This window comes from Meles meles, chromosome 5 (genome assembly GCF_922984935.1).
Source record: "Meles meles chromosome 5, mMelMel3.1 paternal haplotype, whole genome shotgun sequence".
NCBI lineage: Eukaryota > Metazoa > Chordata > Mammalia > Carnivora > Mustelidae > Meles > Meles meles.
The window spans coordinates 85,745,450-85,811,241 of NC_060070.1; the positions used below are offsets into that span (position 1 = coordinate 85,745,450).

Sequence of the window (65,792 nt, forward strand, 5' to 3'; positions counted from 1 at the left end):
AGCCACTCAGGCACCTCCCCCTCAAGTTCATTCTTTTTTTTTTTTTTTTTTTTTAAGATTTTATTTATTTACTTGCAAGAGAGTGAGAGAGAGAGCATAAGAGGGGAGAAGGTTAGAGGGAGAAGCAGACTTCCCGTGGAGCAGGAAGCCCGATGTGGGACTCGATCCCAGGACTCCGATCATGACCTGAGCCAAAGGCAGTTGCTTAACCAACTGAGCCACCCAGGCTCCCTCAAGTTCATTCTTAATGCATGTGAATATCCAGCTGTCCAAGCACTTTTTGTTGAAGGTGATTCTTCCTCCATTCACTTGTCTTGTTGTCTTTGTCCACAATCAATTGACCTTAAATGTGAAAGTTTATTTCTGGACTCTCAATCCTGTCCCATTGATCTCTATGTCTATCTTACGCCAGTATCACACCATCTTGATTATCATTAACTTTGTAGGACATTTTGAAATTGTGAAGTGTGTGTCCTCCAATTTTGTTCTTCTTTTTCAACATTGTTTAGCTACTTTGGATTCCTTGAATTTCCATTTGAATTTTAGCGCCAGCTTGTCAAATTTCTGCGAAGAAGTCAGCTGAGATTTTGACAGGAAACTATGTATTCTGCCACCTAGCTCTGCCAGTCCATGAACAAGTGTTATCTTTCCATTTATTTAGGTCTTTACTTTTGTTTAACAATATTCTGTAGTTTTCAAGGTATAAACTGTGTGGGCTTTTTGTTATATTTGTTCATATTATATTATTGATGCTCTTATAAATGAAATTGTTTTATTAATTTTATTCTTTGTTCATCTGTGAATGTAAAGAAGTATGATTGATTTTTATCAATTTTATATTCTATGCCCTTGCTGAATTCATTTATTAGTTACAACAGTATTTTTAGTGGATTCTTTAGGATTTTTTAAAAAACATTTGAGAGAGAAAGAGCATGAGCAGGGAGGAGAGGCAGAGGAAGAGAGAGAAGCAGGCTCCCTGCTGAGCAGGGAGCCCCATATGGGGCTCGATCCCAGGACCCTGAGAGCATGACCTGAGCCAAAGGCAGAAGTTTAACTGAGCCACCCAGGTATCCCAGAATTTTCTATCTACAAGATCATGTCATCTGCAGAAATAGTTTCACTTCTTCCTTTCTAACCCTGATAACTTTTTATTTCATTTTCTTGCCTGACGGCCCTGGCTGAACCCTCCAGGACAATGCTGAGCAACGAACAGCAAGACCAGACATCTTTGTCTTGCTCTTGATCTTAGAGGAAAAAAATTAGGGTGTTCATCATTCAGTCCAATGTTAATTATGGGTCTTTTGGAGATGCCATTTATCCGGGTGAGGAAGTTACATTCTTAGGTTTTTGAATGTTGTTGTCATGAAGAGGTGTTGGATTTTGTCGAATACTTTTTCTGTGTCTACTAAGATGGTCATGTGCTTTTGCTTCTTCTTCTTCTAAGTAGAGAGAGTATTATGTTTTTCAGAGGATGGCCCAACTTAAAATCCTGAGCACAGGAGTCCTTCCCTTCCTGGGCCTGTTTTCTCAAGCTAGCCCTGGGTCATATGAGGGAGTCAGGTGAGGCTGCCTCTGAGCGGAGCAGGACTGTGTAAGGCCAAACCCATATTTTCTGGTTTTGGGGTGAGCTCTGCTTGCCTCCTGCAAAGCAAGAGCATCTGTGGCCAGTCCTCAGGACACCGTCACATGAAAAGAACCCACCTAAGACCAGAAGCAGGGACCTCTTTGGAAGCTCATTTTTGGGGAAACAAGACATGGTATCCCATGTCTTGTTGTCAGGCAAGGCTGTGACAAATGGGCAGAGAGGGGACGTGTCAGCACAAGCCCATGGTAGATAGGAGGGCACGTTCAGAGGGGAGGGTGGCTGGCACTCTGAGGCTTCAAGAACCACAGTGGGGGGGCGCCTGGGTGGCTCAGTGGGTTAAAGCCTCTGCCTTCGGCTCGGGTCATGGTCCCAGGGTCCTGGGATCGAGCCCCGCATCGGGTTCTCTGCTCAGCGGGGAGCCTGCTTCCTCCTCTCTCTCTCTGCCTGCCTCTCTGCCTACTCGAAATCTCTGTCAAAAAAAAAAAAAAAAAAAAAAAGAACCACAGTGGGAAGCACTCTGCCACACAGCTCTCAGGCATCTGGGGACTGGCAAAGCCACAAGGGCTACACTAGGACCCAGCAAAGGCCACTGCTACCAATGCAGGCTTCACCACAGGGGGCCCCAAAAGGCCTACCAGAGGACTCCCTAGCTTTGTCCATCAGAATTGGGTTTTCCAGGAGGAGTGGATGGAGACTAATTGCCCACGAGGACATTCCCACTCCCGTCACCCCTCCTTTTGCTGACGGCTCAGCTCCCTTCCTACCCCAGTCCAACTCCATCTCCTTTCTCAGCTAAAAACCCTGCCACTCTAGTTTCCTGGACTGACAGTGAAATACCAGGTGCTCCAATGGTAGGTGAGACCTCAGCCCTCAAACACAGAAGGGTCTGGCAAAGGGGGCATTTAACATGCACAATACCCACATCTGAATATTGACCTGGAAAACATTAAGGGTAAAACCTGTACTTTGCTCAACTAAAAACTGAGACAGAGTATCAAAGGGATTTTCTTGCCGTTTCTGGCTCTGGTTCTCGCCATTCTGATTCGCAAGTCCCCAGGGGCTACTTGGTGGCAGCACTGGTTCTCCTCAGGGTGACCTGCCACGCCCACCCATGGCCCACTCTTGACCAGAGGCGGCTTCTCCAAATGTCTGAGGGGATGGCTATCAGAGGGGCTCTTCTTCGCCAGCCCAGCTCACATTCCAGAGTGCCCTACATCCGGGGGGACCACAGGAAGGAATCAATAGAAAAAATAGGATTCGAGGGCAGAGCAACAGGAAGAAAAGTTGCCCCACCCCCCACCAGTGGTCAGTGCTGGGGAGAAACCACAGTGGGCTGGAGAAAGGTCACATGCTGGGAAGCAGACATGCCTCTGAAGGGCCTTCCTTCTCTAAAGAAATGGTGCCAGCCAGGCCCAGCCCGCTCACCTAGCTCACCTGTGCTCCCTACCCTTCCCTTGGCGGTTCAGCCATCCAAAGTGAGTATGGGACCTCAAAGGCCTCAACCAGTAGTCCCTCACAGGACCCCCACACAGGCATGCTCCTGCACCCCCGGGGACCAAGGATACACAAAGGAAACTGCCCTCAAGTCAATGGCTACTAGGGCCCCTGGGGAAAACTGGTTCAGCCAAAGCACCTGTGGGGGGGTTCCCTGGGGGTGACCCAGCCCGAAGTCACCAGACCCCCAGCTCTCCGAAACCACTCCCCTAGAGCAAGGACAGAGAAACACTCGGGGAACCCAGCTGGACCCCAACTGGTACTCAGACCCCATCAGATGGAAAACCTGAGGTGTCCAGAGGAGTTCCATCTGTAAGTTCTGCCGGTTTTACAAACCTGGGTGTTAGGCAGAAGTGAATTAAGAGAGCTGTGCCTTTTCCAGAGAAGGCAGAGCTCAGTCTTTGGCTGGGCTCACTCTCCCCCTTCTGCTGTAACCCTACGACCACTATGCCAGACAACTCTCGGCACAACCTGAGACTGTCATGGGCAAGCGGGGCTGAGCCAACAGGCATGTGGGGAGAATTTTCTGACACCAGGAGGGGTGTGGGTGGAAGTTTCTGATGTATGGGAGGGCATCGCAGGCACTGCCTTCCTGCTCGTAGGCCTATGCCCTCACTGTTGCTCTGTAACCTGGCACCTTGACCTTGTCTGATTCACGGGATCCTCCAATGGCCTCCCCCACGGCTGATCTATGCCAAGGCCCAGCACTTCTCATCCCCAGGTTGAGCCGCCTGTGACCCCTTCTCACACAAGCACAGGGGCTGAGGAGGACCCCGCGGACAGCTGCTACGGTCATAAAAATAACACGCTCCCCACCAAACTCCAAATCACCACCAATACATTTTATTTGAGGGAGGGAGACAAGGTCAAATCTTATCGGGAACTTTTAAACCAAATAGTATGAGAGACAGCAGCCTGCCTAACTTCTGGGCATTGACAAGTGCGCCGGGAAGCAGATCCTGCACCTAGTCCTCACCATGGAACAGACCAGAGGAGCGTTTGAGGAGGGAGACACATTCAGAGAAGTCACATGATTTCCATTCGGAAGGTGCCACCTTCGTGTCAGAGGAGTAGTGTTGAGAAACACGAAGGCAGTACCTAGCGGGAGCTTCCAAGCACAGGCCTGGACATGATGATGGCCTCGTGCAAGGGGCCCAGGCCCTATTTACAAAGCAGAAGAGCAGTGCTTGCAGCTGAGCTGCAGAATGATGGCTGGGGCTGTCATGGGTTATGAGTGGGGTGGGGGGTGGGATCTGACCCAGTGAGCATTTCCCATCCTAGCTGGGCCTCTGTGAGCCACTTTCTGGCCCCTTGCACAGGGCAGACTTGGCAAATCTGTGAAGGAAGGGGGGTTCTGCCTCAATTCTCCAGCCTCACCCGCACCTTCCCAGGTCTAACGGGTAACCCATCCCCTGGGGGCAGCCTCCCCACCAACCTCCCCTTCTGGACAGACACACAGCAAACGTGGAAACCAAAGCCCCACTAGCCGGAGCACAGTGAGGTGTTGCTGGGTCGGACTCATCTGACAGGTGCCCGAGATGAGCAGCCCCACCTGTGGTGGCCACGCTGAGACACTGTGTTTTTTTCAGGGGATTCAGGTTACTCCAGGGCAAAGCATGATCCTGAGGACACCCGGCGGAAAAGCAAGCTGGAGCCGCGGAAAAGCTGGCCCTGGATTGGAAGGAACGGGTGGGTCAGTGACCAGGGAGGCCACCCTTCTCGTCCCGCCCCAGGGCAAGGCCAGCAGGAGCCAAAGGAGGGAACCAGCAGCTCAGAGACCCCAGGACCAGGGGTGGGGGGCGTAGGATGGCAGTCCTAGAGGGCAAGGTCAGAATATGCCCTGTACTGAAGCATGAGGGGCAGTTCGGTTCCTGTTGCAATGTGTCCAGTGTCGCTGGGGCTAAGAGGAGACTCGTTGCCCTTCTCGCTTCAGAGACTTCTGGGACTCCCTAATGCCCATAGGTCATGAAGGAGGGAGGCCTGACTTAAGCTTCTGTGAAGAATGGGGCCTGCCTCTTGCCCCCACTGCTTCCCTCCCATCCATCCACTTTCAGCCCTGAAGCCTGTCGGGGTGCTGGTTTGACTTCGAGGCAAACCAAGGCTAGGTCAAGGCAAGGGTCTGCCCTGCGCCAGACGCCTGCATCTGTGACCTCTGGGACCAAGGGCTCCAGGCCAGCAGGAGGGTGCTTGCGCAGAGAACACTGAGACTGGCACCCACGCCACATGACCCAACTCAAGCCTCAGGTTCTCCCGGGCAGTGGGGATGTCTTGTGGAAGCGAGGGTTGGCCTCAGACACGGCAGCCATGTTACTCAAGGGCTAAAATACTGGGCTTCACCACCTACGCCGTGGGCTCCCTCAGAGTTCTCCTTCTCAGAATCCTTAAGAGTTGAAGAAAGGGAGACTGTCTTTTGCAAAATCTGTAAGGAAATTCAGATCTAGCGCCCTCCCATCCTTTCTAAAATAAAGTGAAAATTTAATGAAAATGCCTTAAACCAGGAGTCTGTATTCTTAATGCACCCTATGACAACATCGGGCCCTGAGACAATCCCTCATCTTTCTGCACAATGCAAAGCCCTCAAAACCATCTGACCTGATTGGTGTGGGGGAAGAATGGGGAGGGGGGAGACACGCCTGTTGGGAGCTTGCTTACCTGCACGCTCAGGTATTTCCAGCAGTGGATCCAAGACTTGAACACGGGGGAGTATGGAGGGAGCCCGGCCTGCAGCCTACCCAGGAAAGAGAGCACATCAGACCCACTGAACAGGGGAGATGGCTCAGCCAAGGAGAAGGAGAGCTCAAGGAACGGCTTGGATCTGCCACCACCCACATCCCCGAATCACGGACGCAGCCTGGGGCGGGGGCGCAGAGGATGCTGGGGGTACCTGGTGGGTGGTGGGGGTGGCCAGCCTATGCACAGACCAGGCAGGAGAAAGCGAGCGCCAGGGACAGGCTGAACTGGACGCCCTGCCCCCAACAGCCCCGGCAGGCTGCCTGGAGGAGGGGCGCACACCTACCCACAGTTGTTCACAGCCATGAGGTCACCAACCAGCAGGAAGGGGTAGGTCAGCATGCTCACTGCAATCTGAAACCCAGGGAGACCGGAGTGGCAGTGACCCCACGACAACCGTTCCCAACTCAGGGAGCAAGGGCATACTGTGCCAATACCCTACACCCAGGCCTGCCTCTAGCTGTCACCAGAGCCGGCCTCCCAAGCCCCACTCGGGCCCGCAGGGGAGGAGAAAGGGCAGCTGGCTGAGCCGCTGGCTTGACTTACCCCCATCACAAATTTGGTATAGCTCCGGATGGCCAGGGCCTGGCTGAACTGGAGACAGAAAGGAAGACCAGTTTGTCACAGGTACCATGGGCTGCCCTTCAGAGAAGCACTCTGGCCCCATGCTGCCTGATCTGGGGCCTCCCAACCTGACTCCATACACTGGCCTCACACCCCATCTGGGCTCAGGTCCCCTCACACCACAGCAGATATGGTGTTCCCTTCTAGGGCCTGCCGGTGGCTTTGGTGGCCTTGGAGCCGGAGCCAGAGCCAAGAGAAGCCCTGAAAGGCAGAAGCAGGGGGAGCAGAATAATAGGACTCCCCGAGACCAAGCCTGGGATGGTGAGGAGCAGAGGTGCAGACCCCGTTAAGTAGGATCATACCAGCTGCTGGCCTGTGCACCCCACCAAGCTGTGAGTTCCAAGGGTCTGGCCTGTGTCTGCCTTGATCAGTGTCCAGGGCTCGGCACACTTGGTACTCAGTAAGTGCTTACTGAGTGAGAAAACAGATACCCACCCAACTCCCCAGACGCAGAATCCTGGCCCTGCAGCAAAAGGGGAGGGGAAACTCTCAACTTATGGCCATCCCCTACCATACCAAGCTCTCACCTCCTTCGGACCCTGAACATATGAATTCTACTTTGCCTAGAAAACAGCCCCTTGCTAGGAAGGGGGACCTCCCTGTGCCTCAGCCTCGTGCCGCATGGTCATCCCAGCAGGCGGATACCCTGCAACCTTGGACACGGCTTTGCCCAGCCCTCTGTGGGAACGGCAGCCTCATCTGAGCCTTTAAGCCACACACAGAAGAGCACCTGAAAACCCCCTTCCGTAAAGCTGGAGAAAGCCAATCAGCTGTGGGACACCACACCCCCCAGGGCCCCAGCCTTGCTGTGTATATGATGGCAGCAGCTCCCCCAACCACAAGGCCCTGAGAAAGGGGCCGGCCTCGGGTATGTGGGAGCTGGTCTCCAAGGAACCAGATGAATTTGCTGACACTGAAAGGCCAACAGGACTTACCTACCCAAGTCAAATGACTAGACCCAACATCCCTCTGAGCAGAGGGCTCTCAGCTGGGGTGGGGACATTCCTCACCACTCAGACACATGCCCAGACACAGATGCATGCAGACCATGAGCCCCCACCCCACCCCACGATGTGACTCTGACAGACAGGTCCCTAGCTCGCTTAGCCTCCTGGGGCTTGCAATCGCGCTGTTAGAATGCCTGGCTCCCAGGAATCTCCCGCCCATCACTGCTCCCCACTCATCCTGGTTCAGGCCAAGCCACTCAATCCATCAGGTCTCTAGATACCTTTCTTAAACAAGCACCTTTTAGCATCTCAAAATTAACGCTTCCCTGTGCCTGACCCAGCCTGCTAAGGACTGTGCAGACCAGGCTGTATAGACCACTGCTACAAAAATCGTGGGGGTACATCTGCAGGGACACCTCTCAGGCGACCTAGAAAGCCTCAAGGCCGGGCAAGAGACCCCGGCCGGCACAGGGAAAGACCTAGTCCCAACCCTGTTGATTCCTAGCCAAGTGCTTCAGGAGAGCCTTTCAATCTCTGGGTCTCAACTTTTTACCAGTCAAATGGGACAATACACCTGCACTGTTCCCTTCACAACTGGGGTGCTGTTGGGATCAAATGTCACAATGTTCACATAAGCATAAAATATCAAGCAAAAGTTAAGGAGTTATGAGCTACTCTGTGTCCTGACTTCCGGACTCACTGCTGGATCATCGCCTTGGAAAAGCTGGAGTCTGTTTTATTTCTAAAGCTGCCCAAGAAGGGGCACTCCATGAACTCCTCCAGGTCTGGTTATGGATCTTGAATCTTCTCTCTCTTGAGCCCACTCTCCTCAGAGGCAAAGCTGACCCTAGTACAAGAGGTCCTTTTAGGGGGCGCCCGGGTGGCTCAGTCAGTTAAGTGTCCAATTTTTATTTCAGCTCCGGCCACGATCTCAAGTGTCCTGGGAATCGAGCCCCATGTCAGGCTCTGAGCTCAGTGGGGAATCTACTTGGGACTCCTTCTCCCTCTACCCCTCCCCCAACTTGTGCGCTCGCTCTCTCTCTAAAATAAATAAGTCTTTAAAAAAAATAAAGGGGTCCTCTTGGACCACTCCCCAGAGACCCTCTCTAGCCCTGAGCACCTGGTGCTAAGGATCGCAGGGTCCTAAATCTGCCCCAGACCCTGGGTATCAGCAGTACACGGAAAATTGACAAGTCCTTGTTCCAACCAACCTGGGAACCTGGATTCTGGTCGTTTCCCAGCCCCCCTGGGGTGTCACTCACGCTGTCATCCACCAGGTAGGCATTGATGAAGTGGGCCAGCAGGTTACAGCCCCACAAGAATACCACATCTCCCAGGAGGTGAGGGATTAAGCCGCTAAAAAACAAGGTGAGCAAAGATAAGCAGGGGGAGGGAGGGGACCATTCCTTGAGGGCTCCATGCCCAGGAAGGAGACAAGGATGTTCCAAGCTCAAAATATCAGCATATTCAAAGTACAGCCTCAGGAAAACAGCCTCCAGGGGCCATGTGGTTCAGCAGCTAGCCACACCAGGAGGGAGGGGTTCTTTTCTCCATGGGGGGGGGGGGGGTCGCAGGCCACATCTGAGGCCACAAATTAGTTTAAAGCTTCACAAGTGGTTTTCCAACCACAGAGATATGAATGTTGCTAAATCTGGGATTTTCAAATGCAGATTAAGAAGCAGGGTCTACACATTTATATTTTCTCCTGGACTCTTTGCGTAATCCACTCCCACAAAGCACTTGGCTTGAGGCATCTGTTGTCTTCACCCTTAGAATGTTCCACTGAAGACATTCCATACAAGCTTCTGCAAGGAGGGCTGACTATTAAAAGAGATGGCCTTCAGAAGAAACAGCCCTCCAAATTGCTGCAGAAGGCCCCCAAAACACAGACAAAAGGCCAGACGGAGATCAATGAGTCCCGCGTGCTGCTGCTATTTCTTTCAATGTGTTTATAGCTTGTTTAGATACAGAGCGACCTGGAAAACTCTCCAGGAGAAGAATGGCTATCTATCTCTTGGGAGGTGTGGCAGAGAGTTCTGAATATGCAAAACTCTTATTTCAAAATATATGTCAGTCAGAGAAAGACAATCATCATGTGATCTCTCTGATATGAGGAATCTGAGAGGCAGGGCGGGGGGTTTGGGGGGTAGGGAAGGAAAAAATGAAACAAGATGGGACCAGGCAGGGAGACAAACCCTGAGAGACTCTTAATCTCAGGAAACAAACTGAGGGTGGCCGGAGGTAGGGGATAGGGAGAGGGTAGTTGGGTTATGGACATTGGGGAGGGTATGTGCTATGGTCAGTGCTGTGAAGTGTAAACCTGGTGATTCACAGACCTGTACCCCTGGGGCTAATAATACATGTTAATAAAAATAATTAATAAAAAAAAGAATATGCGCCACACATCGAGGTGATAAGGGATATGAAGAAACTGAAACTCTGCGAATGAAATCGCCAATCTTGACGCCTCCACCTGTGCTCAGACTAACCACTCACACGCGTTCTGGGGCCTTCTCGGTGTGGTAACACGTACCGGTGTCACCCAGACCACACACACGTGAAGCACAACAGAACCCGACGAGCAGGCATGTGTCGAGCCAGAATCCCTACACACCCAGGAAGAGGGCTCTATACAGTGAGTGTGAAAATGACCAGAGGTGGTGACATGTCATTTTATATTCTGATGTACCCTTTATGCAAACACATACTTATTCACACAGGCTTATATGTATGCATTCATATGTGTACATATATGTGTATGAATATAAGAGTTTAAGTGTAGGGGCACCTCAGTGGCGCAGTGGGTTAAAGCCTCTGCTTTCGGTTCAGGTCATGACCCCAGGGTCCTGGGATCAAGCCCCACATCGAGCTCTCTGCTTAGCAGGGAGCCTGCTTCCTCCCCCTCTCTCTGCCTGCCTCTCTGCCCGCTTGTGACCTCTGTCTGTCAAATAAATAAATCAAATCTTAAAAAACTGAGTGTGAGAGAGAGTGTGTGTGTGTGTGTGTGTGTGTGTGTGTGTGTGTGTGTGTGTCTCAAGGCCTGGCGGTCCCAGCACTCCCGACACAGAGGACCGGATCCTGCCTCGCTGAGGAGGGAAAACCTCTGCACTGCAGGATGGCTAACAGCATCTGGGGCCTCTACCCACCAGCTGCCAATTGTGACAGCCAAAAGCCGTCTCCAGACATTTCAAGCATCTCCTGGGGGCAAAACCCCCTCCTGGTGAGAACCACATACACATGTGTGCACCTACATGGTCATTTCTTGGTTAAGTGAGACCCTACACAGAAACCCCTGACCAACTACAAACCACAGTAAATGAACAAGGAACCCCATTATCCAGTGTGTTACGTACATATCAGCGTGTCAGTCCCAGCCCAGACCTTAACAAGGCAAAAAACAAAAAAGACAGCTGTCCGGCGTGGCTCTGGGGTCTGCTTGTGATTTGTTCCATCTGGACACGGTCTTTTCAGTATAAGCTTTCTGTTTTATAGGTGACCTGAGGTGGGCGTGAGATACCCGGAAAGGCCTCGGGAGGCGACAGGTCCCCGCTGCTGGCTGGTTGGCACAAAGACAGGCCCAGCAGCGTCACGTGTCCTGCCTTTCCAGAAGCCAAGATCAGATTGTTCCGTGCAACACCCACCATGTTAAACACGGCAGCCCAGCTCAGCAGGATCGGCCCACTCCCATCCCCAGGGCCAAGGGACAGGGTCTGGCGGAGGACCAGTCAGTCTCTCTCCCCCCGCACCTGCCCACCCCAACCCCCTGTGCTGGACAAACAGTACCATGTCTGTGCGAGCCGTGATCTGCAAAGGGCCGAGCAGCTTTGGTCCCGGTAATCCGTGGCTCACACGTGCCACAGAGCTCTACGGAGCCGGAATGCAGCTGCGCGGGAGGGGCAGAGCCCCGTGGTTAGTCTGAGCCTGGCGGCTATGGCCTGAGAGGTCGAGAAGGTGTCTGTTAGTAGAGCCATGCCACGAGGCCAGCTATGGGGTACAGAAACTCACGTACACAAAGAATCCCAGCAGACCCTCCTCTTTGAAAATCTTCCCGATGGAGCTCAGCACACCACTGTGAAGAAGGGAAGACAGGTCACCTTGGAGCTCAGCCCCTGGTGAAGAGGGGAGCCCACCATCCTGCTCAGAACCAAGCCTGCTAGTCCTGGCTTGGATGGGGACGCGGGTGGGTTGGGGGGAAGGCTCTGTTACCAGGCAGAACCCAAGCAGCGAAGATGAGAGGGCACTTTTCTGGGGGTGAGGGGTATTTACAGTTCATGGAGAGGGGAAAGCCCTCACCCCAGGAGAAGCCTAGTGGTTCCCTGATGCTGCTTTCTGGGGATCTGGTGGAATTTGGCCATTAGGCTTCTAGTCTGGGCTACTGCAAAGGCAGAGAAGGCCTGCATGCCCGACACCGGGACAGCAGGAGGGGTGGCAAGTGGGGGACCCATGGGGCAGAGAAGGAACAGGGGGCCCTACAGGAGACCCTGGAACCAGACAGCCCAGAAGCAGCCTGGGAAAAGGTACCGCCCCCGCCCCCCGCCCCCAGCAGAAGCTCAGAGATCCAAGGACAGGCTGCTGCCTTAGGTATGAAATGCAAAGGAGGTTCAAGAGCCATCTCTGGGACCTGGGGCTAGTGATGCCGAGCAACCTGTCCTACGTGGACCTCTTCCAAAGCCTAGGTGGCAGGGGAAACCTAAAAGAAAGCTGGAGATGGTGGGAGCCAAAGCCCTAGTGCTAGGCTGCTCCCAGGCCCCTGCCCTGCCAAGCCCCACAGCCCTTCTTCCTGAATGTGGCTTGGCCCACCGGGGCTCTGAGCCGCATCCTCCCCTCCCGCTCCTGTCGACCACCGTTACATTTCAGTTTGGGACAACAGACCGATTTCACTAGTGAACCCAAAATGGGGCCGTGGCAGTGGAACCACAGGACGGCTACAAAAACAACAGAAGCCAGGAACTGAGAGTCTTAGGAAGGGTCCCAGAGACTGCCCTCCTGCCATGTACCTTTGGCCTCTGCCCACTGTCCTGCACTGAGCTTTAGGGGGGCAGGGAGGGTAGAACTGCCATGGGGGAGGGCTGTGGCCCCACGGCTACATCCCCACAGCTCCCAGCTCAGGGCCGGGCATGGCAGATGCTGGGTGAGTACTGGTGAACCACTGAGGGGACCTGCCCACACCCACAGGGGGAAAGCCTCTTAGCAGAAAACAAAATGAGCTAAATGGTTTAGGGCATAAGTGGGGGGCCAGGAGGGAACCCTAGCTCAGTCCCGAGGGGCACAATCTGAGCCAACTCCACTCCCACTCACCCTCTCTGCAGGGCTGCCAGACAGCCACGGCAGCCCTGGACACGCGATGGAGAGGAGCAAAGGCCCGGACATACATTGACCATGGCAGCCCCTGCCATGTTCTCCTGAAGCTAACACGAGACTGAGGGCAGAAGGGGGACAGCACCTGACCCCAGCACGGCCTGTCCCAGCAGACTCTGAGTGGCCGCTCCTGCCAGTTCTGAAGAATCACCCACCTGTACTTGGCCTCCCGTCCCACAAATTGGACCATGCAGCGCATTGAGATGACTGAGGAAAAAGAAACACACAAGGGTGACATGGTGGCCAAAGCCCAGGGAAACCCAGTGTGTGTGTGGGGGGGGGGGTGCCTGCTGCCGTGGCCACCACGCATGGCCTGTGTCAGCACAGGAGGGGAGGAGGGCTTCGGGGATTCCCATCACACCCCATGACCATGGCATCCCATTTCTTCTGCCCAGGAAGGGCCCTGGCTCCCTCTGGACAGGACTCCCCACCAATCTCTCCTCAGTGCGGTTCCAGGAGAGGACCCCCTACACAACTGTACTTCCTGGTGATCCACCACCGCCTGGCTACGGCCCACGAGGGGTTACCCCACAGCGGAGAAGCCGTCTCCCCTGGGGTGGCTCACCATGCAGGGGATGGGCCAGCATGCGGGACACACACTGCATCATCATCTCGTAGGAGGTCTGGAAGAAAGCAGAGGGTGGGGACTTGGTCTGCCCTCTCTCAGGACCTGGCACTCCTGGGGAACTACAAGCTCTTACAGGGGAAAAACTGGGATCCCACAGCTCCCAGTGGGGTCAGCCGACCTGAGATCACCCCACTTATCAGTCAACCCCCCCTTCCCTCCACCAAGGAGTGCTACTAAGTCTTGCACTAGACCCCATGATGGCCAAGAGGCTTTCTGGTATTCCTTAGGGTATGCAGACAGGGCTCCTTCCATGTCCTACCCTAGCCACATGTGTGTGTGTGCGTGCACGTGCGCACACACGCGCGCGCGCACACATACACGAGGAGCCAAATCTGTGTCTCTTCAATGACCCCGCCCACTCTGCAGTGAAAAATAACCAGACTGCCCTCCCAGGGCCACTCCCTCTCCTAGCTCTAGATACCCACCTCTTTCACTACTTTCTTCAGAGAAGTCTTCATGTCATCCTTGTTGGAAACCTGCTCGATCTCATCTGGAGGAAAAACCTGAGATACAAAAAACAAAGGAGTGGGGCACGTGGCTGGCTCCATCGGACAGCATGCAAATCTAAATCTCAGGGTTGTGAGTTCGAGCTCAAGCCCCACATGGGCGTCACACTTCCTTAATTAAAAACAAAACAAAATAAAACAAAGGAGGGCCAAAGCAAAGTACAGCTATATCTTTTAAATGTCATACTTAAGAGACAGGCATAGCAGGAACCAGCTCCTGAAATTTTCCCTGCAGCTGGGTCCACCTCCAGTAACTCTAGGGCTGGAGCTCCAGGGGTTGGCGGGGAGCCCCTGCCGGCACGGTGTCACAGTTGTGGACAAGCGGGAGGACTACGGGGCAGGACACTTCCCAATCAAGGAGACACAGTCCTGGGACGCCAGGTTGTAGAGCCCTGGCTTCGGCGCACACAGCCACCTCTGGTGCTGGCAGGGAGCTTGGGGGAACCTCAGGCAACTGCTCCTGGCTTCGCCCCAGGCTCACCTTCTTCATACTGCCCCGGGTCACCGTGGAGAGGGCGTTGGACATCAGTCGGGGGCTCAGGCCTCGGAAGAGCCCTATCTTCCCATCCACCTGCACGATGTACTTGGCTATAAGAAAGCAGAGATGGCCGGGTCACATCCGGGGTCAGACGAACTCACTCTGGGTCACATTCACTCCCAGACCAAACACATCCTATCCCTCGGTCATGGAAGGAGCAGCTTTCTATCCAAAACTCCAGAAGCAATTGGGCCCCAACTCCAAAGTATTCTCTAGCCCATTTCTCTGGGTAAAACCTTCGGAATGTATTTTCGACCAACAAAGTCACATATTTTAACTTTGAAGAAATATTTGGCAAGCCGGGATATGGTATTTTAACTCAGCAACTTCAGCGCTACAACCCAGAAACCACTTCTGTTGCTCATAAAAAATGTTTCTCTTGGGGCGCCCGGCTGGCTCGGTCAGGGGAGCACTCAGCGCTTGATCTCGGCATCGTGTGTTCAAGCCCCACACTGGAAAAATAAATTAATTAAAAAAAAAATGTTTTCCTTGGGGGCAAGAAAAAAAGGAAAAAGGCAGAGAGTGCCCGCAGGCAACCATGAAGTTTGCAACCTAAGGGAGGAAGAAAGGGAAAAAGGAAGAAAGAGCATCCCCTGAGCACACCATGGAGAAGGCTGTCCTCATCCTGTCACTGTCACTGTGCTGCACCCAGGCTCCTACCTGGTACACATTAGCATTTATGAATCACAGCAGGGGGCGGGGAGAGTAGGTGGGGGTGGGGGGATGGGACACAGCTAGTGGAGAAGTAACCAAAACAGGCACCAGTGAACTGTTCTACAGAAAAAAACATAAGCAGTCAGGGAAGTTGGACCCTACCTGAATGAGTCAGTGTTTTTTTTCTTTTTAAGATTTATTTATTTGACAGAGAAAGCGAGAACATGAGAGAAGCGTGGGGGGAATAGATGGGGGCGACAAGCAGAGGAAGGACAAGTATACTCTGTACTGAGCATAGAGCCCTACATCAGGTTGATCTCAGAACCGGAGATCATGACTTGAACCAAGACCATGACCTGAGCCAAAACCAAACTTAGCCAACTGAGCCACCCAGGTGCCTCTAAAGATTTTATTTTTTTTTTTTTAAAGATTTTATTTATTTATTTGACAGAGAGAGAGAGAGATCACAAGTAGGCAGAGAGGCAGGCAGAGAGAGAGGAGGAAGCAGGCTCCCTGCGGAGCAGAGAGCCCGATGTGGGGCTCTATCCCAGGACCCTGAGATCATGACCTGAGCCGAAGGCAGCGGCTTAAACCACTGAGCCACCCAGGTGCCCCTTATTTTATTTTTTTAAGTAACCTCTGCACCCAATGTGGGCCTCAAACTTCTAACCCCAAGATCGAGTCACATGCTTTGCCAACTGAGCCAATCACATGCTCTATCCAAAGTTCCATTATTTTAATATAAACTTTTAAGCTATGTTCAAAAAGGTAATGTATTCTATTTTTTTTTTAAGATTTTATTTATTTATTTGACAGAGATCACAAGTAGGCAGAGAGGCAGGCACAGAGGAAGGGAAGCAGGCTCCCCGCTGAGCAGAGAGCCCAATGCGGGGCTCGATCCCAGGATCCTGGGATCATGACCTGAGCCACCCAGGTGCCCCAAAGTGATGTATTCTTATAAACCTGCATACCTAGAATAGAAGCTAGCAGAACTTTCTCCCAGATACCCTGCTCCCCTCCCAGACCCAACTTCAGCTCCTTAGCACCACACAGTGGCAGGAACCAGCAAAAGTGCCTTTCTCTCCACGCAAACATGTCCGCCAACCCAGCAAATTCAATGTCACTTGAATGAAAGCCTGTCAACAGGCTTTCAGTGGGACCGGAGAGCACCTGTTCCCTGCATATGTGGCTTTCTGAGATGAGGGTGGGGCTGGAAAGAGAGGAATAGGAGTGGACTGGACACTGGGTGACAAGGCAGGGTGCCCTGCTTCACAGAGTGAACAGGCAGGAGGAAGGTTTGTTTTGGGGGAGGGGAGCTCCAGGCGGCAAGAAAGGCAGGCAGGATAAAGCCTCAGTGTGATCAAGAGTGAGTCACTCAGCCTCTTTCCATCCGATTTGCCCACCAGTAAAAAAGGAGAAAGGATGGGGTGCCTGGGTGACTGAATCAGTTAAGCATCTGCCTTTGGCTCAGGATATGATCCCAGGGTCCTGCGATCGAGCCCCGCATTGGGCTTCCTGCTCAGCGGAAAGTCTGCTTCTCCTGCTCCTTCTGCTGTTCCCCCCTCTTGTGCTCTCTGGCTCTGTTTCTCGCTGTCAAATAAATTAATAAAATCTTAAAAAAAAAAAAAAAAAAAAAGGGAGTAAGGACCACTTTCCCCCTCATCTCAGAGGTGATTTAGGAATAAGAGCAGAGAAAGGTATAAAATATCCCTACGGCCCAGCCAGGACTCAGTCATTCCATGGTCTCTCTGCAGTCCCTGGAAAAAACTCTCCACGCTGTTACACCAAAGAACATCATGACAGCTGTGGCACTTTCCATCTCGACCTGGAGAGGAGTAGATGTTGTCTAGATAGGAGACAGCTGAGCCCCTTGCTCAGGTGAGAGCAGACAGGGTTATCTTCTACTGCCCAACAGCTGTCTGTTTACAACATCTGGATGGAAACATTTCTCTCCTCAGGGTGAGTGGGGGCGCAGAACTCTGCTTATCTCTGCAAGATGCGGGTCAAGACCCCTTCATCCTGAGTGCTTTCGGGAAGCACTGTGTGACACGAGGAGAGGCAATCTGGGTTCTAACCCTTGGTCCCTCGTATGGCCAGAGCACACACAGAAGCAACCAGGAGGGGCTGGCAGCTCGCTGCCCCAGCTTCCCACAAACCCTGTGTTCACTCTGTACCCTATAGCTTCACCATGCGACGGTCAGGGCGCCTGCCCACTTCTGTGACCTCCCCCTCCCCTTCCTGGACTGTTTCTAAATAAAACCAAATGTGAACACACTTTCCCACAAAATGACATGTCTGGCCTGGCCATGGGCTCCTCAACACCATGGTGGCAAAAATGGAAGAGAGCCATGACATCAGATTCTGCCAACAGTGTGTGGAATTAAAAAGAAAAAGGCGGGGGGTGGGGAGGGGGCGCCTGGGTGGCTCAGTCAAACGTCTGCCTTTGGCTCAGGTCACACTCCCAGGGTCCCACGTAGGGTTTCCTAGTCAGCAGGGAGCCTGCTTCTCCTTCGCCCTGTGTATGTACTCACGCTCTCTCTCCAGCTCTCATTCTCCTTCAAACAAGTAAAAAATACAAAGTAAAAAAAATAAAAAAAATTTTTAAAAATTTAAAAAAAACAAAAACAAAAGGTGATAGGAGGCAAAGCCCCAGGTTATTCAGCAGATTTTCAGAGATCATTCTGGACTGACCAAACAGGTATGAAGAGCAGAAGTGGAGGAAGCCTGGGGTGGGGTGGGGTGGGGGGCATCAGCCCGACTATGAACATGGAGAACAAGGGCACATTTAGAGAAGTCCAGTGAGGGTGGGCACTGGGATGGCCTGAGCCAGCCGGCGCCTGGAGGCCTGAGCATGAGCAGTAAGAGGCAGCCAGGTGGGCTCAGGCAGCCCGGGCCGAGCTCCCCCAGGGTGGGCTTCTAGGGAGAGAACTCCTAGCCAGCAGAGCCACAGCAGGAACTGTGGGGTGCTTGCATGAAGGGCCTGGCTAAGTAAGCTGTCACGGCTTCACGGACCAGGAGCGCGGGGGGCCAGCAAAGCAGTCTGCCGAGCTCCAGCGGCCGCTCAGAGCAGGCTGGCGGTGAACCGCGACGCCCTGGGCACTGGCTGCTCCGTGCCTAGTGTGGGAAGATGCTCGAGGGGGCCCCACCGCCTCGGGAATGCAGGGGAAAGAGGAGGAAGGGAAAGAACCCAGGAAGCTGCTGGAAAAGGCCTCCTGCTGGCATAGCAGCAAAGCAGAAACACTGGTAACAGGGCCAGAATGCTAGGAAAGCAGACGGAAACCTCCCTGGACCCCCATTTTTAGGCACAACTTGGGTGGCAGGGATGACAGGAGCCAGTGTCCAGGAGCTGCAGGCGGCGGAGCTGGACCAAAGCTGTCTTGTTTACCTGCTCCCAAAGCTGTCTTGTTCACCTGCTCCCACCCTAGCGACCCACTGTCGCTGGACACACTTCAATCCCTTCTGCCCCCCCTCGCCAGTCGGACACAGGGTCACGCTCCCCTGCGTGTGCCCTGGGGCCAGCTGGGCCTGCCCCCAGCTGATGTTTCGTCTGTGTGGGCTTTCCAGCCTGGGAAGCAGACTCACCATAGGTGAAGAAGCTCGGCAGATAGAGGACCTTCCTCCCCAGCACATTGGTCCCAATGGTGGGGGGCATTGGCTCATGACCCACCTTCAGAATCAACAAACACAAAAAGGAAGGTCAGATTCCACTGTTGATCCGGCTCATGGATGCTCATGCCCCCAGGCCTTTGCCTCTTCGCCCACACATTCCAACTGTGCTCCTGTTGGGTGTTCTCCACGGCAAAACGTACCAGAAATGTCATTGGCAGTCTAGAACCATCAGCATCACACAGACTCCCAACCAATGGAAACATCTAGTCCCAGACCCCACCCCTACCACAATCCAAGTCACCCTGTCCCCCAACATTCTCACCTTCAAATTCCAGACACTTCCAGTGCAGAAAGCCCCCATCCCCTCTGATGTACTTTAAACCCTGCACTCATCTCAGAATAACTCTCAGGTAATTCCCATCTCTGGGCTAACATTTCAGTCAGATCTCAATCCCAAAGGCACCAACACCCAAACACATTACACCCCCATCTTAGTCCCGAACTTCAGATGGCCCACCTCCGAGTAAGCCACCCCAGGGTTCACCCCATACTCAAGTTCCTGACCACCCCTACTGGAAAGGCGGACAAGTCTGTCCCTCTGCCTTCCAGGCAGAACAAACTGTTACCTCCAATCCCGGATGCTCCTCAAACAATTCTTCATCTGTGTTCTAATCTTGATTACTTCATATCCCTGTGACACAATGACCCCTTCATTTCTGTAGGGCTATCGTAATTCTTGCTGTACAGACACTGGTTATAATTATAATGCTCATTAAACTCATGGGGGAGAGGAGAGGACACAGCCACCCACACCCCTTGGGGGCGGGGGTGTCTCTCCTGAGGGGTGAGGCCATTTATGATGCTGCCAACTGATGAGGAGAGAGACTCTACGGCCAGGCAGGAGGCAAGGTATCTAGACTAGCACCTAAGTGGGATGCGAGAAGTCCCCTTCCTGGGCAGGGGGCCAGGACACAAGCCCTGTCCCTCAAAGGAAGGCAGTCAAGCCCCTGGACCAGAGCAGCTCCTTTTGGATGTAGCAGGAAGCAGAAATGGCAGGGTTGGGAAGCTCTGCCTTAAAAATTGGACTAGGTATGCTTCTAGCGTTTTCCTGGTCCAGTTTCCTCTCTTCTTTACCTTAGTCAAGTGTTTTTGAAAGTTCTGGCTGTCACTTGGGGAAGTCATTCTGAGCTACATGACAGATCACTGAATGTACATGAAGAAACCCCTCCATAATGGTCACCTTCTTTTTGAAAAAATGAAATTCTAGCCCAGGGGAGTTGAAGGAAGGGATGAGCCAGCCGACCCAAGCTGTTAGCCCTCCCCCTCTAGACCTCTCCGCTTCTCGGACAAACGCTCGAAGGTGTGAGAAACCCCCTATTCCCTCCCCTCCTCACTGGAAAACCTTGAGTTTTGATTTTGTTCCCTTCCATAGGTGCTATTCTCTTTACACCCTCAACTCCAAGTCTGAGCTACTACTGTTCTGTTGCTGTCTCACTCAGTCTAGTCACCATCTGGGGGTCCTAGCAATTCCACCCGCACCTTTAAATCTGCTGTGTCCCTTCACCCCAGAGCCCCCAAATCTGCTGAGTCTACTTAACTTCCACCTGGGGTTATCAAAGGCACATAGCTCAGCCCCATTCCCCTCATCCTCAAGTTTCCCTTCTTTGTGCCCAAGTCACATGCAGCCTAGTTCATCCCCAGATCTTTAAATCCAGTCTCCCCCCAGCCAGAGCTGCGGCTCTGCACCCGACACTGGCAGAGCCAGTTCCTCACCCTCAAACCTTCAATTCCTGAAACTTGACTTGGACGAACCCCGATCCGAGACTCCATGTTCTTGTTCACTTGATCTAGCCAACCCCCAAATCGGCCACTCCAATGCTGCCACCTGCCCGCCCCCAAACTGGGAGCTGCCATTTTGCAAACTATGGCTAATTCCCAAGGTATACGTATTAAGATTTCACCCTGAAACATGTTACACTCAGCATCAGCTGGGTTCAGATCACAAAGACGACCTCTGTCACCCTGACTGGGGGCACCATCCTTACCCATCCAGTTGTTTTCACCCTCTAGTTTCCCTCATGCCCAATTCCCTCTTCAAATCACTCGTATTTCAATGCTCTTCTCACTGTACACTAAATCCACCATGAAGCTGCTTCTCGTCTCGTTCCTGTGAAACCCCCTCGCCACTCCCACCAATTCCTGATGTACTCCAGCATCCTCTATCCCAGAGACCTAGCTGCCATCCTAGCTGCCACCCTAAAAACCCAGCCCTCACCCAATCTTGCTCTGTCAGATGAAAAACTCAGCTCCTGGTACCCTTGCTTCCCAGGTAACATCAGTTCCAAAGTCCCCACTTTCTCTCCCAAGCTTGTAATCTCTACTGCTGAAAATGCAGCCCTAATTCCTTAAGTAAATCAGCTCCCAAATCATAACCAAATGCCAGTCTCAATCTCCCCCCACCAGCTATTTCCAAAATCTCAGTCACCATGAGATGCCAGTCAGGCATCTTTGTGTCCCTGACTGAATCTCCTCATTCCTTGTCATATTCCCAGTCACAACTAAAAACCTACTGCCCCATTCCTCAGACCCCAGATTTCAATTGCTCTCATGCCAACTGTATCTCCCACTCTCTCGGTCCTGTTACAAAGACAGTAAATCTGGTGCCCATTCGCTTCAACTCCAACCTCAAATCTTGGTTGGCCTCCATGTCAATTTTTACCCCCCCATTCCCTCCCTTCCTCACTAGAAAATTCTAGGCGAAATCTTCAGTTATCAGTCCGGGCTGGAACCACCCTATCGTAACAGTGCCCTCCTCAGTCTTGTCCACCTAATTCTGCCAAATGCACTCCTTCCACCTGGCTTCCTTCCAGCTCAATCTCTCCCTTTCTCAAGCAGCCCACTTCATCTGCAAGGCCTTGCCGGCCACCACCATATGCCAAGTGCCCCTACATGGCTCCATTCCAGAGTCATCCCTACTTTGGCCTCAGTTTCTGCCAGCCTCTACCTATCCTGCCACAGTCTGTCCCACCAGCCCCTTCTGCCCAATTCCAAAACTCCATAACCCATTCCCCCCCCATACAAGGACTCTAAGTCCCATCTCTCGACCCCAGCTGTGACTTTCATTTTCTCTTCCAAATGTGTCATCTCTTTCCCCCTAAAAGCCTCCTCCTCCTCGGTCTCCTCTCCAGACAAATCGCCATCACACCCCTCCCCCATTGCATCGCCCTATCTGTTCCCCTCCCTCAAAACGCGTCACACTGCCCCCTCCTCCCACCAAATCTGTCGTCGCCATCAAATCCAGAACCCCCTTCTGCAAACGCATAGCTCTCCCCAGCTAAATCCGTTGCCTTCGCCCTTTCCCACAAATCCCCTTACCATTACATCCACCGTCTCTTTCCCCATCGTCCCCTCTTCCCTGAGTCTGATGCCCTTTCTTCTCTCCTAAATTTTTGGCCTTGGCCTCCAGTCCTTTGTCCCCTCAAACAGCTTTAAATCCATCTCTATCAAATCCCAATCTCCTGCTACCCTCCCCCTTAGGTATGTGCTCTCCATCTAAATACTCAGTCTTGGCCCCCAATCCTCCTCCCCGCCCATTCGCCAAAACTTCCCGCCCCTCCCCCCATTTCTGTTGCTTCTTTACTCGCCCTAAAATGCTCCCCCTTCCCTCCTATTCTAAGTTCATGGCCTCCATTCCTTCATCCTCCAAATCCCTCTCCCCATTCCTTCGATCCCTCCCCTGCACCCACCAAAGCCCTTGTTTCTTCCATCCTCTCCCAAATCTGTCGCTTCTACCCCTTCGCCCCCTTTCCTGCACCCCCAAGTCCCTCAACGCTTCCTTTCTCCCTCACTCCTTCAGCCCACTAAACCCGCCGACCTCGCCCCATCCCCAAATCCGTCGCCACAGATTCCCTGCCCCCATCCTCTTCCAGCTCCCGGCCTGTCACCTTCACATCAGCCCCCCCCTCCCTGCGGCGCCCTGACCGCGCACCTGGATAAGCAGCTTCACGTAGAGCAGCGGGTGGCTGAGCGCCGTCACGCCCGCTCCCAGCGCCACGAAAAGAGCCTCGGTGGTCGGGGCGTTGTCCCCGGAGCCCAGGCCCCCGGACGCGCCGTCCATCCTGCGGGCGGAGGGCTGTGCCGCAGGCCGAGGGTGGCGGGGGTGTGCACGGTGTGCAGGCGGCGGATCGCGAGCCCGAGCCTCGACCCCCGCCGCCGCTCCACCGCGAGCTCCAGCTCCTGCTCCGGCTCCCGCCATCCCCGCGGCACCGCCGCGAGCCCAGGGCGCCACTTCCGGGTCCGAAGCCCCCATGGCGCGGGGCGGCGAGGTCACTCCCCGTCACGTGACGGAAGGGCGCCCCGCCCCTAGCAGGCGTCAGGGGGCGGGGCGGGGCCGCACCACTCGCGGTTGCGGGGGAGCGCGGGTGTGTGGCGCGGCGGGAGGTACGCGCCGGATGTGGCCTTCGGGCGCGATTGGGGACTGACCCCACGCTGGGTTGCAGGCCGGGGCTCAAGTGGTCGCGGGCGGCCCGGGCCGGGGGTTCCGGAAGTGTGAAGCCTGCCGCCTGCCGAGGCGCTCCCCCGGGAACCCCCCCGAAGGCGACGGGGGCGGGGCTCGACGGCTGTGCCAGCCAGACGCCCCCAATACGGTCTGAGGAGCTTCCAAGCCGGGTTCCCGGCTTGGTGAGTTTTCTCCGCAGTTCTAGGCCCGCCCCTTTGCGGGCTGGAGCCCAGGCACTGAGGCCTCTGAGGCCTCCTCCCCCAGTCTGAGGTCCTCCGCGCTCTCCAGGCTTGTCTTACCCTTTTATCCTCCCCAGTGTGCCACATTTAGGAGCCCTTTAGCTACTGTGGTCTCCCTCTTTTGTAGCTGAAGAACGTTCCTTATAGCCCACGATTAGGAAAGTATTTTGCCCTAAAGTATTTGAGTATCTCCCTCACTACGGGGTGAGGGTTTTAATCCATCTTTAAATGGGAGGTACACAGGCACTGAGCTAGGCAAGGAAAGTCTAATACTTAAATGGGTAATGGTAACTGGCCTTCAACTCACAATCGCTATATGCCAGGCATGTTAAAAGTGCTTTGCAACACGTTAACTCAAGAACGATCGTGGAGGGGGTCCTTGGGTGCCTCAGTCGATTAGGCCTCCAGCTCTTGACTCTTGATGTCCGCTGAGGTTTCGATCTCAGGGTCGTGAGTTCCAGCCCCAATGGGTTCCATGCTGGGTATGGAGACTACTTAAAAAAAAAAAAAAAAAAAAAAATCCTCGTGATAGCCCTGCGAGGAAGGTATTTATTACAGCAAGTACCCTGTCCCTGTTTGTAATCATGCCCACTCTCAGCCCCAACAACCCTGATGGTAGAGGAGGTTCTCAGTAAACGTTTATATGGAAAAAATTGAGTATCCCAGAGTCTGCAAGGACACAGCAGTGGGGCATCTGGTACTTTGTGTTCTTCGACGGAAGTTTCTTTAGAATAGAGGTATGCCTTCTGACCCCTTGGTCCAGGCTTCCTGCAGGCTGCTCTCTCTTCGTACCTTTCCCCCTAAAAAGCCATCTCCCCCCTTGCCACTCCTGACAATAATTACTCTATACATTGCCCACATCCAAATCCTGCCCATCTACATCCTTCTCTTCCTCTCTCCCCTCCTTGGGCTCTCTTACCCAGGCTCTTTCTGGTCTCAGCCACTACAAAGCTTTGTAGCCCTTTCAAGTTACACGTTTTCCTCTTCAAACACAACCTACCTTTAGCTCTCAGGAGCACTCTAAATGACTTCCCTTTGCCTGGATTCGGATTTAGCTTTCTTAACAGAAACCTTAAAATCAGGTTCATTCACAGCCTCGGGTAACATCACAGCAGCACACTGACTCTCCACCTGGAAGTCAGGCTCTGGATGGGGAGAAGTGGGGAAGTGGGCTGGGAGGGGAGCTCCCCTCACCCTACTGCTGAAACTCTGTCACACAAACCTCCTTTTCTGGACTTTTCCTCAACATCTTTCTTCACCTGCTTTCCCCTCTGAACTTGACTTGTGTTCACTGCTAGGCCTTTACTCTGTCTCACTTACATGGTCACCCAACTTTTTGTGTGTATTTGGTCCTTTGAGTCTGTGCCTTGGTGAAAGGCAGCTACATTGTGTTGCGTTGTCTACAATGTAGCTGCCTTGCATTGTTTTGTATCTTCCTCCCCACCAAATATAGGAATATGGGGACATATATACAGTAAATGTTCAGTAAGTTGGTTTTAAGTGTTTGAACAATTTCCCTAAGCAAAGACATTAAAGTAAAAAATAGATCAGCCAAAGCAATTATATCTCTAGGGATCTGAGCAGAAGCAAATGCAAACTGCGCCACAACTCTATTTCTACAACCCAGGGCTCACAGGGACACCAAGAGGAAGGAAAAAAAATCCTCACAGTAAAAAAAAAAAATTACAAACCACTCCAAAACACATTCCATCATGAAAGTGAATAGGCAAAAGGAGGATTAGTATTCCCAGGAACTAGACATGATAAGGCAATCTGGAAGAGACTATAAGGGGGGGAGGGGATGTATTTTCAAATGAAGGCAAAAATAAAGACTAGAAGTACTGGGAAAAAGGACAGTGTGAAAAAAGAACAGGGATATTTGAAAAGAAATCAAACAGATGATTTAGAAATGAGAAGTATACTTATTGAAATGATTGAATGGAAGAAAATCTTGCTCAGGGTTCCCTCTGCTAAGCAACCTAGAACTCTTACTTAGAGCTATACTTAAGTACCTATATTTAATAGTACTTAGAACTATAAAGCAGTGAGCTCTGGGCTGGATTAGTGGCCCCCTGTGGTCCCATGACCATCTGCAATTACTTACCAGGCAGCATTGTGGCTGCCTGCTTTCTTGTCTGTCTCCCTTGTTAGACTGTAAATTCCTTGAGAGCAGGACTGGCCTATTCATGCTGGCACAGATCCCAGCACATGGTAGAAACCTATCAAATGTTTTCTAGAAAATGAATCAATAAGCAAAATACTTTAAAAAATTGTACAGGGGCATCTGGGTGGCTCAGTTGTTAAGCATCTGCCTTTGGCTCACGTCATGACCCCAGGGTCCTGGGATGGAGCCCCTGCTGGGATGGGGAGGGTGAAGCCTGCCTTTCCCATTCCCACTCCCCCTGCTCTCCCCAGCTCTCGCTGTCTCTCTCTGTCTCTCTGTCAAACAAATAAATACTTTAAGGTAAATAAATAAATGATTGTACAAAGTTATTATGGTAGCACCAATTACAGAATGAAAATTTTAGGAAGACCCATATGCTCCAAATTAGGGATGGAGCCCCTGCTGGGATGGGGAGGGTGAAGCCTGCCTTTCCCACTCCCACTCCCCCTGCTCTCCCCAGCTCTCGCTGTCTCTCTCTGTCTCTCTGTCAAACAAATAAATACTTTAAGGTAAATAAATAAATGATTGTACAAAGTTATTATGGTAGCACCAATTACAGAATGAAAATTTTAGGAAGACCCATATGCTCCAAATTAGGGATGGAGCCCCTGCTGGGATGGGGAGGGTGAAGCCTGCCTTTCCCACTCCCACTCCCCCTGCTCTCCCCAGCTCTCGCTGTCTCTCTCTGTCTCTCTGTCAAACAAATAAATACTTTAAGGTAAATAAATAAATGATTGTACAAAGTTATTATGGTAGCACCAATTACAGAATGAAAATTTTAGGAAGACCCATATGCTCCAAATTAGGATCAAACAGCAGAAAATTAACAAGAAATAAGACTGCTGTAGACCTTGAGAATTGCCAAGTGTATAAAACCACCAATCCCTGGAGTCCTGTGGGGAACTATTGTTACAATGAAAAGAGAATACGAAATACTAAGTACCCACTATTGCAGCTAGGTTGACATCACGCTAACCTGGTTAGGAGTGAATTTGACAAGATGCTAAGGTCAGGCCTCACCCGGGGAGGGGCAAGGCACACGGGATGCTGGAGAATTTACCCTGCTTTAAAGAAAATGGGGTTGTACTAGATGTAGGCTCCCTGTTTACTAGTTCTGGGTGAGAACATTCTGGCTGCTGTCTCTGTTTACTCTGGGTGCGGGTGGGTGGGGAGCACGGGCCTTCCCTCTGTCATGGAGCCCTGGGGTTCTGTGCAAAGCAGGTTGGTTACCTTGCTGGTGTAGGGCTGCTTCCACCCAAGGAGTTAGGGGCTTCTAATTAGCTAGTAACCGCCCAGCAGTTCCTGTCAAAGGGGACTCTCTGAATTAGGGGAGCAAAGAAGCATGCTAAGAGAGAGCCACCCAATTCAAGAAACACCTCTTGTTCTAGGTATGCCAAAGGAAGTTCCATTATAACTGACCATCTCAGGAGTTCCAGCATATTATGCAGGTCACCAGGAATGTATGGGCTTGAGGAATCACTAAGCCTTCTGAAGGAAACGCCCCCCCCCCCCACAACTTTGGAACTAACAGGCCTTGTGGCCCCAAGGCCTTGGGATGAAATGCGCAAGAGCAAAGAGGGGAATTAGGGCCTCTGCACTGTGGGGAGATGGAGTATCTCACTGAGCTTGCGCTCACACTGGTGTCAGAGGATCAAATGCCTTCTTGCTTTGTGCTCTGCCCTTCAGTTCTCTCAGGGGAGAAAGGTGCATCTATCTGAATCTCGCAGCCAACGTAAAAATGTCTATTTAACCCTAAGAGGTGGGGAGAAGTTTCTTCTGCTGTAGTCCATAAAAATCAAACATGATTAGACCCTTGTTCAGAGTTTGGGTGAATCTGGGGATTAAGATGATATCATTCAGGGGTGCCAGGGTGGCTCAGTCAGTTAAGTGGCTGCCTTCAGCTCAGGTCATGATCCCAGGATCCTAGGATCGAGCCCCAGGTCCTGTTGGCTCCCTGCTTAGCAGAGAGTCTGCTTCTCCCTTTCCCTCTGTCCCTCCTCCTGCTTCATGCTCTATCTCTCTCTCTCTCAAATAAATAAAATCTTTTAAAAAGACAGAGAGAGAGAGAGAGAGGTGATATCATTCAATGGGAGACTATCCAGGCCTGCCAAGGAAAGAGCTGTTGATACCAGGCAAAGGCACAAATGAGCCTCAAAAACATTAATCTAAGTGAAATAATCCAGAAACGAAAGAGCACCTGCTGTGTGGGTCCATTTACATAACATTCTTAACCAGGCAAAATTAATCTGCGGTGATAAAAATCAGAACAGTGGTTACCTATGGCGGAGGAATAGCTGTAAAGAGGTATGAGGAACATTCTGGGGGGTAGAAACACATTCGTCTCCGTTGGGGTGGTGATTACACACATGGGTGCACTTGGGAAATCTCACCAGGCTGTACTCTTAAAACCCGGGCATTTTATGGTATGACCATGATTCCTTAATTGAGGAAAAGCTATTTCAGGACTAAGATTCTAGTTTCCTCTTAGTAGGTATCTAGGGGAATGCACTGTCTGAATGTCAACTGCAGACATTCGTGTCAATCCTTATGTAACTAGAAAGACAACACGACTGACTCCCTTCTCTACTGCTTCCCTACCAGCCCCTGGCAGAGTCTAAATTCTTATATGTAGTAGTGTGCTGGTCAATTCGAGAACTGATTCTCTAGGAAGAAAAAAAATTCCAATTTGTAGCACCCGCCAATTCATGAGGTGGAAATACTCTCACTGTGACTGATTTCAGGCTGTTAATGTAACATGTCGCTGGGCATGGAGTTGGGAAGAGATAGGCATGATTGACTGGCGCAAGCCAGCAGGAAGGGACTCCAGCACAGGGCAGCAACAAGCCTTTCTCGTGAAGCTACTGGGGAGCCCCAACAGACCTGAGCGAGCAGCTGTTCAGCATTGTGTGGTTCAGGAACCAGCAATTTCCTCCTACCCTGAATGTGAAGAATAATAGACGCTGCCCCAAAGCGATCATGTGAAATCCTGAGCCCACCGTAACGAAGGTCAGTTTTGGAAGACTCGGCAGGTCAACGACTTGATCACCGGGGTTAGCACTGTGTTGGCAGCATTGGGATTTTTTTCTAAGTGAAAGGATGGGTTATTTCATTTAAAATACCTGAATTTGGGGTGCCTGGTGGTTCAGTTGTTAAGCATCTGCCTTCGGCTCAGGTTATGATCCCAGGGTCCTGGGATGGAGCCCCGCATCAGGCTCCCTGCTCCGCAGGAAGCCTGCTTCTCCCTCTCCAACCCCACTGCTTGTGTTCCTTCTCTCACTGGGTCTCTCTCTGTCAAATAAATAAATAAAATCTTTTAAAAAAGAATAAATAAAATAAATGAATAAATTTCCCAAATTTAAATTCTCTTAGGGGAAAAACCAGAACAAAATGGGGCACCAGGATGCCTGCATTCCATCCTGACGAGCGTTCCTCTTGTAACAGAGGAAAAGCTGTCCTCAGGACCAGCCCAAGGTTACTTGAGTTTGTAAATCCTAGTTGAGACCGTGCCTCCTCTGGTTTGCTCTTCGGTAGCACGGTGTGTGTGTGTGTCTGTGTATGGTGGGCTGATGAAATATCCATGCATGATCACAGTTGCCCCAGTTGGAGGAAACATATGCCATTTGGCATCTTGGAGTACCTGTGCTCACTCTGGGTGCTCAACAAGACTTGGCACATCAAGGGATACCAGAACACAGGCAGGGCATTACCTGGACCCCTGGTAATGCCTGGTTGAACATTAGAATCACTAAAGGAGTTTTACCAACAAAAACCCAAACAAACAAACCATCGTACATACTCCTCAGCCCAGACAGTTGACTAAGAATCTCTGGGGATGCAGTCTGGAAATTAAAATGTTTTGGGGTGCCTGGGTGGTTCAGTCAGTTAAGCGTCTGACTCTTGATTTCAACTCAGGTCGTGATCTCAAGGGCATGGGATCAGGCGAGGGGCTCCATGCTAGGCATGCAGCCTGCTTGAAACACTCTTCTTTCCCTCTGCCCCTGCCCCTCCCGTTTTCACTGGCATGTGCGTGCGCTCTCTCAAAATAACAAATAAATAAAAAATAAAATAAAATATTTTGAGAAAGCCGTACAGGTGATTCCAGTGTGCACCTTTTCCTTTCTTCAGGAAGCACTATTTAGGGTAACTTTTTCTTGGACTAAAGGAAAAGTCACATGTAGTGACCAGCGTTCCCTCCTCCGGTTGTAACTCCCATTCCTGCCTGCAGTAAAGGGGTGGGACAGCAAAGGAGGCGTGGCTAACCCCACCCCTGCTGCTGGATGGAGGGGAAGATGTATCTGGTCCAGAAGGCTGGGGCTGGGGTTCCAGAAGAGGCCAGAGGCAGAATGAGCTTTGGTTCACAGTGCAGGCAGCTGAGCACCCTAGAGCTTTTGCCCTTTGTGAAATCAAGAGGGGAAGAAAGTAAAAATTCCCCTTGATTCTTTCAACCAATATTTATTGAGCACATACTATGTGGCTAGGCATTGTTGTAGATGCTGGGGATATAGCAGTAAGCAAAAGAGACAGAAATGCCTGCCTTTCTACCCTGACATTCTACTGAGGGAGACAGAAACTACACATAACCAAAAAATCAGCATATGAGAAAGTGAGAAGTGAGGAAAATAAAGCAGGGAAGGGGGACTAGGAATGTGTGGTGGGGTTGCAATTTGGGGAGGGTGTGGGAAAGAGGAAAGGCCTTGGTGAGAAGGTGATGTTAAAGCTGAGAGTTGAAGGAGGTGAGAGGGTAAGCTATGCAGGTATCTATTTGGCAGAAGAGAGGTCTAGGAAGGAAGAATGACAAGTGCAAAGGCCCTGAGGTGAGCATTTGGCAATTTGAAAGGCAAAAAGGAGGCCAAGTGCTTAAGCAGGGTGAGAAAGGGAAGAGTGGTGGAAATGAGGTCAGGGAGTTAGACCTTATAGACCTTATAGCTGTGGACTTGGCTATGACTCCCAGTGAGACATAAACTAGATATATCACTAATGTAGACCAGTGGAAGGGAGCCTTCGAAGATAGTGGGGAAACTAAGACAAGAGTAGTGGAGGCTCAGCCAGCTCTTTCAGATTTGTCCTGTGAAGTCCTGGGGAGGGTGGTGGCTCACTCCTGTTGGAGCACGCAGAAAAGCACGGGGTGGGGAGACAGAAAGCCAAACCCAGAGAAGGCAGAAGAGTGAGGAAAGAGAACCCTGTACTCTCACACGACCCCTTCCCACATCCTCAGAGTGTCCTGTGGCCAACTCAGGAGAGATTTGGGGAGGGCTGACCATGCAGCAGGTCTGTGCTCATTTCTGGGAACACAGAGACAAACAAGCCGATGTCCTGCCCTCTCAGGCTTTTGTAAGGACTAAGGCCTCAGGCAAGCTTTGGGCCTACCCTTTGTCTTCTTTTCCCAGGTTCCTAGGATGGGGCTCTCTGCTGAAAGGAGGAAGGGAGAAAGCTGGTGGGAGAAAGGAGGGGATCATGCTGCCGTGTGATGGGAGAACTGGATCGGAGTGGGCTCCTGCGTGGTGGGTTACGGAATAGCACTCCCGGAAATGTGTAAAAGGGAGCTCGTGACAGAGCAAGCGCAGTAGTGGGGGGCTCTCACAGGCAGAGCAGAAGTCCCGCTGTTGTGGGGGAAGACAGGAGGAGGTAGCTCACGTCTGGAAGCAGGTCGCAGAAGAAAGGTCGCCGTGGGCAGGGCAGCTGGCTATGCAGGAACAATTTGTTCTCTTTATTCCCACCCAGAAACTTGTCAGTCCTCTCCAAACTGTTTGAGTTTCTCTGGGTGCTGCGGCAGAGGCCCCAGTGGTCCTCGAGAAAGGCCCACAGCTGTGTGGAGATGAAAGGAGTGACCCGAGCTGTGAGGTCCCACATGCTGGCCTTGTGCTCACACTCCGGGCGTGTCCTCAGGCGTGGCCGGGCACCGTTCCTGGGCTCTGGCTGTGCCCAGCTGGCTCCCTTCTAGTGCCTCCTGCCCAGACCTGGGCCTTGGCTCTGTGGAGGGGGCCTCCCTCCTCCCCCAGAAACACAATCCCTCCCTCTGCTCCCTCTCAGCCTCCCAGGGGCCTCCCTCCTGCCTCCTGCACCATTCGGTTAGCCCTGCCCCACCTCTCCCTCTTCGTTCCCAGTTTCCCAGGCTGCTTCCCTCCCCGCCCCACCTGATGCCTGTCTCTGATGACCTTGAGTCCCTCCTGAATGGTGGGGTGTGTGCCAGGGCCTGGCACAAACGTTGCCCAATCCCCGAGAATACCAACTTTGAAACCCGATTGTTCGCACGCTGAAGAAGAAAGAGCTGTTTATGCTCTACGCTGACGTCCTCGCCGGCCACCCACGACAAGGCTGACACAGATTTGCTGTCTCGTCCTCCAGCCGCCTTGGCGGCCCTAGGGCAGCCGCTCTGCTTAGCACACGCTGGTGGACGTGTTTGCTTTGGTCTCCCTGTGTTCCCGTCGGAGCGATCTACCTCTGTGTAATGACACGTGAGGCCCGAAAACATGCAGGACTCCCGGACCGGACTGCCAACGGGCAGGCAAATAGGGAAGGCTTTCTGAGAAAGGAGACAGGCAGGAAGGCAGACGGCTGAAGGGGGCAGGCGGCAGCACCGAGTCCTCCTACAAGAGGGCTTTTGTGGGATATCCAGCTGAGGAACAAGTGGGAAAATTCTGGCTGTTTGGGAGAGGACAGGGGAGCCGAGTCTTCCTACGAGGGACTTTTGCAGCTTTCTCCCCTAAACCTGGGACTGGCAATGAATGGCACCAGCACTGCTGGCGTGGCCTCTGCCCTTCCATGCCCCCACCTTGGACAGTCCCCCCACCCCGCACAGGGCCTCCCAAAGACCGGTAGTGTGGTAGAGGACAAACTGGGGGGGGAAGGGGGCTGGGAAGTGGCGTGCACGGGTTGGGGTGGCAAGGCCGCACCAGCCTCAGGAATGGGTTTCAGCTGGCTGCCCGCGTCTTCCCTGGAGCCCTGTCATCCCCACAGCCTGTCACAGGCCATTAAGCTCTCCGCAGGTGTTGTGCTTGACTAAGGCTGGGCACAGGCAGGGGTGGGGGCTAGGGGGAGGCTTGGAACACACTGCTCTGTCCCCTCCTGGGCCTTGGCTTGCTAAAGATAAATGCATCCCCCCTGGCGTCTTCATTCCCCCTTGAAAAAGCTATGCCCTCATGCACCCCTGGAGATTTCCTGTGTCTGTACATACATATACACAAATACCGCATATACATACCCCCCACACCACCCACCACATGCACAAACATATCATGCACACACACACACATCACACACATGCCACATACACAAATGCGGGCCTGTGTGCACACATATGCACACATATCATCCAGGTCCTAAATTCTGACACTTCTTCCCCAGCAGCCCCCACTCCCCGAATGCCCCCTGCTGCTCCAGGGCTGCTAATGAGAGCCCCTTTGGATGCCTCTAGACTGCACACAAAGCCCTCTTTGCAGCCCAGGGCAGAGCTGTTGAGACAGTAAGCCACGTGACTGCCCAGCCCAGCAGTTCCTGCTTGGGTATCCCTCCCTGCCTGTGTCCCTCCAACTTTCCCCCTATTGGGGCTGCACGGGAATGAGCTCATCCAGCCTCCTTAGGGCTTGAAAGCAGAGGAGAGAAAGCACGAAACTTACTCATGCCAAGGACCACAAGAGCCCTGAAGCGGAGAGGTCGCCCCCACTCAGAGGGAGACGTGTTCATGCCCAGAGGCTCAGGGACTCCCCTGCTTAAAACTTTGTACCCATTCCCCTTGGTTCGCAAGCATCTCAGCTCAGCAGAAAAAGCCTACCAGGGCCAGACCCCCAGGCTCCCCTCAGCCTGTGTCCCTCCATTCCCTGGCTCCTGGACTCTCAGATGTGCTGGACTGTTTGCTCTTCTTCCCCATCTAGCCTTGGTCTCTCAAGTCCGCACCCCTTTCCTTTGTACATGTTCTGCCTTCTGTTTCTTTTTAATATTTTATTTATTTATTTGAGAGAGAGAGAGAGAGCATGAGCAGGGGGGAGGGAAGAGGGAGAGGGACAAGCAGACTCTCCACTGAATGGAGAGCCTGACAGGGACTCCGTCCCAGGACCCCGAGATCATGACCTGAGCCGAAGGCAGAGGCTTAACCCACTGAGCCACCCGGGTGCTTCTATTCCTTGTTTTGAATGCCTTTTCCTACCTTGTCCCCCTGGAGAATTAATTCATCCTTCGCCCTTCAGTTTGCCTTTGCCAGGAAGACTTCCTTAATAGTACCCACTATTGGATGCCCCTTCTTTGGGAGCCTCGTTCAGAGCATTTCCTACATCATATTTTAGTGGTTAACAGGCCCATCTTCCTCATTAAACTATGAACTAAGGGGCAAGGGACTGAGTTTCATCTATAACTTCAAGCCTAATGCTGACACACAATAGGTGCTCAAGAAATACTTGGTAACTGTGTGGATGCCTTAATAATGTGGGGAAGAAGACATCAAAGTAAACAGAGAGGCATACCAGGTCTCTGAGAAGGAAAAGGAATGCCAATGGTAGGTAGCAAGGAAGGCTTCCTGGAGGAAGTGAACAGGCTGTTTCCAGAGAAAAGGAACTGATTGGTCAAGGCAGCAAGTAACCATAGCAAAGGTCTTCAGTCAAGAGCAAGAATGCTGGGGCACCTGGGTGGCTCAGTCATTAAGCAGCTGCCTTTGGCTTAGGTCATGATCCCACGGTCCTGGGATTGAGCCCCGTATTGGGCTCCCTGCTCGGGAGGAAGCCTGCTTCTCCCTCACCAACCCCCCTGCTTGTGTTCCCTTTCTTGCTGTGTCTCTCTCTGTCTAATAAATAAATAAAATATGTTTTTTAAAAAAAGAGCAAGAATGTGTGTAGTCCTTACACATTACTCTCCCATTTAATCTGCACACCCACCATGGGAGGGTGACTCTGTCATGATCTCCATTCCACACATTAGGAAAAGTGGAGCTCAGTTACTGGCCTTCGCAAAGCAAATAGGTCGGATCTGACAAAAGAAGCAGAGCAACGAGGAGTGATAGTGTGGGATTTGACCTTCTATGGCAGGGAAGCTACTTACTGAACTTTTTAAGCTCTTTAAGCCTTTCTTTTTATTTTTTGACAGAGGGTAGGGTGGGAGAAGGACAGAGGGAGAAAGAAAATCCCAGGCTGGCTCCATGCCCAGCGGGAGCCCAACCTGGGGCTCGATCCCATGACCCTGAGATCACGACCTGAGCTAAAATCAAGAGTTGGACACTTAAGCAACTGAGCCACCCAGGCACCCCAGGGCAGCTCCTTAAAGAATCCATGCCTCTGAGCGAGTCTAAGCTCCTCAGGCGGGCAGTGGTGGGGGAGGTGGGTGGGACAGGTGTGAAATGGGGGGAGCAATAATGAACTGAACCAGTGAAAAAGCGCTGGGGGTCTGCAGGAAGGACAGGCTGCCACCTCCAAGCCACAAACCTCGACGTCCCAGGTGACCTACGGGAGCAGCTGGCACCATTGGTCCTGGAGCTAACCAGCCAGCTGTCCTGGGAACTGGACAGGCTGAGGGACCTGGGTGGAGAGCCCAGACCCCCTTCAACAAGCATGAGCTACACTAGCATGGCCTCGGGAGCGAGCACAGTGGCTGCAGCCCCTCCTGGATCCACGGTCAGCTTCTGGGGGGAGAGCATTCTAGAACCATGGTTCGGCTCAGTGTGGGTGACGTGGCACAGAGCCACCGCTCAAGGTCCCATTCCAGACCTGGATGAAATGGCCGGAAAGGTTAATCAGAGCCAGACTGGGAGGGTCTGGAAGGCATACCACGGAATTTGGGAATTTTTCTGGTTGGAGTTGGCAGTGAAGGTGGGCCGTGCCTCTGGTGATGTCCTGAAGGTGCTGGGCATCCTGAGGCTGAGGGGGGAGGGTAGGAAGACGTGCCTGTGGAGCCCAGGGGTAGGTTCCGAATAGGTGGTGTGGGCTGTGTGTCACTGAGGCCACAGGGCCTGCGTGGAGCCTCGGAAGGTACTGGCAGGTGAGGAGCAAGTCAGAGAGGAGGAACAGCGAGGAGCTAAGGAAGTGGGGGGACCAGGGACGCAGAGCCCTGGAAGATTGTTCTGGGTGCAGGCACCATGGATCTCCTTCCTGGGCCGATGAAACTCTGATGGCGCCGGTGTCACGTTCAGAGTTGGGCTATCAGATGTCCCTGTGCGGGGCATGCTGTTTGAGCCTAGATTCCACTCTAGAAGCCCAAGGTACTGCCAGCTGAGGGCTGAGATAAGCAGGGTGTCATATCTGTCCATTCCACAGGACTCCTGAGGCCCTACTATGTTCCGGACCCTGGGCTGGGCTGGGGATTTGGGCCTGAGGACCTGCCCTGCCCACAGGGACCCCGTGTACAGTCCGGTGGGAGGCCAAGGAAGCAACTGGGTCCTGCAGTCTAGGGAAGGGGAGCACCAAGGAGAGTCCTCCCCAGACCTGGAAACATCCAGGAAAAGCGGCAGTTAAAGATGGTTCTGAGCAAAGCCCCTAGATTGAACCACCATGGACAGGAAATCCAGGGGTCAGCCCTGCAATCAGCAAAGTCCTGACCGTGGGACCTGTAGGGCTAGCAACCCAGTGTCCTCTGAGCTGTACTGTGTGGGAAAACAAAAAGAATGAAGTAAACCTGTGAGTGGGAAGGGAGTTCATAGGTGGGACATTGTAACCTGTAGACTTTATTTGAATCCTGATTTTTTTTTGTTAAGTTATCTCTACCCCCAACATGGGTCTCGAACTCACAACCCCCGAGATCAAGAGTCACACGTTCCACCAACTGAATCAGCTAGGCGCCCATAGCTCCAAATTAAAAAAAAAGAAAAGAAAAAAAATGATGATGGATGAGTCTGCTCAGGCTGCCATAACAAAATACCACAGCCCGAGAGGCTGAAAAAGAGCATGAATTTATTTCTCACTATCTGGAGGCTTGAAGTTCCAGATCAAGGCACTCGCAGTGTTCTGTTTCCGGTGAGGTCTCTCTTCCTGGTTAGCCTCCCATGGCCTCCCCTCAGAGGGTGTGCAGGCTGTGGGGAGAGGTGGGCGTGAAGAGATTGCTCTTCTTTTTCTTAGAAGGCCACCAATCCTTAAAAGGACCTTCTTCATATGACCTCATTTAAGCTTAATTACTTCCTAAGCGCCCTATTTCCCAATACAGACACGCTGGGAGCTAGGGTTACCAGATGAATTTTTCGAGAGGACTCAGTCCACTGGAGATGACATTTAGGAGGCAACTGGTTCTTTGCTGACTCAGTATTCGATTACATCAAGGAATTACTGGTAAATATCTCTTGGGGTATGGAAATGGTAGTACTGTCTTAGGTATAGGCATATACATGTATAGAGCATATTTGTGTATGCCTATAGGGAATAATATTACCATATATGGATGTGTGCATGTAGTATATATATATATGTATATATATATATATATATATATATATTTCCTTATCTTTTAGATACACACCAAAATATTTATGGGAATGATCATCTGACATCTAGTATTTGTTTCCAGATAAGGGGGAATGAATGTGGCTGCAAATGAGGCAGGACTGGCCATGAGTTGATGGTTGTTGGGTCTGGGTTATGGGTCCATGCGAGCGCATTATGTTATGCTGTCTACTTTTGCGTGTGTTCTAACTTCTCCATAATAAAATGTGAAAACAGAGAGTGAAGAGGACTGGGGCACCTGGGTGGCTCTGTCCTTCGACTGAGCATCTGCGACCTGATTTTGGCTCAGGTCATGATCTCATGGGCGGTGGGATTGAGTCCAGTCTCATCCTCCCACCCCCCCACCCCCGCCCTTGGACTCTGTGCTCAGCAGGAAGTCTGCATGAAGATTCTCTCCCTCTGCCCCTGCCCCCACATGCTCTCTCTCCCTTTCTCTCTCTCAAATCAATAAATCTTTAGAAAAATTAATAAATAGGGGCACCTAGGTGGTTCAGTGGATTAAGCCGCTGCCTTCGGCTCAGGTCATGATCTCAGGGTCCTGGGATTGAGCCCCGCATCGGGCTCTCTGCTCCGCGGGGAGCCTGCTTCCTCCTCTCTCTCTGCCTGCCTCTCTGCCTACTTGTGATCTCTCTCTCTGTCAAATAAATAAATAAAATCTTTAAAAAAAAAAAAGAAAAAAGAAAAATTAATAAATAAATACAATTTTGGAAAAGAAAAGAAGTGGAGAGGATTGGTGAAGTTTAGGGTTGGGGGAAGGAGTCAGGCATCTACTAGAAGAAATTGTTCAGGCGAAGCTCTGAGCTGGTGGGGTAGGTGGGTGTGTGAGCTCCTGGGGGTTTACTGGTGCTGGGGCATGAAGCTGTGCCAAGCACATCAGGGATCCAGATGACTAAGGCCCAGTCCCTAGGCTTTGAGGACAAAGATGAGTCTCAGTGGAGCGCCCTGGTTCAGGACCAGTGAGACTAGAACCCAGTGGGAGAGCCCTGAAGGGCCAGTAAAGCTGTAAGGGGGATTAGGAGATGGGCATTTGTTGTGGAAGGGCTGGGAGACCGGGTGGTAGGGGAAGCTTCCAGCAGAGACAACCTGGCATGCTAAAAGCAGGGCAGTCTGGGGATGACGCAACAAGAATGTGGTCATCCGGGTTCTCAACCAAATCTCTGCTGGAATTGTAGGCAGCTCACCTTTGCTTTGGACATCTGACTTCTTTTGTGTCCTTACTGGGTGACTTTGGTCAGGTTACTTAACCTCTCTGATCCTCTTCTTTTTTTTTTCTTCTGTTTTTTCTTCTGTGAAATGGAGGTAGTAATGGGGCTGCCTCATAAGGTTGTTTTTTCTTCTGTTTTTTTTCTTCTGTGAAATGGAGGTAGTAATGGGGCTGCCTCATAAGGTTGTTATGGGATTAAATGAGAAAATGCTTGTAAAGCACTAAAAAGAGTGTGCGTTAGCTGTTATTATCAGAGTTTCGGGGAGGAAGCTGCTCTCCCCTGGGGCAAGGAGGTGGAGACAGTAGCCATTAAAATGAGAGCCCTGATGGGGAGGTGAGAACAGCTCTGTACTCCTCCCCGCTAGCCCTTAACAGGTTTGTGATCTATTTTTAATTTGAAAAAAGTGGTTTCCTCATAGCACTGAGCCACTGGTCCGATGCAGAAAAGAAGTTGCTGAGAAAATTTCAAGTAAAATCCACTGGGCCTTATGAGAAGTCGTGGCTGGTCAAGATCAGCCATGGGAGGTCTCCAGAAACTGCCTCTGGGCTCCGTTGCCCCCTTGGGAGCAGAAGGTCAGACCCTGTGAGGGAGGGTGGGGCCTGAGCAGGCTCCTCCCTTTTGGAGGAAGCTCGGGCCTTTCCCCTTCGGGGCTGTGACTCTGGGACCACTTCCTCTTTCCTTACTCTGAAGCTGGGAGCAGGCCTACTAAGCCCTCTGGAAAGACCAGAGCTCATTCCAGGATGCCCTAGCCCCTCTGTGACCCCAGGTGGGGGTGGCTGAGGGTGCTGATTGGAGGCCTCCCACCCTGTTTCAGGGGTAGCTGAGGACCACTATGGAGGCCTGCAGAATGGAGGGAGAGAATAAGGAGAAGCTGGCATCTGTGTCCAGTCTGGTGACGGTGTTTGAAAACAGCAGGTATGGGGTGGTGGGGGTGGCAAGGGTCGCCAGGGCCAACCGGTGGGCTCCCTGTAGTTCCATTGTCCAGCCTGGGCCCCCCTCTGCCCACCCACCACCAGGTCTGGAGCACAGGCCCTCCCTGTCTCCATGGTTAAGGATCAGTACTCGGGCCACCTTGGCCCCCCCACAGTGAGCAGTTCTCTCTCTGGGCCCATGCTGGACACCTCCTCCTGTCTGGGCTGTGCCTGGATTCCTGATAGCATGGAGGAGTGTGGTCTGGTCACAGGAGCTGGGCAGCGGGGAGGGTGTGTGCACAGATATGTTGGGGAGAGTCCAGAGGTGTGTAGTTATGAGTGAGTGTGGGTGGGCCCCACAGAGCTAAGGCTGCAGGGCTTCACCCATCGCCTCTCCCTCAGAAATGATAGTGATGCTTATCAAACACTCTTTATAAATAGGACAACCATATAATTTATCATTCCAATCAGGGCACAATTAAAACTGGAAGTGGATGCCATTAAATTTTTTTGGCGGAGGGAAGGGGATGAAAGGAAAAGCTGAGACTGTACTGGGCAAACCTGGATGGATCAGCAGCCTACATTTGGGACACTGTTCTAAGTGACTTGTGTGACTTTTTTCATTTAATTATCTAACAGCCTCCCGAGGGTAGATCTATTTGTAGTCCTACCTTCTGATGAGACTGTGGGTGTACAGAGAGGCAGGGAGACTCACAATGCTTCAGGTTCATGGATAGGGGCTCCCATCTGAAGGGAAAAAAACTGGACCAGATGTGTGGAGGTTACTGGTGGCCCTGGCAGGGGTGGGGTGTGTGTGTGTGTGTGTGTGTGTCTGTGTGTGTGTGTCTGTGTCTGTGTGACATTAATCTACTCTGCAGGCTTTTCTTTTCTTTTCTTCTTCTTTTTCATTTTTTAGTTTTTTGAAGATTTGACTTCTTTAGTTGTCAGAAAGAGGGAGAAAGGGAGAGCACAAGCAGGGGTTGCTGCAGGCAGAGGGAGAAGCAGGCTCCCCACTGAGCAGGGAGCCGATGCTGGGACTCGATCCCAGAACCCCGGGATTATGACCTGAGCCGGAGGCAGACGCTTAACTGACTGAGCCACCCTGGGCATCCCCCTGCAGGTGTTTCTTAAACCCAGCACTGTGTAAGGAACTGTTGTTGGTAGCATTCTCTGGAAATAGACTCTAAGGTAGAAATTTGCTTCAGTAGATTTACTGGGGATAGTTTTGGGGATGACACTTGCCGGTGCAGGATATAGCACTGGGAGAAGCTGAACTGTGTATACTTGCAACAGAGGCCTCAGCCTGTCCCAAGGAGCTTTGGAGCTGGGATTTCCGTCAGGTTGTTCTATTGAGGCAAAGCCAGGGATCTTTGTACCCCCACATGGACTAGTCATTGGATATGGACTTGACCTGGGATGATACAGCATCACCCAGGAACTGTAGTGGACACAGGAGCCGAGAGAATGATCCCTGCTGTGAGGATTTCTGTCTTTGGACATTAAGCTTATGGAATTACTGTGATGCCAGGTCACAGACATAGATTTCCCAAGAGGAGCCTAGATTCTGTGCTGAGGGCACTCAGAGCAGAGAAAGACTTCTGTGGGCTTCACAGTGGATGTGGCACAGGTGTGGGCCTAGAAGGGCGGTTCATCTTCTTGAGCTCGTGACCTCACCCCGCCTCTCCCAGAGTTCTTTGCCAAGCACGTTCTAGTTCAGCACCGAGGACAGCTCCAGGCGCCGCCTTCCTGGCCCACCACCCGCCCCTTGGAGTGTGGGGAGAGAGCACCACCCAACTCAACAGGCCAGGCATGCCCAGTGGAGACCCTTGGCATATGTGCCAAGCCCAGGCAACACTGGGCAGGAGGAGGCAGTCCGCAGACCAGAATGGGGTCAGAGGAGGCCTTGTCCACAGGGTGAGAGCCACCCATTATCAGGTGAGGAGCCCCGTGCCAGCAGCCTTGGCTTTGGCTTTCTTGTGAGGTCTCCCAGCACCTTAGCTGATCTGAAACTGAGGGGTGAAAAGGAAACAGAAGCAGGCCTGGGGCACTTGGAGGGAAATGCAGAAGCTGAAACCAAATGTAGAACAGAAAGCCGGAGGCCCAGCTATTTGCACGGGCTGAGGAACCAGGCACCAGGGTGCCAGACAGGGGTGGAAGAGCCCATGGGGAGCCATGAGGACTGGTTTCCAATCCTCTCTCTACCACCAAATAGCTGAGGGACTCAGGACGGACATGTTGGCCCTCTGGACCTGCTTCTCCTTAACTCAAATGGGGAGGGGCAATTTAGGGTGAGGTCTCAGGAGCCAGCATGCCTGATCTGGATCCCATCTTTGTCATCCCTAGCTGCAAGTTACTAATGCTCTCTGTACCTCAGTTTTCTTAGCTGCAAAACCAGGGTCATGAAAACCTTTCTCAGAGTTTTGGAGACTTTGTACATGTCTGGTCTCTCCATCTACCAGCCTGTCTGTCTCACTGCAAGCCTTTCCATACCAAAGAGAATGGGTATAGCCCAAATCATGGGATATATTCAGTGAGGGTGGCCTCTTTTATCTAAAGAATTTAACTAGCCTGTGGACCCTGTAGTAGGATAAACACACACAAAGCTACCCTTCAAGAGGGCATTCCTGGAGGTGCTTCCAGACTGCCTTTCCCCTGCCACTGGAGATGTAGAGGGCACAGTTCCCATGGAAAAGCCCCAGCTTCAGCAGCTCTGCCCTCCCTGTAGAGTGTTTGATGGCTCCCACCTTCTCTCCATATATAAGTTACCCAGATTTTAGGGCCTTTCCTGCCACAGAGACTAAAAACAGAGGTGAGATGTACAGGTGAGGGTGATCTGGGGCCATTTAGAAAGCACTATACAGATGAGGGGTTCCTCACTGCATTTTAAAGAGGGAAGTATGTCGTTCTCCAGAAAACAAAACAAGTCGATGCTGACTCATTTTGAAGACTGGAGTTCCCTCCAAGAAGATGTTGGGGAAGGAAGTGGATGTTTTACTTAGCAAATTCCTTCTGAGTGCAGGGGCCACTTCATACCTATGATTTGCATTAATCACCCTTAAATCCCCACCAGGGAAGTGCTATCCTTCTTCCTATCTTACAGCCAGGAAACCCTCAAATCTGTTTTGTTCACCTCAGGACTCCAGGTGCAGCATCCAGAGTCTGCAAGCTGGAGATCGAACATCACTGCCCTGGGGGCAGGGCTCCCCCACCCGCAGAGCCGTGGAAGGAGCCCAACCTTGGGGAGACCCTGCAGGGGTCCGAGCCCAGGATGGTTAGCAGGAGGTACCTGAGCTCCCTGAAGAACAAGCTGTCCAGTGGGGCCTGGAGGAAATCTTGCCAGCCTGGGACCCACCCTGGGCTAGGGACACAGGTGCCTGAGGGCTAGAGCAAAAGTGGGGAGCTGGGGGGACCCCTTCGCTGACGTCCTCCCAAAAAATACTCTCCCAGCCAAAGCCAGCACTTCCCCAGGCGGGGGTTTTGTGTCACCAGAGATCAGTTGAAAGCTAGATTCTCTCCTCTTAATGGCCTTTGATTAATGCCTGCAACATACCCCACTGTTGGCATCATTTCCCGTGTCCCTCACTGAGGGAGTCTTTTAGGCAAGAACATGAAAACTCAGACAGCTTAAAGAACTTATCTGAAGCCATGCAGCTTAGGTCTCCATTTTGTGAACCAGTGCCCTTCCCGGGTGTGACCTCAGTTTATCCGCCAAAGGAGGCAACAATCCCAACTAGAAATAGAGGCTAGTGCTAATGCTGCTGTTAGACTGATCCTGGACAGGTCACCTGCCCACTCTGGGTGTCGGTTTGGTTGTCTGTGGAGTTCAAGGGCTAGGCTGCATGACTCTGTACACCCTGGAGCCAGACCACCAGGGGTCATGCCCCAGCTCTTCTGCTTTCTAACTGTGTGACCTTGGGCAAAGCACTTTTAAAGTGCCTCGTTGTGCCGTTCCCTCATTTATAAAATGGGGAGGGTGATCATGTGGTGGCTGAGTACCATTTATTATTTCTCACAAATCTCTGGGTTGACTATGCTCCCTGATAGTTCTTCTATTGGTCTCACTTGGGGCTTGTGTTAGCTAGCTTGGGGCTGCCATGACAAAATGCTACAAACTGGGTGATTTACTGGAAATAGATTTCCTTACGATTCCGGGGACTGGAAGTCCAAGATCAAGGTGCTGGAAGGGTGGGTGTCTGGTGAAGCCTCTTGTCCTGGCCTATCAGTGGCTTTTGTCTCAATGTGTCCTCATGCACATACTCTCCTGGGGTCTGTCCCTACTCTTCTAAGGACACCGGTCCTGTTGGATGAGGACCTCACCCATATGACTTCATTTAACCGTAATTATCACCTCCAAGGCCCTATGTCCAAATACAGTCATACTGGAGCTTTAGACCATCAACATATGGATTTGGGTAGGGGGCCACAATTCGGCCCATGATAGAGTTTCTCCCATGACTGCAGTCAGATGGTGACTGGTGCCGGAATGCCTGAGACAGCTCAGTTCTCAAGCCCGGTGCCTGGGCAGGGACAGTAGAAGCTAGGTTCAGCTGGGGTGCTGGCACAGCTGGGCCCTTGGCTCTCTCTCTATGAGTGAGGTCTTTGGGCCTCTCCTCTCGAGGTGGCCTCTCCATCAGGGCAGCCAAATTTCCAGATGTGGTGGTTCCTGGCTCCCAAGAGAGCATAAGCTTCCAAGAAGCTTCCAGACCTTTTAGGCCTTTGGACCAGGTCTGGCACAGCCCCACTTCCTGCCCCATTCTTTGTTAAAGCGATCCCAGCACCAGCCTAGATGCACTGTGGGAGGGCTGAGCGCCGGGAAGTGGGCATTCACCGGGATGTCTTTGAAGACTACACCCAGGGTCCCCATCAGAGGTGACCAAAGCCTTCTCCCCCTTGACCTGCCTGCAGGAGCCTGAGGAAAAGAGGATCGTCCAGGAGCTCCTGGAGACAGAGAAGGCCTACGTGGCCCGCCTCCATCTGCTAGACCAGGTCAGGGGCCAGAACACCGCCCTGTCCTGCTCCAAGCCCCAGCACCCAGGTCTCCTCTCCCCACCTTCACTTTCCCTTATGTGTACCTCACTGGTGCTGAGAGTTAGGACCTGGCATGTGATTCGAGGAAGTTTCAGTCTTTCACCCCCATTGCCTGGAGTTGGGGCAGAAATGAGGATTTAGGAAATTGATGCCACCTGTCATTCCAGCCCTGGTACCCAGGCCGGCACCTCGTGTGTAGCAGAGTGCACATGGCCCTCCCAGCCGCGCACAGAGTCCTCATCTGTCACCCCCACACCCAACATCCTCGCTGTTATTAGACTTCACACGTTCTTAAGAAGCCGCAAGCCTGAGGGTTAAATATTTGTGCACTTGGAGCATGATCCTTAGCTTGGTGAAGTCCAAGAGGTGGGCCCATTTCTGACATTCATCAGCTGCCAGCCCCCAGCCAAGTCCCTGAGCCTCTAGGCCTTCGTTTGCCCATTTGTAAAGTGGGCAGAATACAGCCCTTTCTGTCTCTTCCTGAGGCTGTTTCGAGGATGATGGGAAGCTGAAGAGGTGAAAGCATCCCCCAGACCACAGAAGGGCCGGAAAGCCCCCAGGCTGTGCCTGTCTCCACCTGGGCGGGTGTGCGGGGGGCTCTTCTCGGCCACAGACCTAGTGACCGGCAGGCGCGGCTGCAGGTGTTCTTCCAGGAGCTGCTGAGGGAGGCCCGCGCCAGCAAGGCCTTCCCCGAGGATGTGGTCAGGCTCATCTTTTCCAACATCTCCTCCATCTACCAGTTCCATGCACAGTTTTTTCTCCCGGAGCTGCAGCGGCGGCTGGATGACTGGTGAGAGGGCCTCCGTGAACACCCGAGCCCCCATGGCCACAGCCCAGGCCGGGACAGGGTGCAGACCCCCGTGGCACTGGCTTTGGCCTGTTTGGCCCCCTGCCCCTGCTGTGTGTCCGTGATGGTCTCCTCCCCTGGGCTCAGTCTGTGGTCATAGTAAGGGGCTTGGACATGTGGGTGCTAAGGGGCTGTGTGTGTGTGTGTGTGTGTGTGTGTGTGTGTGTGTGTGTGTGTCCTGGGGAAGGGGGTGTGTCAGTCCCCACCAGGTTGAGGGACTTCGGAGCCAGTGGAAAGAGGCAGTGCTAACTGAGGGCTTCTGACATGCCCAGCCTTGGGTTTCACACCTCTGAACTCACTGATTCTTCAAACCCATCTCCTGTGCGGTGATGCAAGGAACTGTCTTCATTTTCAGAGACGACCACTGAAGCATTTGGTGGAGGAATTACTTGCTTTATATATTTTGCCAAAGAAATGCTGCGAGGACTGGGGTGTCCTTTAAAATTCTTCAGCAAAGAGAAATGTCCATAATTGTTAAATTCAGGGTCGGATATATAGGGCCTCATTATTATATTCTTTTTCCTTCATGACAGCTTAGTTTTTTGTGATAAAATGTGGGTTGGTTTTTGTTATTTTTATTTTATTTTAAAGATTTTTTTAAAGATTTTATTTATTTGAGAGACAGAGAGAATGAGTAGGAAGGAGAGGGAGAGAATCTGAAGCAGGCTCCACTCTGAGCTCAGAGCCAGACAAAGGGCTCGATCCCATGACCCTGAGATTATGACTTGAGCTGAAACCAGGAGTTGGACACTTAACCAAATTCACCACCTAGACACCCCTGGGTATTTGTTGTTGTTACTGTTTTAAAGATGACCCTATGCCTACCACCATTCCTGTTTTTTTCCAATGGAGATACAGAGATGTTAGGTGACTTGTCCAAGAACACACAGCTAGAGTAAGTGGAACAGTTGGGAATCAAACTGAGGAAGGCCAGTTTCAGGGACCGTGGGACCCCTCATCGCTCTGCTGTCACGGCCCCTGGGCTGACCTTCAGGCCCTACCACAATATGACCCTAGATAGGTTCTTACCCCTCTGGGGCTGTTCTGTCATCTCTAAGATGGGCCGATGACCACTCCCCACAGAGATGTGAGAATTAAATGGGGTGAGACCCATGGCATGTCTTGGACGGTGCTTGGCTTCTGGCCCTTGCTGCTATTACTTCAGCTGCCTCAAATGGTTTCGGGGTGTGCGGTGGGAGCCTGACGCTATGCTGGGTCTGCGGGTAGAAGAGAGCATCTGCCCTCGGGGCTCAGAGTCTGAGGGGGCTGGACCCCACACATGTGGGTGAGGGTGATGGGCCCCCATGCTTGCACCCAGAAGTGCAGCGGAAGGACTGTTTTTGGGGGTTGTGTGGTTCAGAGAGCCTGGCCTAACCTGACCCTGCCTGAAGTCGAGAGAGGAGGTCCTTAGGCTGAAGGCAGTACCCGAGTGGCCCTCTTCCAGGATAGCTACCCCCCGCATCGGTGACGTCATCCAGAAGCTGGCCCCATTTCTGAAGATGTACAGTGAGTATGTCAAGAACTTTGAGCGAGCGGCTGAGCTGCTGGCCAGCTGGACTGACAAGTCTGCCCCCTTCCAGGAGGTGATCACCCGCATTCAGGTGAGGCTGGGCAAGGGCTGGGGCCGAGCCTGCACCGCCACCCCTGGTGGGTACTGGCTCATATTCCCCAAGGGACCTGGGGGACCTCACGCTCAGCTGCTTGCATAGGCTTCCCACGCCAGTCTGCCCCACCCACTCCCCCCCACCCTCTCGGCAGCCCGCTCTGCCCTTCCCCACTCTCAACCCACACTATTCCTCCTCCCATCCCTCCCCAAGAGCAGCGAGGCCTCCGACAGCCTGACTCTGCAACACCACATGCTGGAACCTGTGCAGAGAATCCCACGCTATGAGCTGCTGCTCAAGGAGTACGTCCAGAAGCTGCCAGTCCAGGCCCCAGACCGGGCCGATGCTCAGAGTGAGGACACCACCCCCGGGAATCCACAGGGCTAGGGAGGTCTGAGCCACTCCCCTTTATTGATTGAGCACCCCATCAGCTATCAACATTGTTTGTTGGTACTTCCTAGATGTTATCCATACCATTAGCCATTTTTTATAGCCACTAAGGCCCAGAGAGATCAAGCAACTTGCCCAAGGTCACACAGCCAGAAAGGAGCAGAGCTGGGATTTGAAGCTATGCCTGTATTATGCCAAAGCCCGTGCTCTTCCCATAGCACCCTCTGGGTCTGGCTTGGTTTGGGGAGGAATGAGATGGTCACAGAAGCCCAGTGCCTAAGCCCTATCTTTCAGTGGCTTCCAATCTCTCCACTCTGGGTGAGAAATGGCCCCCATCACACAGTCATCCCATGTGCTGGCCAGGCTTCTCCTACAGTCACTCATAGCAGACCCTCGGGCCCCTTTGTTAAGCCTCAAGGACTTCCTGCCCCAGCCCCCAGCCGCACGTTTTCAGGAGATAACTCTGGCCCGGTGCCCTCCTTCAGAAGCACTCGACATGATCTTCCTGGCCGCTCAGCACTCCAATGCAGCCATCACCGAGATGGTGAGCAGCTGGCCCTCGGGGTGGGCATCCCCAGGGGCCCTGTACCTCCTCCCTGCAGCTCTCAGCCACACACACCCCTAGCCATGCAGGTCTCTATCCACTCATCCCCTTGGCCTTTGCTGTCCTCCCCCTCCCGTTCCTGTCCACACAAGGCAAACCTTCCAGAAGCAGGTGGGCCCTGCCGGGCCTTGGCTGAGGGTGCTCCCCCTGTCCCAGGAGCGGCTGCAGGACCTGTGGGATGTGTACCAGCGCCTGGGTCTCGAGGATGACATAGTAGACCCCTCCAACACCCTGCTCCGCGAAGGCCCCGTCCTCAAAATCTCCTTCCGCCGCAGTGACCCCATGGAGCGCTACCTTTTCTTGGTACGAGGATGCTAAGTGACCCTCTCTGCTCTGCCTGCCCTGGAGAGGGCGGTGAGGGGCCACTCCCCACCAGGTCCTGCCTGCTTCGTGTCTGCCTGGCACCACGGGAGAGGCAGGGAAGAGCCTGCTTCTCTGTGTGTTATTGCTTTGACACCCAGGTGACTTTAGACAAGTCACAGGCTAGGCCTCGGGATTTCCAACTGAGGGGTTTCTCAGGTAGGCCCTAGGAAGCAACAGAGGCAGAATTGGAACCCAGTCTGTTTGACTCCAACCTTGTGGTATTAAACTGCTCTAGGAACTTTAAAAATTAAACTTGCTCTAGGAACGCAAAGCGGGAGAGAATCAGGTTAGCTGCTAGAAGAACTACCCAGATTGGCACTCATGAAGCCGGGGGGGTCTCCTGGAAATCTGGCAACTGGTCCTCCCTGGAGGTCTGTGGGAGGGGGCTGTAATGTCCCATGAGCCCCTGCGGCCCTGAGCCCCCATGAGAAAGGCTGAGGCCCACAGACAGGGTGACTCTCCAGTGACCATCCTCGCCAGATTGGAGGCCAGATAGACAGCTCCTTCCTCATCACACCTGCGACTCCTGGGAGCTGACCTGGAGCCTGGCGAGAGGAGAGGGAGGTGCAGGGGTGCTCCGGCTCTGCCTCCCTGTCCTTCCTGCCCTGCTACTACGCACTCCCTCACCATTCCGTGTCTCCAGCAGTTCAACAACATGCTGCTCTACTGTATACCCAAGGTCATCCAGGTGGGCGCCCAGTTCCAGGTGAGGACCCGCATCGACGTGGCCGGAATGAAGGTGAGAGGCACCCCGTCCCCTGACAGCGCCAGGCTTCATCCCGAGGCTGGGATCGAGTATGGGGAATAGCAGCAGGGTCTGCTGAGTTCTCAACCCCGGAACCCAAATCTGGAGATCCTGGGCTAACATGGAGGTGGAAACGTTTTGGGGTGGGAGCTCTCCCCTGTGGGGGCGCACAGGCCTGGTGCACTCTTTGGGACAGTGCCCTCCCTGGCCTGACCTCTCTCTGCTTTCCCTATCCACTGCCCCAGAGCTCCAACAACTTTAATATGTGCATGAGGCCCTGGGAGTCTTGCGAAAATGCAGGTCCTGATGCGGTTGGTCCAGGGCGGGACCTGAGACTCTGCGTTGCTAACCAGCTCCCAGAGCTGCTACCGCTGCAGGCCACAGGCCACACTTGGAGCAGTAAGGGTCTACATGGTCAGCTCCACCGCTGGACCGTGTGTGTCCCCAGTCAGAGATGGCCACAAATGCGTGGGGACAGCAGCCCATAAGTAGTGCCCACTGACTGGCTGGTCCCTCTGGACTGGGCCCTGCATCACCCCATCAGACTCTCACGTATCCCTATAGTGGAGGAGCTGTTATTTTCCTTTGCCTGTTTCTTTTAAAAATAGCACTTTTTTACTTTAAAGCATAGATAATACGTATCCCCAAATCAAATATAAAAGGCGCGTACAATGAGCAGTCTCCTCCCCACTCTAGCCCCTAGTTCCCTTCCAGGAGACAGACTTTTTGCTTCTTCAAAGGCCTTCTGGAGGTAGTCTTTGCAGACACCAACTAGTAATATATTTATTACTGCTTCCTTACTTACGTTTCGCATAAACAGTGAAACCGTTTTCCAGAGACACTCTTCTCCACTTTGCTTTTTTCACTAAGTGCTAAGTTCACTTAGTTCACTCCAGGCTAAGTCTGGTGATCGGTGCATGTTAGGACATCAAGAGTGGCCTCACCCTTCGGTGGGTATCTGCACGGTGTCCCTGTCTGTGCAAAGTACTGTAACCCATTCAGCTGGCCCGCTACTGAGAGACAGCTAGTCGTTCCCCGTGAATAACTACAAAGGAATAACCAGGTACGTGTCTGCGTGTGAGTCTATCTGTAGTTAGTCGCATCAAAAAAAAAAAAAAATCTGGAAATAAACTGTGGCACTTCTAGACAATGGAATATTGTTCGGTGATACAGAGAAATGAGCTACCCGGCCATGGAAAGGCAGGCGGGAAACTTCAGTGCATTTTGCTAAGTGAAAGAAGCCAATTTGAAAAAGGCTACATGCAGTGTGGTTCCAGCTGTCGGACACTCTGGAAAAGGCAAAACTATGGAGACCATAAAAATCTCGGTGATTTCCAGAGGTTAGCAGGAAGAGAGGGACACGCATGTCGGGGGATTTTAAGCGCGGTGAGGCTGTCTCATGCTTCACTGGAGTGATATTTGGCCAAACCCCCAGGATGTACAACACCAAGAGTGAATCCTAATGGGGACTGCGGACTCTGGGCGATCATGACATGTCCATGGAGGTTCATGAGTCCTCACACATGTCCCCCTCTGGTGGGGGATGTTGATAATAGAGAGGTTCTGAGTGTGTGGGGGCAGGGGAAGGTATATGGGAAATCTCTGTGTCTTCCTCTCCATTTTGCTGTGAACCTAAAACTGATCTAAAAAAATTAAGTTTTTTTTTTTTTAATTAGTTTCCGGGGTAGAATTTAGTGATTCATCAGTTGCATATAACACCCGGTGCTCATTCCATCAAGTGCCCTCCTTAATGCCCATCACCCAGTTACCCCATCCCCCACCCACTTTCCCTCTAGCAACCCTCAGTTTGTTCCCTATAGGTAAGAGTCTCGTACAGCTTGTCTCCCCCTCTGTTTTCATCTTATTTTATTTTTCCTTCTCTTCCCCATGTTCATCTATTTTGTTTCTTAAATTTCACATGAGTGAAATCATATGATATTTGCCTTTTTCTGATTGACTTATTTCGCTTAGTATAATACCCTCTAGCTCCATCCACGTTGTTGCAAATGGCAAGATTTCATTCTTTTCCATGCCTGAGTAATATTTCAATATTATATATTATATATATATTTACGTAATATATATATATATTTCACATCTTCTTTATCCATTCTTCTGTCGATGGACATCTGGGTGCTTTCCATAGTGTGGCTATTGTGGACACTGCTGCTATAAACATCCGGGTGCAGGTGCCCCTTTGAATCACTATGTTTGTATCCTTTGGCTAAATACCCAGTAGTGTGATTGCTGGGTCATAGAGTATAACGATCTCTAACTCCTTGCGGAAGCTCCCTACTATTTTCCAGAGTGGCTGCCCCGGTTTGCATTCCCACCAACGGTGTAAGAGTGTTCCTCTAAAAGTCTTTTGAAAGGAAACCGAGGCCCAGAAAGGTTATAATTTGCCTGGGGTCACACAGCAAATCTTGGTTTGAGCAATCATACCAGGTAAAAGAGAGTCCAGAGTGCCTGGACCTAATCACCCTACTGGACTGTCTCCTCTTTAGGCTTCAACTCAGAGGCGCAAAGCTTATGCAGAATTGCAGGCATAGTGGAGTAAGTCAGGGTGTGGGGGGGGGACTTTCTTGACAACTCTCTGATCCCTCCTGAGCTCCAGTGTGTCCTGAAGGCTGGGTCTGGGAGAAGTGGAGGTCAAGTCCAGCTGATCTTGGTATGCTTCCATTTCTCGCATCCCGTCTCCCTGTCACCGCCCCTCCAGGATCTGCCCCAGGAGGGAGGTGCAAGTAGGAGTTGAGCCAAGACCCTCCATCCTCTGGAGAACCCCTGGGCCTCTGAGAGCCCTCAGCAGGGAAGACCTTGTCTTGCTCCTGACTGGGCTTATGTGGCATTTGGGACCCAATCAAGGGCCCAAAAGTGGGGTGAAGCTTGAGCATGATGAAGTCCAGTGGGGGAACCTGGGCTCCCTGTGGGGATTCTAGCCTCCTCCCCACACCTCAGCTGCCTGCAGTCTTTTACGATTGTAGCCCTTCACCCCATGGCATCCAACTGCCCTTCCTGAGTGCCCTTCCTGAGTGGCAGGTTTATGGAGAGCAACAGACAGACAGAAATGGAGACAGGCAGCCCTGTCTTAGGACTGGCAGAGACCCAGGTATAGAAAAAGAGAGGCAGAGATTGACAGATAGAACAGCCAAGAAACAGAGAGATCAACACAGAGTCCTAAAGAGAAAATACACAGAGACAAGACCGAGAGCATCAGTGTGTGCCGAGTTCCTGGCTCCTGCCAATCCCAGTGAACGCATTTCCTGCACAGATTGTCAAATGCTCCAGCAGCTGCCCGGCACCTTCTCCTTAAGGGCCCAGGCTGGGCCAGGGCAGAGCTGTCTACCTGCCCACCATCTGCGTGGGAGCCATTTCCCAAGTCTGCAGTCTGAAGGCAGGTTTGGCCTTTGACCACCATGACGGTTCTCACTGGCCTATGACTCTCTGTCCTCCTCCATTCTGGATAGCAGGGAGGCCTAGTTCTCAGCATCTGATTCTCCCAAGGTCCAAGTTGGTCCTAATGTTGTGCCATCCCTCACAAGGCCAGCCTGGGAAGAAGGAAGGGATGCAGGCACATACACACCTAGAGTCTCCATGTACAACTGTGTAGGTTGGGCACTGCACAAGCACATCTCACGTAGGATGAACACACCTCATCCAAGCAGACATTGTGGACTGTTTACTTACAATTCTTATTGTCCGGCAGATGGCAGTCAAGTGTCTCATTCCAACAAAATCTGAATATTACGCAGTTTGCCAACAGATGTCAGTAAAGTGTTTTGAAGAAGGGGTGTCTCTTTCTAATTAGCACAAAGGCACTGTATGGGTTAGCAGGGCCCTCAATGGGCCCAGACGTGGGGAGTGGTCGAGACTGGGCACAGCAGACCCTGGAAATATCCTCTAGAAGCTTTCATCCTGCCCTTCTACAGAGGGGGGTTTTGGCCCCTCTGGTTCCCCTCTTTCTTTTCTTTTCTCTCCTTTCTTTCTCTTTTAAATATTTTATTTATTTATTTGAGAGAGAGAGAGAGAGAGACAGCGAGAGAGGGAGCACAGGCAGTGATAGTGCGAGAGGAAGAAGGGGGCTTCCCACCCAGCAGGGAGCTTGATACGGGGCTCAGTCCCGGGGCCCTGGTATCATGACCTGAGCCGAAGGCAGAGGTTTACTGACTGAGCCACCCAGGTGCCCCTGGTTCCCCCTTTTCTATTAAAAGCATCATATTTCTTTTTATCTCTGGGCTCCAAACCATAGATTTCTCTTTTCTTTTCCTCCCCCTTTCCCTCACCAATTAGTCATGGAGTCTTGCCAGGTTTCCCCATATCATCCCCCAGAGAGAAAGCTTCTTGCTTCCCAGGTGCAGGCTGGCCTGTTCCCCCCAGATCCAGCCCTTCTCTGCCCCTTGCACACAGCCGCTGGAGTGGCTTTCCCAAACACCTCTTTCCACATCACAGGAGCTTCTCCATGTATCAACCCTCAGAGCCTCCCCTTTACCATGGATTCAAGTCCAAATCACATCAGGCACCTTCTAAAGGGAACAGACCAACTCTGTGTCCCAAAGGGTAGAGCAGGCCTAACATGAGGAAGGACATACCCAGAGTCAGTTTCCCTGGGACGAGGTGGGCCGGCCTGAGGGTGTGCAAAGGCCTGGTCGCCACAGGGCAGGGAGCCAGCAGAAAGTCTCAGGTAACAGGTAGAACAACAAGGTTCCCCACACCAGAACGCAGACAAGAATTCTACGTCTTAGTTTCCCCTTGTGACTCTCCACTCTAGGAGAGGTCTACGTTTATGGGTGGGGTAGAAATAGATGTTCCCGCCTTCCCCTGGGAGGCCAAAACCCTGAATTCAAACCCTCATTCTGTCCTTTAGCTGCTGTGTGGGCTCAGGCAGGTCTCTTGCCCTCTCTGAGCCTCCATCCCCACATCTCCTAAATGAGAGTGGTAGCATCTCTCTCCCAAGATTACTGTGAAGATTTTCTTTAACTTTTTCTTATGGACAGTTTGGAGCCAAGAAAGTAGCTCAAATAACTTGTGTACATTCATCACCTGATTTCAGCTGTTGTCAATTCAAAGCCGGTCTTGTTTCCCCAGCGTCCCCCTCCTATTCCTCTTTCCAATGGATTATGTAAGAGCTAAGCTCAGACCCATAATCATTTCACCTATAAATGCTTTAGTATGTGTCTGAACGAGATAAGAACTCTTTTTTTTTTTTTTTGCCATAAAGGGTGACAACAGGACCATTATCACATCTAGCAAATTAATACTAATTATTTAATAATACTAAGATCCTTTGGTTTTCTTTTACATGTAAATGCCTTCTCACAGCTGATGTGTTTGAATCATTTGGGATGTGTTTCTGACATCCCTTCTAATCCATTACACATCCCCTCCTTCTTTTTTCTCATGTTTTAATTGAAGCAATCAGCTCATTCTCTGGGAGCATTTCTCACGGTCTGGATTTTGCTGACTGCACCCCTGAGGTGTCACTCAACATGTCCCATGGTCCCCCACATTTCTTGTAAACTGGCAGCTAGCCTAGAGGTCTGACCAGATTTGGGTATGCGAGACCGTGGCTGGCTGCCACTGCCCTCAGGAGGAGTGTTGCAGCTAAGAATTAGGGTTGATTGGCGGGTTCAGCAGTACGTGTTAAATGAGAACATGTATGGGGAGCCCTGAGCTCAGTGGCTGGCACATAGTAAGCATTTCTCACCGGCAGACTTCACGATGGCCATGGACTTGGGGTTCTCAGACAGGGGAACAGGGAAAGACAGGAAGTGCGGGGAGATGTCTGTCAGATCTCTGGATTGGGCAACCAATTTCTTCCTTCACTGTATGGGATGAAGAGTCTTATTCTAGGCCTTAGGTCTGCTCTTGAAAAAGCTGTGTCCCCAAACCCAATTTATGACCCAATTTTCCATCTTTGGTGAATCCTTTGTCGGAAACTGTCACTCCTACCTCCCACAGAGTCAACTTAGCTGCCGCTGAAATTCTAGGAGCCTTGACATCCTGTTTGCTCAGGTGCATTTACTTGGCTCCGCAGATTTTGGGAGGCCATGGAGAAGGTCTTCATACCTGCCCCTCAAATTCGAATTGTTCTTGGGCGCGATCCACCTCCATCCACCCCACGGTGCCTGGAGGGACGGGGTGTGACAAGTCGGAACGAGTCATCTCCCTCTCATTCCCCGAGCAGGTGCGGGAGCTGACTGATGCAGAGTTCCCCCACTCCTTCCTGGTGTCAGGGAAGCAGCGCACTCTGGAGCTGCAAGCCCGGTAGGCATGGAGCTGGGGGCTGGGCCGGGCAGGAAAACTGGGAGTGGCTGCTCTCCTCAACACCTGTGTTCACTTTCCGAGCAGGTCCCAGGAGGAAATGATTTCCTGGATACAGGTACCAGAACATTCCAGGGCCCCTGGGGTTCTGAACCCAGCCTACCCACCCAAGCCTGGGTGGGGGGAGGGGGTGTTGTGTGAGTGTGTGTGCACGCGCATGTGCGTGCCCACATGTCCAGCTGCTCCCTGTGCTTCCTCAGGAGTCGCTCTGTGTTAGTTTGGAATGAGACCTGGGTTGAAATCTTGCTGCCTTTTGCTGCCTAGCTGGGTGGCCTTGGGCAGATCACATAATGTCCTTGAGGCTCAGTTTTCCCATCTGTAATGTGGGGCTAACTGTTTCTCCTCCCTTGAGTCAGTTTAGAACCTGGCACCCAGCACGCAGAAGGCTTCCAGCGGTGTCTGTTGACCGAATGGGTGGATGGACAGAGGAGCGAGCCCTCCCTGCCACTCCCTAACAGTTTCCTGTGTCCCCTTAGGCCTGCCAAGTGGCCATTGACCAAATCGAGAAGCGGAATGAAACCTTCAAGGCTGCGGTCCAGGGCCCTGAGGGAGACACCCAGGAGCAGGAAGTAAATGAAGCCTTTGCCTCCCTCGAGGGAGCCACCAGCCTCACAGGGGGCCACATTCCCTCTCTTGGCTCTGCCCAACCCAGCCTGGCGGGCGGGGGAGTGTCACCCACCAGGACTGATTTAAAGGGACCCAAGAAAGTCCATCCACCCTCACATGAGAGACTCAGTGCAAAAGTTTCTCCCATTAGCAAAAATTTCCTTTGGGAGCCTCTCTATGCAAACCTCCCTAGGAAGGATTTCATGCTTGTGTAGCTCAGGCTGTGGGGGGAGGCAGGTTGGGGATGAAAGTGCCCATTAAACATTAAGACCAAGGGAAGGTGGGAGGCAGGTGGGGTGGGAGAGGGAGAGTGTCCGGGACTTGACTTCCACTCTGAGCTCGGAAGTCTGGCTTGCTGGGTGTCTTTGCTGAGTCCCTCGACGTCTCTGGGCTCAGCTTCCTCACCTGTGCAAAGGGAGTCATATTAACTGATCCATAGTATAGTCCTTGCCGGTTAGGTCGGCTTCGAATGGAAGCCCCTGGGAAGCAGGTGGACAGAGGGCCCCTGGGCCTTGGGGCAGGGCCAGAAGGGGGTCCTGAAGCCCCCACCCGACCACCCAGCAGCTGCAGTCCGAGGAGCTGGGCCTCCGGGCGCCACAGTGGGTCCGGGACAAGATGGTGACCATGTGCATGCGTTGCCGGGAACCCTTCAACGCCCTGACGCGCCGCCGGCACCACTGCCGCGCCTGTGGCTACGTGAGTAGTCCCACCAGCCCCTGTCCCCTCACCTGTCCCTCGTCTGCCTCCACCCTCCCGGCTCAGGGCCCCTCCGGTCTCCCCACCAACTCTGCGGGCCTGAACCCATGCCATCCAGGGACGCTGGGCGCTAACTCAGGCCCGGATACATAAATGGCCTTGTTTGGACCTTACAATGTCCCCCTGCGACCCAGCGGCTTCTGTGATCCCTGTTTGCACGTGGGGAAGTGAGGTTCGCAGGGCTTAGACGAGGTGCTCGAGACACCCCGTGAAGCTGGCCCTGTGCGTTCACCTGTTCTTACCACTGCTTCCTGAGAGCCCCAGACCCAGCACAGGGAGGTGGTCTCCCAGTCCAGGTGGGGCGTGCACCCAGCACCCTACAAGCCCCACGCCCGTCCTCCCATCTTCTTGTGCGAACTTGGCTCTCGGGCCCCTCCTCTCTGGGAAGTCCTTGGCCCTCCAGCACCTGCTCAGTTCTGCGGCTAACTGTGCCTCAGTTTCCTCGCCTGGGTGGTAGGGATTATAATAGCCACCTTCAGGGTGGTAGTGAGCTCCTCCTTTCCTTTCTGAACAGTTTTGGGCGGGGCTCACTCAGAGCAGCAGTCACCAGCTGATTGAGGAAGGAACCTGTCCCCTCCTCGTGTCAGCTCAGGCCCGGTTACTCGAGGCAGATCCTGCTTTGCTTTTCAAGCACCCGCTGCACTTGAGCTGTTCTCTGTGGACCCGACAACCCCCTCCGTTTACTCTGCAAACAGAGAAGCCCTTTACGGCCTCAGTCTTTAATGACCTCCAGGAGACAGGAGACCAGCTGGGCAGGTTGGGGCCGCTCAGGGAGGTGTCCCCAAAATGCACTACATGGCAGTTGGGGCACAGAGTAAATTTCAAGGCCTGGGAACACACCTGTGTTCAGACGTAAGTGAGGCGTTCTATCAGAGCCAAATAGAAAGGATCGGGGATTAGCCACTGTTCTTGGTGATTCACGTCTGCAAATAAGGGTAGAGTCAATTCACGTTTGCAACTTGGTAAGTAGTTCCTAAAACATTATTTAAAATAGTTAAGAAATACAAAGAGGCACAAAGAGTAACAATACCTGTGACCTTCAAGGTACAGGGAGGAAATATAACATTCTGACAACTGAATGAAATGTATGATCCTTGATTTTAATCGTGGATGGGAAAAACAAAACCAGCCACAGAGGCCCTTATTGGGAATGTTGGGGAAAATCTGATCACAAGCAGTAATCCTAGATGGATGTTAAATTTCCCGAGTGTGATCATGACATAATGAACAGGCAGGAAAATGCCCTTGTTCTTATGTGACACCAGCTATTTATTTGAGGGTATGGTGTCACAATGACTGTAATTTATACTCAAATTGTTCAGAAAAATAATACATTGATATAGTGGCAAAAATGTTAACAATCAGAGAGTTTGGTGGGGACAGTATCATTGCAGTATTCTTTTGACTTGTCTGTAGGTTTGAAATTTTTCAGACTAAAAAGCTGGGGGAGGAGAAAATAAATACACACTAGCAAGATAAAAAAAATTTAAAGCTCAATAAAATAAAATATCCCCAAGGTAGTTAAAGCCTCCTGTGTGGGGCTCTGTGAGATACCCCTGGCCCAATTTCAGGATTTCTCATGCCTGCGCCGACCTTTGTATTCTGTGAGTCATCTTTTCAGTCGTTTGGGTGCCCAGTTTCTGTCTCCCCACCTGCCAGACCGGAATCCTGGTGAGGGTGGGGCAGGCCAGGCCTTCTCTGGTGGGGCCCGCCCAGACCACGTGCTGTGTTGGCCACCCAGAGGAGCCCCCTCGTCTCTGTGTCTTGCCCCCCATTTCCAACCCCACATCCTAGGCTCACGGTGACATCCCAGTCTCCCTGGAGGTTACAGCCTACACCACCCCCCCATGCTTCTCTCCGAGTCTTATCAGGCCTGGCTCCTGGCTTCCCCAGCATGATCCGTGTTGGTCTGCCTGGGGGCTTTCTCCCCGCTGGGTCAGCAGGGGCTGGGTGGGGGGCATTCCCCACAATGCACATGACAGGTCTTCCTGGCAAAAACAACCAGCCCTTCATTTTTATATTAGAACACACTTGACTCTAGGATTGCATCAATCTTAAAGCTAAACCATGGAACTTTAAATACCTGTCCTGTCCCAGAGATGGCCAGCTGCTGCCTGTGAGCAGAGGGGCCCTAGGCAAGTCACTGCCCCCCTTGTTATCGGGGGAGGATGGAAGGGCCAGCACTGTCCACCTGATGGGGAGGCTGGGACAATCAGAGGAGATGGCAGAGGGGGAGAGAGAGCTTGGAGAAGTGAATTAGAGGCAGGGGTGTGTGCGGGGAAGCCCCTGGGATTAATAGCCACCCTCACAAAGGGGGAATCAAGACACACCTATGGGGGGTGGTGCGGGGTGCAGCTAGGGGGAAGATCTTGAGCTCCCAGCTGGGGGAGCACAGGGCCTGAGCTCTCCCCTGAAGCCATGGCCTCCAGGCTGGGCCTCTGCCAGCACAGGGGACCACATGTCTCTGCCTCCATTCCTCTCCTGAAGTTTGCTTTGTCTTCCTCCTGTCCCTAGGGGCTCTCATGCCCCCCACCATCTCCCAGGCACCAGTGTCAAGGCACCAGTGCAGCCCTCCCCTGCCTCACCTCAGGCCCCAAGCCCCTCCTTCCCCCTCCTCCCCTAGGTGGTGTGCGCCAAGTGCTCCGACTACCGGGCTGAGCTCAAATATGATGGCAACAGGCCCAACCGCGTGTGCGTCCACTGCTACACCTTCCTCACTGGAAACGTGCTCCCCAAGGACAAAGACGACAAGAAGCAAGGCATCCTAGAGGTGAGCGCCGAGGGCCTCCACTCAGCAAGTATGTGCAGACGCCTGCCCCATGCTGGCCCTGTCCTTGGTGCTCAGGACCAAGCCAGCCGAGGTCACACTTGCCATCCTTCTCTCTGCTTATGGTCCTGGGGAGGTGGGGAAAGACCCCCCCCCCATGCCTTCCAGCTGAACACAGCTTCCTGGGTTCACGGCCGTGCCCTTCCACGGACCTCTGCCCACTTTCCAGTCTTCCCCATTCCCTGCTCATGCCTTCCCCACACAGGAGGCCACACAGCCCTCTCTCTGCTCAGGTCCCAGTTCTGTTCCCTGGGGCAACTCACAGGTGATTAGCCTTCCCAGCACCTGCCCCAAGCTCAGGCTGGCTGGGGCTTGACCACAGTTCTGCCACCCACCAGCTACGTGACCACAGGGCCCTGATAGGACCTTTCTGAGGCTCAGGAACAAATGACCTCTCCTTGTAGGGTTGCTGCAAGAATTAGAAATGGTGATTTTCAAGCCCTGGTCCAGTGTCTGACACAGGGTGGGTGCTGCATTCCCCGACAGCCCAATAGTCTCTCTCTCTCTCTCTCCCTCTCTCTCTCTGGTTTTTAGAAAGGGTCCACAACGGGGTCCGAGCAAAGCATCATGTGCGGCTTCCTGCAGCTGGTCGGGGACAAGTGGGGCAAGAGCAGGCCCCGGGGCTGGTGTGTGATCCCCCGGGACGACCCCCTCGTCCTCTATGTCTATGCTGCCCCTCAGGTAATGCCACCCCCTGCCTCCCAGACCTTGGCTTTCTCATGGTATGTGTGTGTATGGGGGGTATTGTTGGCCCCATATGCCAGAGGAGGAAACTGAGACCCAGGGAGGATGTGGTTCCCTCCAGCCAGAGAGTTAGTGGCTCTCAGAGCTGGGCCCCGACTCCAGATCACAACAGCTTTGCCCAGTGGGCAGCCAGTCCTCCTCCCCCGTGATGCCCTCCCACCAGTCCACCCTGCTTCCTGGGTGTTTGGGGAGCAAGAGGTGGGTATGTGGCTTCTACCTTCAAATGGGCTGTCCCAGGTGCTGGGGCTGAGCAGAAAGACAGTGGCCCATGGCTCTCTCCTCCCCTCCTAGGACATGCGGGCTCACACCTCCGTCCCCCTGCTGGGCTACCAGGTGACTGCGGGGACCCAGGCTGACCCTCGGGTCTTCCAGCTGCAACAGTCATGCCAGCTTTACACCTTCAAGGCTGAAACCGAGGAGCTGAGGGACCGCTGGGTGAAGGCCATGGAGCGGGCGGCCAGTGGCTGGAGCCCAAGGGGGCCCAGTGATGGAGACCTGTCTGACTGACCCCCAGCTGACCGCTCTCCCCTTCAGAGCCCGGCTCCTGCCTGGGGCTGACCCTGTGGCCTCTGATCCACTGTTCCACGCTGAGCTTTCAAATAACCAATTTCCAGGGGCACCTGGCTGGCTCAGTCTGTAGAGCGTACAACTCTTGATCTTGGGGCCATAAGTTTGAGCCCTGTGTTGGGTGTAGAGATTACTTTAAAATAAATAAATGAACTTTAAAAAACAAACGACCGATTTCTAGTCATTGGTGCCCAGACAGTGTGTCTTGATTTAGGATTCAGAAAATATGGGTCTGTTCCTTTGGGGAGGGGGTGACCAAGTATCCCTGTTTGCCCAGGGCTGAGGGGTTTCCCAGGATGTAGGACGTACAGTGCTACGTACGGACCTGGAAAGTCCCAGATAACCCAGGACTGTTGGTCACCAGTACGGTTCACCGCTGGGCCATACATTAGCATCACCTGGGGAGCTTCAAAAAAAAAAAACAACAAGACAATGAAGGGGCGCCTGGGTGGCTCAGTTGGTTAAGCGTCTGCCTTCAGCTCTGGTCATGATTCCGGGGTCCTGGGATGGAGCCCCACATCAGATTCCCTGCTCAGTGGGGAGTCTACTTTTCCCTCTCCCTCTGCCCCTCCCTGCCCCAGTCATGCATGCTCTCTCTCTCTCTCTGTCTCAGATGAATTAAAAAAAAAAAAAAACTTAAAAAAAGATTCTAAAAAACCCTAAAAATTTAAAAAATACCAATGCCCATATCCGTTACAAAGATTGTGGATTTCATTGGTCTGGGGTGAGGGAAGCATGGGAATGCTTTAGGAGTACCATCCTGAGTCTTAGCTTGGACTACCCAGATGAAGAAAAGAGCAAGCAAATCGGCAATGGATGAGCACCTGTTGAGTGCCAGACGTGATAATAATCAGAATAATAAATAATAAACATCTACTGGGCCAGGCACTGCACTGGGTGTGTACTGGACTATCTCATTTTACCCTCAAGAGTTACAATCCCCATTTTCAGATGAGGACACTGAGTCCAAAGAGGTTTAGTTATTGGCTCCAGGTCCTACGGGTGGCGGGTGCCAGAGCCACGTCAAAGCTCTTTCCATCCGGTAAGCAGAGAGGGGAGGAGAGTGGGAAAGAGGGAAAAAGTGGGATGAGGAGGAGAGGGCAGGAACACTCTTGTCCGGCCCTGGGCTCCCAGGTGAGGCTGCTTTTCCCAGAGGGACCACTAGGCGGTAGCAGTGATCTCAGCGTGTGCCCTAACACCCTGAGCCCTTTCCATCAGGCCCGCCAGCTGGGCTCTGGTCTTAAAGGCAAACAGGGGGCCTCTGGGTGGCTCAGTGGGTTAGGTGTTTGGCTCAAGTCATGATCTCAGGGTTCTGGGATCCGCCCGGCATCAGGCTCTGAGCTCAGGGAGCAGTCTGCTAACATTTCTCTTTTCCTCTGCCCCTCCCCATGCTCTCTCTCTCTCTCAAATAAATAATAAATCTTAAAAAAAAAAAAAAAAAGGCAAAATGGACAAGCCATAGATCTTTGCTCCATTCCCGGCCCAACAGTTTGCCTGTGCCCAACCTGAGGCTACTTCCCTGCTGTAGAGTATTTTAAAAAGCCCAAGAAAACCTCATTGGCACAATCTCTCTGGAACCAGCCCAGCCATGAGTTCGTTCTTTCATTCCACAAATATTTGTTGAGTGTCTTGATAGGAGCCAAATGCAATTCCTGTACTGTGGAGATAGCAGTGAATGAGACTGACAAAAATGTCTGCCTTCATGGAGTTTATATTCTTATACAACAAAATAAATACATCATCAGATGTGATGAGTGCTTAAATAGAGTGACAAATCATCCCAGACTTTCCTAGTTTTAAAACTGAAAGTTCTCAGGGACGCTTGCCTGGGTCAGCTCGTGGAGCATCCAACTCTTAATCTCAGGGTCAAGAGTTCAAGCCCCATGTTAGGTGTAAAGATCACTTAAGTAAATAAAACTTAAACAAAACAAAACAAAAGACTGAAAGTTCTCAGGTCCCAGGAAGCTCCTTGGTTCCAGGCAAACCAGAATAGTTGGTTGCCCTAGTGGAAGAAAAGAACAAGATAGAAAACAGAATGGTGTGTGTGTGCGTGTGTGTGTTTAAAGGAAAATTAAGGAAGTCCTCACTGAGAAGATGTTTGAACAATAACCTAAATAACCTTTAGGAAAGGGGTGCCTGGGTGGCTCAGTGGGTTAAGCCTCTGCCTTTGGCTCAGGTCATCATCTCAGGGTCCTGGGATTGAGTCCCACATCAGGCTCTCTCCTCAGTGGGGAGCCTGCTTCCCCCTGTCTCTCTGTCTGTCTCTCTGACCGCTTGTGATTTTCTCTGTCAAATAAATAAATAAAATCTTTAAAAAAAAATAAAATAAATAACCTTAAGGAAAGAAGTAAGAAAGGAAGCCACACAGATACCAGAGGGAAGAACATTCTGGGAGGAGGGAACAGTAAGTGCAAAGGTCCTGAGGTGGGATCCTAGCTGGCACATGTACAGAACCATGAGTGTGGCTGGAGCAGTACAGGCAGGAAAGACATGAGAAGAGAAGATATCAGATAATCGCTAAACTTGGGGTGAGGTCGGGGAAGGCAGGTGCTGGCCCCGCTGAGGGCTGAGTGAGATGGAGAGTCACTGGGGTGGAGGGGGGCATCTAATTTGTTTTGACAGACTCCCTCCTGCTGCTTGTTGCATTAGACCAAACGGGGTGAGGGTAGAAGCAGTTTTGAAGCTGTTGTGGCAATCCAGGTGAGAGAGATGATGAGAAGGGACAGGATTCTGGACTTATTCTAAAGGTAGAGCAGAGATTCCCTTGCAGAGTGAACATGGAGAGACAGGAGGAAGGAACCAAAGGCGACACCGAGTGAGGCCTCTGACCTGAGAACAGAGAGGACAGAGCTGCTGCTGACCCAGATGAGGAAGCCCTGGGAGGGGCAGCTGGGGAGCAGCAACACATCAGGTCTCTGCCGTGGACAAGTGACAACTGAAGCTGCTGCTCACGGCCCCATCCAGTAAGTAGTTAGGCACCTGAGCCCCGGCACCTCGTCTGGGCTGGGGATGTAGACATGGGAGCCATCATCCCTGAGATGGGTTACAACGCATGCGTGAAACAGGAGACCCGAGTACTGAGTCCTACAAATCCCACATTTTTTAACCGTGCACATGCCAGAATTCTGAACTTGCCCACCCCAGCGTGCTAACCTCTTGACCCATAGTTACCAGTGTGACAAGACGCCTGGATGTCATTTATAATAGTTCCCCCAAGTTGAGAACTACATAAATATCCGTCCAAATGAGGAGACCGAGGCCTGTAAACTTACACTCACACAGAGGGACTCATAGACAAACCACTGAGTCCTCACAGGGGGAACAGCACAGCTGTTGGATGAGAAGGTTTGAATCTTAGTGTGCTGCCTTGGGAAGACGGCCGTGAGGTGTTCAGTGAGGAATAACAGCAGAAGGAGCTAACACTTTTTTTTTTTAGATTTTATTTATTTGAGACAGAGAGTGAGACCACATGTGGTGGGTAGGGGGAGGGGAGAGGGACATGCAGACTCTCCACTGAGCACAGAATCCAGTCTCGAGGCTCCATCCCAGGACCCTCGGATCATGATCTGAGCTGAAGTCAAGAAGCTTAACCGACTGAGTCACCCAGGTGCCCCAGGAGCTAACATTTCTATGTTCTCACTGTGTACCAAGCCCTGTACCATGGTCTTGGAAGAGATTATTTCATTTGATTCCTTAATAACCTTAGAAGTAGATAGAATATTCGGATCCCCATTCTATAGATGAGGAAACCGAGGCACTCTTGGTTGAGTAACTTGTTTGCAGTCACCAAACATGGGAGAGAAGGGGCAGTGTCCCAAGCCACTGTGTGGTGGAACGTTCCAGTCCTGCTTGGGGGAAGACAGTTCATATCTGCACCATCTAAGGGGCTACCCAACATACTTTAGGAGTAGTTGGTTTGCTTTCTTCTTTAGATGCTTCTGTAGTATTTGGATTTTTTTTCCCCCAATAATGTATATTACTTCTATAATCCCAAGAACAAAGACACTTTCCCATGTTAAGGGGAAAATAAAGGAAGGATCAAAGGAAGACTCATCTGTTCTGTCTTACTGAGCAGGGTCGCTAAGAGGTCAGTACTGGAGCCCAGAGGCTGCGAGCCCCAGAGGCCACAGGGAAACGCTACCTGGAAACACCCAGTGGGAGTGGGGTCACTTGTTAGTCCATGAATGAGCGTGGAGACATGGAAACATGTAGTGGCCAAGGGGTGGGGGGAGCTGTGCTTACTTGGCAGAACTTGAGGTCCCATCAGAAAGTCAAGGAGAGGGTGCCGTCCTTGAGGATCTTCTCCTGGTAGCTCAAATGGTCCAGTGGGACTCTGGGGAGCCCCGATCTCTCCTGGCACCTTCTCACCCTGGACTCACTTGTTCACTGACACTGCATGTCCCAGGCTCTGGCTATACAGCAGCAAAGACTCTAAGGGCTTTGGATTTCTCCTATGAGCGGTCCCTACCTATAAAAAGCTGGAGGCTCCCCTAGAGTCTGGCAGCTCTGGTGCCCATGCACCCCCACCCTGTGGGGGAGGAACTCAGGAGGGGGAGGGGAGGCTGGCCAATGCCAGGGTGGAGGCATCTCTGGAGGGCGGAGTGGACCCAGGCGCCCCTCATTCATTCATTTCTTGCCTTATCAGTGCTGGAATATTTCATGATGCAGTGAGCACTTGGCATCCATCATCTCATTTCATTCTGTAACCGCCTTTTGACGTCATTTCAAGCAACCACGTTTTGCAGATGAGGAAGGTGAAGCCGAGCAAGGCCAACGCTAAATAACTTGTCCACGTCACCCAGCCTGTGAGCCAAGAATGAACGCAAATTAAAACCCAGGCCCATCGGATTGCACAGTCTGACCCCAGCGGGCACTAGGGGGCAGTATTTCCCAGAGGTTAGCGGGTCCGGGCCGCCGCACCGCTCCGCCACTTACTGGCTCTGTGGTCTTGGGCAAGGCTTCACTACATCCTATAGGGGTTTCTCCACCTGCCAAAGAGGAATAACCATGGCCCTCTCTCTCTAGGGAGTAGGGTGTAACTGAATGAATATGTGTCCAGCACTCAGCGCCCTGGTGGTCACACGTGATTATTATAGGCCTTCACGGCCATTGGCTCTTTCCCTCATGCCCTACAATGCACCTTATTTATAGAGGACCTGGGGATATCAAATCGAGAAAAATCACAGTTCCTGCTCTAAGGGAGCTCTGTGTCTAGGTCATGAACATCACTTGGGAAGAATAGTCCCAATGCCCAGACTGCACCCCAAACCCAAGTAAGAACCCCTGAGTTTG

General features: G+C 52.3%; 2 protein-coding genes across 10 annotated transcripts; one reads left to right on the top strand and one right to left on the bottom strand.

Annotated features, from left to right (window-relative positions):
• Positions 1–3,900: 3,900 nt before the first annotated feature.
• MTCH1 (mitochondrial carrier 1) lies at positions 3,901–23,011 on the bottom strand. 2 transcript variants are annotated; one of them, XM_046004303.1, is made up of 12 exons: positions 22,662–23,011; positions 18,647–18,731; positions 14,354–14,460; positions 13,792–13,869; positions 13,304–13,361; positions 12,894–12,945; positions 11,390–11,449; positions 8,643–8,736; positions 6,356–6,403; positions 6,096–6,163; positions 5,732–5,807; positions 3,901–4,750 (listed from the first exon to the last, which is right to left on the bottom strand). In XM_046004303.1, exons 1-12 carry the CDS (start codon positions 22,980–22,982, stop codon positions 4,679–4,681), a joined length of 1,119 nt encoding a protein of 372 aa, XP_045860259.1. In that variant the 5' UTR covers positions 22,983–23,011; the 3' UTR covers positions 3,901–4,678. The 2 variants fall into 2 exon arrangements, with proteins under 2 accessions (XP_045860259.1, XP_045860258.1); XM_046004302.1 differs by having other exon boundaries at positions 8,592–8,736; positions 22,662–23,010.
• Positions 23,012–23,135: 124 nt separating this feature from the next.
• Positions 23,136–60,651, top strand: FGD2 (FYVE, RhoGEF and PH domain containing 2). 8 transcript variants are annotated; one of them, XM_046004295.1, is made up of 17 exons: positions 23,136–23,353; positions 39,005–39,105; positions 42,237–42,471; positions 44,007–44,087; positions 44,771–44,919; positions 46,421–46,577; positions 46,794–46,932; positions 47,456–47,514; positions 47,731–47,877; positions 48,581–48,676; positions 54,864–54,943; positions 55,028–55,058; positions 55,477–55,569; positions 56,168–56,302; positions 58,986–59,132; positions 59,724–59,870; positions 60,225–60,651. In XM_046004295.1, the coding sequence occupies exons 2-17, from the start codon at positions 39,023–39,025 to the stop codon at positions 60,438–60,440; spliced, it is 1,995 nt and encodes a 664-aa protein (XP_045860251.1). In that variant the 5' UTR covers positions 23,136–23,353; positions 39,005–39,022; the 3' UTR covers positions 60,441–60,651. The 8 variants fall into 8 exon arrangements, with proteins under 8 accessions (XP_045860251.1, XP_045860257.1, XP_045860252.1 ...); XM_046004296.1 differs by lacking the exon at positions 23,136–23,353 and adding an exon at positions 36,796–36,814; XM_046004294.1 differs by lacking the exon at positions 23,136–23,353 and having other exon boundaries at positions 38,881–39,105.
• Positions 60,652–65,792: the final 5,141 nt, after the last annotated feature.

Coding starts and splice junctions, on each gene's coding strand:
- FGD2 (XM_046004295.1), top strand. CDS start 39,023: ATGGAGGCCTGCAGAATGGAGGGAGAGAATAAGGAGAAGCTGGCATCT. Junction 47,515..47,730: donor ATGCAGCCATCACCGAGATG/GTGAGCAGCTGG, acceptor CCCCTGTCCCAG/GAGCGGCTGCAGGACCTGTG. Junction 59,133..59,723: donor AGAAGCAAGGCATCCTAGAG/GTGAGCGCCGAG, acceptor TCTGGTTTTTAG/AAAGGGTCCACAACGGGGTC.
- MTCH1 (XM_046004302.1), bottom strand. CDS start 22,982: ATGGGGGCTTCGGACCCGGAAGTGGCGCCCTGGGCTCGCGGCGGTGCC. Junction 18,732..22,661: donor ACGTGAAGCTGCTTATCCAG/GTGCGCGGTCAG, acceptor TTGATTCTGAAG/GTGGGTCATGAGCCAATGCC. Junction 5,808..6,095: donor ATGGCTGTGAACAACTGTGG/GTAGGTGTGCGC, acceptor TTTCCTGGGTAG/GCTGCAGGCCGGGCTCCCTC.